Source organism: Musca domestica, unplaced genomic scaffold, assembly GCF_030504385.1.
Source record: "Musca domestica strain aabys unplaced genomic scaffold, Musca_domestica.polishedcontigs.V.1.1 20, whole genome shotgun sequence".
NCBI lineage: Eukaryota > Metazoa > Arthropoda > Insecta > Diptera > Muscidae > Musca > Musca domestica.
In genome coordinates this window covers 9,272,218-9,342,632 of record NW_026712250.1, presented here as the reverse complement: position 1 = coordinate 9,342,632, position 70,415 = coordinate 9,272,218, and the positions used below count along the sequence as shown (strand labels likewise).

General features: G+C 27.2%; 8 protein-coding genes across 12 annotated transcripts in view; 4 read left to right on the top strand and 4 right to left on the bottom strand.

Annotated features, from left to right (window-relative positions):
- Positions 1 to 513: 513 nt before the first annotated feature.
- On the bottom strand, positions 514 to 4,056 carry LOC131802281 (ctenidin-1-like). 3 transcript variants are annotated; one of them, XM_059122248.1, is made up of 3 exons: positions 3,907 to 4,055; positions 3,824 to 3,843; positions 514 to 1,053 (listed from the first exon to the last, which is right to left on the bottom strand). In XM_059122248.1, the coding sequence occupies exons 1-3, from the start codon at positions 3,962 to 3,964 to the stop codon at positions 631 to 633; spliced, it is 501 nt and encodes a 166-aa protein (XP_058978231.1). In that variant the 5' UTR covers positions 3,965 to 4,055; the 3' UTR covers positions 514 to 630. The 3 variants fall into 3 exon arrangements, with proteins under 3 accessions (XP_058978231.1, XP_058978233.1, XP_058978234.1); XM_059122251.1 differs by lacking the exon at positions 514 to 1,053 and adding an exon at positions 3,166 to 3,507 and having other exon boundaries at positions 3,550 to 3,843; positions 3,907 to 4,056; XM_059122250.1 differs by lacking the exon at positions 3,824 to 3,843 and having other exon boundaries at positions 514 to 1,073; positions 3,907 to 3,979.
- LOC131802282 (rRNA 2'-O-methyltransferase fibrillarin-like) lies at positions 1,129 to 1,653 on the top strand. Its single transcript, XM_059122252.1, has 2 exons — positions 1,129 to 1,194; positions 1,370 to 1,653. The coding sequence occupies exons 1-2, from the start codon at positions 1,140 to 1,142 to the stop codon at positions 1,558 to 1,560; spliced, it is 246 nt and encodes an 81-aa protein (XP_058978235.1). The 5' UTR covers positions 1,129 to 1,139; the 3' UTR covers positions 1,561 to 1,653.
- Positions 4,057 to 6,600: 2,544 nt separating the features above from the next.
- LOC131802289 (uncharacterized) lies at positions 6,601 to 7,249 on the bottom strand. Its single transcript, XM_059122271.1, has 2 exons — positions 7,091 to 7,249; positions 6,601 to 7,011 (listed from the first exon to the last, which is right to left on the bottom strand). The coding sequence occupies exons 1-2, from the start codon at positions 7,146 to 7,148 to the stop codon at positions 6,659 to 6,661; spliced, it is 411 nt and encodes a 136-aa protein (XP_058978254.1). The 5' UTR covers positions 7,149 to 7,249; the 3' UTR covers positions 6,601 to 6,658.
- A 3,520-nt stretch (positions 7,250 to 10,769) lies between these two features.
- Positions 10,770 to 11,421, top strand: LOC105262322 (uncharacterized). Its single transcript, XM_059122259.1, has 2 exons — positions 10,770 to 10,923; positions 11,058 to 11,421. The coding sequence occupies exons 1-2, from the start codon at positions 10,878 to 10,880 to the stop codon at positions 11,354 to 11,356; spliced, it is 345 nt and encodes a 114-aa protein (XP_058978242.1). The 5' UTR covers positions 10,770 to 10,877; the 3' UTR covers positions 11,357 to 11,421.
- Positions 11,422 to 13,981: 2,560 nt separating this feature from the next.
- LOC101891674 (single-stranded DNA-binding protein) lies at positions 13,982 to 14,457 on the bottom strand. Its single transcript, XM_005190299.4, has 2 exons — positions 14,395 to 14,457; positions 13,982 to 14,328 (listed from the first exon to the last, which is right to left on the bottom strand). Exons 1-2 carry the CDS (start codon positions 14,450 to 14,452, stop codon positions 14,078 to 14,080), a joined length of 309 nt encoding a protein of 102 aa, XP_005190356.2. The 5' UTR covers positions 14,453 to 14,457; the 3' UTR covers positions 13,982 to 14,077.
- Positions 14,458 to 23,996: 9,539 nt separating this feature from the next.
- Positions 23,997 to 24,743, top strand: LOC101897602 (uncharacterized). The gene is made up of 2 exons (XM_059122244.1): positions 23,997 to 24,157; positions 24,223 to 24,743. The coding sequence occupies exons 1-2, from the start codon at positions 24,031 to 24,033 to the stop codon at positions 24,669 to 24,671; spliced, it is 576 nt and encodes a 191-aa protein (XP_058978227.1). The 5' UTR covers positions 23,997 to 24,030; the 3' UTR covers positions 24,672 to 24,743.
- A 2,884-nt stretch (positions 24,744 to 27,627) lies between these two features.
- On the bottom strand, positions 27,628 to 31,748 carry LOC101897431 (aminoacylase-1B-like). Its single transcript, XM_059122520.1, has 6 exons — positions 31,504 to 31,748; positions 29,309 to 29,653; positions 29,093 to 29,239; positions 28,198 to 28,481; positions 27,997 to 28,130; positions 27,628 to 27,932 (listed from the first exon to the last, which is right to left on the bottom strand). Exons 1-6 carry the CDS (start codon positions 31,589 to 31,591, stop codon positions 27,728 to 27,730), a joined length of 1,203 nt encoding a protein of 400 aa, XP_058978503.1. The 5' UTR covers positions 31,592 to 31,748; the 3' UTR covers positions 27,628 to 27,727.
- Positions 31,749 to 68,395: 36,647 nt separating this feature from the next.
- Positions 68,396 to 70,415, top strand: part of LOC101899765 (plasma membrane calcium-transporting ATPase 1) — a 55,314-nt gene continuing 53,294 nt past the window's right edge. For 2 of the 3 annotated variants that reach the window (XM_059122408.1, XM_059122405.1), the window contains exon 1: positions 68,397 to 69,242. The gene's annotated coding sequence lies outside the window, so the exon portion shown is untranslated. Of the gene's footprint in view, positions 69,243 to 70,415 lie in introns of all 3 variants that reach the window. The other variant, XM_059122407.1, reaches the window with a different exon arrangement.

Sequence of the window (70,415 nt, the reverse complement as noted above, 5' to 3'; positions counted from 1 at the left end):
TCCTTGTCCTTGAAAAAATATTTTTAAAAAATCCTCGTTTGTTCTGGTCCTTGAAAAAATATTTTTAAAAAATTCACGTTTGTTCTGGTCTTTAAAAAAATAATTTTTAAAAAAATCCACGTTTGTTCTGATCCTTAAAAAATATTTTTAAAAAATCCACGTTTTCCAGTTGGTTCTTGACAAAATATTCTATAAAAAATCCACGTTTGTATTGGTCCTTGAAAAAATATTCTATAAAAAATCCACGTTTGTATTGGTCCTTGAAAAAATATTCTATAAAAAATCTACGTTTATATTGGTCCTTGAAAAAATATTCTTTAAAAAATACACGTTTGTATTGGTCCTTAAAAAATATTCTTTAAAAAATCCACGTTTGTATTGGTCCTTGAAAAAATATTTTCAAAAAATTCACATTTGTGTTGGTCCTTGAAAAAATATATTTTTATTAAATCCACGTTTGTTATTCCTTGTAAAAATATATTTAAAAAATCCACGTTTTTTGAACCTTTTATTATTTTTTGAAAATCTGAAATATCCACTCCTTGAGATCCTTGTAAAACTTATACTTCAAATCCTCACTGTGATGGTTTTTAACAAACACCATATTAATTTATTTCTATTTAAAAAACATTATCTGCCATAACCACCATAACCGCCATAGCCGCCACTGGAACCTCCATAACCCCCTCCTGGACCACCACCATAGCCTCCACCTCCTCCGGGAGCTCCACCAAAGCCTCCACCTCCTCCTGGACCACCACCAAAACCACCACCAGAACTGCCGCCTCCTCCGGGACCACCACCAAAACCACCACCTCCTCCAGGACCGCCTCCAAAACCTCCACCTCCTCCGGGACCACCGCCAAAACCACCACCAAATCCTCCAACACCTCCTCCGCCACAACCCATTTGACCTGGCTGGCCACTTGAAGAAGTATATCCATAACCATAACTGTTATCCCCAGAGCTACCATAGCCATAACCGCCACCAGGACTTGAGCCACCACCATAGCCACCTTGGCGTTTTATGCGATTGTGGTCCTGTTTGAATACCTCCAATGAGCCAATAACAGCTGCATTAAAGCAATATTATTAGTTTTTTTTTTAAATTTTAATTTCATTCACGGTATAAAGTCAAGATGAAATATTGGCTAATTTTCAGTTTAATATGTGGCCTATTGGCCCTTAATGGAGGTAAGTAGGGAAAATTGTTTTCATATTCAAAAAAAAAATGTTCTCAAAAAAAAAAAAAAAATCAAAAAAATAGTATATTTTTCTCAAAAAATAAATAAATAAATAAATAAAATAAAAAAATAAATAAATAAAATAAAAAATAATAATAAATAAAAATTAAAATTTGTTTCCTTAGCTTCTCCCCTGCCCGGAGGTGGCGGTGGAGGCGGTGGTGGAGGTGGTGGTCGTGGCTGTAATTGTGAACCTGGTGGTGGTGGAGGAGGCGGCGGCGGTGGTGGTGGCGGTGCTGGTAATGGCCCAGGTGGAGCTGGCGGTGCCGGGGGTCCTGATTGTGTCAGGCCATCATGGTTGCCACCATGTCCATAAATTTTGAATCTATATATAATTAAAATAAGAAAACTAAACAAAAAACCAAAATGAAAAGATACAATAAAAAATATTAAAACAATTAACAAAAAATACCGTCCTTGGAAAAATATTTTTAAAAAATCTACTTTTGTTCTGGTCCTTAAAAAATATTCTTAAGGAAATACACGTTTATTCCGGTCCTTAAAAAGTAATACTTAAAAATCCACCGTTTTCCTGGTCCTTGGAAAAATATTTTTAAACAATCTTAAATAAAATATTTTAAAAAAATTCTTGAAAAAGAGGTCCTTAAAAATATTTTTAAAAAAGCCACGTTTGGGTTGATCTTTGAAAAAATATTTTTGGGAAAAGCCACGTTTGTGTTGTTCCCTAAACAATTTTTTTTTTTAAATCCACGTTTGTCCTGGTCCTTAAAAAATATTCCTTGAAAAATCCATATTTGTCCAGGTCCTAGAAAAAAATATTTTTAAAAATTCACGTTTGTCCAGGTCCTTGAAAAAAATATTTTAAAAAATCCATGTTTGCTCAGGTCCTTGAAAAAAATATTTTTAAAAAATCCACATTTGTCCTGGTCCTTAAAAATTATTTTTAGAAAATCCACGTTTGTCCTGGTCTTTAAAAAATATTTTTAAAAAATCCACGTATGTCTTGGTTTTTAAAAAAAATATTTTTTTAAGAAATCCACATTTGTTCCGGTCCTTAAAAATTATTTTTTTTTAAAAATCCCCGTTTGTTCTATTTAATAAAAAATTATTTTTTAAAAAATCCACTTTTGTTCCGCTCCTTAAAAAATTATTTTTTTAAAAAATATACTATTGTTTTGGCCCTTAAAAAATATTTTTAAAAAAATTCACGTTTATCCTGATCCTTGAAAAATTTTTTTAAAAAAATCCACGTTTATCCTGATCCTTGAAAAAAATATTTTTAAAAAATCCACGTTTATCCTGATCCTTGAAAAAAATATTTTTAAAAAATCCACGTTTATCCTGATTCGTGAAAAAAAAAATATTTTTAAAAAATCAATGTTTGTCCAGTTGGTCCTTCAAAAAATATTTTTAAAAAATCCTCGTTTGTTCTGGTCCTTGAAAAAATATTTTTAAAAAATCCACGTTTTCCAGTTGGTTCTTGACAAAATATTCTATAAAAAATCCACGTTTGTATTGGTCCTTGAAAAAATATTCTATAAAAAATCCACGTTTGTATTGGTCCTTGAAAAAATATTCTATAAAAAATCCACGTTTGTATTGGTCCTTGAAAAAATATTCTATAAAAAATCCACGTTTGTATTGGTCCTTAAAAAATATTCTTTAAAAAATCCACGTTTATATTGGTCCTTGAAAAAATATTCTATAAAAAATCCACGTTTATATTGGTCCTTGAAAAAATATTCTTTAAAAAATACACGTTTGTATTGGTCCTTAAAAAATATTCTTTAAAAAATTCACGTTTGTTCTGATCCTTAAAAAATATTTTTAAAAAATCCACATTTATATTGGTCCTTGAAAAAATATTCTTTAAAAAATACACGTTTGTATTGGTCCTTGAAAAAATATTCTTTAAAAAATCCACGTTTGTATTGGTCCTTGAAAAAATATTTTCAAAAAATTCACATTTGTGTTGGTCCTTGAAAAAATATATTTTTATTAAATCCACGTTTGTTATTCCTTGTAAAAAATATAACAAAAATCCCATTTTGTTGAACCTTTTGTTATTTTTTGAAAATCTGAAATATCCACTCCTTGAGATCCTTGTAAAACTTTTACTTCAAAATCCTCTTTGTGATGGTTTTTAACAAACACCATTTTAATTCATTTATATTTAAAACACATTATCTGCCATAACCACCATAACCGCCATAGCCGCCACTGGAACCTCCATAACCCCCTCCTGGACCACCACCATAGCCTCCACCTCCTCCGGGAGCTCCACCAAAGCCTCCACCTCCTCCTGGACCACCACCAAAACCACCACCAGAACTGCCGCCTCCACCTGGACCACCACCAAAACCACCACCTCCTCCAGGACCGCCTCCAAAACCTCCACCTCCTCCGGGACCACCGCCAAAACCACCACCAAATCCTCCAACACCTCCTCCGCCACCGCCCATTTGACCTGGCTGGCCACTTGAAGAAGTATATCCATAACCATAACTGCTATCCCCAGAGCTACCATAGCCATAACCGCCGCCAGGACTTGAGCCACCACCATAGCCACCACCATAGCCACCTTGGCGTTTTATGCGATTGTGGTCCTGTTTGAATACCTCCAAGGAGCCAATAACAGCTGCATTAAAGCAATATTATTAGTTTTTTTTTTTTTTTAATTTTAATTTCATTCACAGCCTACCCTCACTAAAAATAAGAACAAAAAATAAAAGACACCCCAGATTTTTGCACCGCTCCATTTTGTTTGTCGGATCGAATTTCAAAAAAAAAAATGACACCAAAATAGATGTTCAGCTGACTCCTATATTTATATGTTTCCTTTATTTATATTTTTACTGATTGATCTTTTCCCAGCCAATTTATTTTGTGGACTTTTATTGTTTAGATATAATCATCTAATTATGGGTTATGGTTCTATTAGGGTGTTCCTGAAATGCTACACAAATTTGAAAAATAAAGGAAATAAAACAACACCTTTTGCTACTCTAAAACAAATAATTAAAAAAAAAATTGTGGATTGTTTGAACATTGAAAAAATATTTTTTTAATCTACGTCGACTGCTGCTTTGAAAAAAAAAAAAATATATCTTTTTAATCTACGTCTGCTGCTGCTTTGAAAAAAATATTTTTTTAATCTACGTCTGCTGCTGCTTTGAAAAAAATATTTTTTTAATCTACGTCTGATGCTGCTTTGAAAAAAATATTTTTTTAAAAAATCCAGGTATCTTATTTTTGTGGAAAAATATTTTTTTAAATCCATGTCTTTTAATTTTACGGAATAATATTTTTTTAAAAAATCCACGTATGTTACTGCTTTGGAAAAATATTTTTTATAAAATCCACGTCTCTAAATTTTGTGGAAATATTTTTTTTTATTAAATCCACGTCTCTTAATTTTGTGGAAATATTTTTTTTTATTAAATCCACGTCTCTTAATTTTGTGGAAATATATTTTTTTTTTATTAAATCCACGTCTCTTAATTTTGTGGAAAAATATTTTTATTAAATCCACGCCTCTTAATTTTGTGGAAAAATATTTTTTAAAAAATTTAGGTCTCTTATTTTTATGGAAAATTATTTTTTAAAAAATTCACATTGCTTTTTTTGTGGAGAAATATTTTTTAAAAAATCAATGTCTCTTATTTTTGTGGAAAAAACATTTTTTAAAAAATCTACTTCTGTTGTTAATTAAACAAAATATCTTTTAAAAAATCCGCGTCATTTTCTGCTTTGAAAAAATATATTTTTTAAAAAATCCAAGTCCGTTGCTGCTTTGAAAAAATATTTTTTTAATAAATCCACATCCCTTAATTTTGTGGAAAAATATTTTTTAAAAAATCCACGTCCCTTTATTTTGTGGAAAAATATTTTATAAAAAATCCACGTCCCTTACTTTTGTGGAAAAATATTTTTTAAAAAATCCACGTCTAATGCTACTTTGAAAAAATAATTTTTAAAAAATCCACGTCTAATGCTACTTTGAAAAAATAATTTTTAAAAAATCCACGTCCCTTAATTTTGTGGAAAAATATTTTTTAAAAAATCCACGTCTAATGCTACTTTGAAAAAATAATTTTTAAAAAATCCACGTCCCTTAATTTTGTGGAAAAATATTTTTTAAAAAATCCACGTCTAATGCTACTTTGAAAAAATAATTTTTAAAAAATCCACGTCTAATGCTACTTTGAAAAAATATTTTTTAAAAAAATCCACGTCTAATGCTACTTTGAAAAAATATTTTTTAAAAATCCAAGTCTGCTGTTACTTTGAAAAAATATTTTTTTAAAAATCCACGTCTGCTGTTACTTTGAAAAAATATTTTTTTAAAAATCCACGTCTGTTGTTACTTTGAAAAAAATATTTTTTAAAAAATCAACGTCTGTTGTTACTTTGAAAAAAATATTTTTTAAAAATCCACGTCTGCTGTTACTTTGAAAAAATATTTTTTTAAAAATCCACGTCTGTTGTTACTATGAAAAAAAAAATTTTTGAAAAATCAACGTCTGTTGTTACTTTGAAAAAAATATATTTTTTTAAAACCAAGTCTGTTGTTAATTTTAAAAAAAAGTTTTTTTTTTTAAAAACCCATGTCTGTTGTTACTTTGAAAAATTTTTTTTTAAAAATCCGCGTCTGTTGTTACTTTGAAAAAAATATATGTTTAAAAATCCACGTCTGTTCTTACTTTGAAAAAAAATATTCTTTTAAAAATCAAACTCTGTTCTTACTTTGAAAAAAAAATATTTTTTTTAAAAATCTACGTCTGTTGTTACTTTGAAAAAAAAATTTTTTTAAAAACCCACGTCTGTTGTTACTTTGAAAAAAATATTTTTTAAAAAATCCACGTCTCCTATTTTTGTGGAAAAATATTTTTTAAAAAATCCACGTCTCCTATTTTTGTGGAAAAATATTTTTTTAAAAATCCACGGCTCTTAATTATGTGGAAAAATATTTTTTAAAAAATCCACGTCTCCTATTTTTGTGGAAAAATATTTTTTTAAAAATCCACGGCTCTTAATTATGTGGAAAAATATTTTTTAAAAATCCACGTCTGTTGTTAATTAAAAAAAATATTTTTTTAAAAAATCCACACCTGTTGTTACTTCGGAAAAGATATTTTTTAAAAAATCCACGTCTGTTGTAAATTAAAAAAATATTTTTTAAAAAATCCACGTCTGTTGATACTTTGATTTTTTTTTTAAATCCACAACTGTTGTTACTTTGAAAAAAAAATATTTTTTAAAAATCTACCTTTGTTGTTAATTATAAAAAATATTTTTTTAAAAAATCCCACTTTTTTGCTACTTTGAAAACGTTTTTTTTTTTTCTTTTATCTGTTGGTTCTTCTAAAAAAATAAAAAAATCCTTTGTTTGTCCTTTTGTTTTAAATCAACTCTTTATTTTCTTTTAGAAAAATAAAACAAAGTTTTTTTAATTAACGTCCATAACCTCCTGGCTGACCAGGTTGGCCATCATAACCACCACTGCCGCCGTAACCGCCATTGCCACCATAACCGCCATTTCCTCCACCATTACCGCCTGGTTGTCCAGGTTGTCCTGGGCCACCGCCATTTCCTCCGTTTCCACCATTACCTCCGCCTCCGCCACCACCATTTCCACCACCTCCCCCACCATTACCGCCAGGTTGCCCAGGGCTGCCACCATATCCACCACTGCCTCCATAGCCACCTGCTCCACCTGGAGCCCCTGACCGACCACCACCATATTGGCGTCTCACACGTACACCCTCAACATTTGGTCCCCGGGGATAGTCATGACCCAGCACCACTTAAAATAACAAAAACAAAAAAAGAGAAAATAATTAAATTTTTATCCTGACAATCTCGAACTTCATCTCGTGTCATACCTTCAGCACAAATTAGCCCCAACACGGCCAATAGACAACATGCAATCACCTGCCTCATTCTTTTGATTCTGATTTTCCAAACGGATCGTACCTGAGAACGTAGAGTCGGTTGCGGTGCATTTTTTGTTACATTTCTCGGGGGTTTTTATTTTCAGTGGATTTTAAGTGGATTCAGATAAATGCCACAACAAACAACCTACGGGCTATCAGTTTCAAACTTGGTTGTTGTTTTCTTGTTGTTGTTGTAACTATTTTACTGGAAAAGGGCATTGCTACAACTTGACAACACAGTCGTAATTGATGACCGTTTAAATTACAAATATTATTAAATGACTATTATTTAAATGACGATCTTGTTTTACAGTTTAAGGTAGGCAGATGTTGTTTTAATCTCTTTTCCATAAAAAATAGACATGGAACTAAAAAATGCAAAGAAGCAACAGGCGTGGATTTTTAAAAAATATTTTTTCAAAGTAACAACAAACGTGGATTTTTAAAAAATATTTTTTTCAAAGTAACAACAGACGTGGATTTTTAAAAAAATATTCTTTTCAAAGTAACAACAGGCGTGGATTTTTTAAAAATATTTTTTTTCAAAGTAACAACAGGTGTGGATTTTTAAATAAATATTTTATCAAAGTAACAACAGGCGTAGATTTTTTCAAAAAATATTTTTTCAAAGTAATAACAGACGTGGATTTTTTTTAAAAATATTTTTTCAAAGTAACAACAGACGTGGATTTTTTAAAAAAATATTTTTTCAAAGTAACAACGGACGTGGATTTTTAAAAAATATTTTTTCAAAGTAACAACAGGTGTGGATTTTTTAAAAAATATTTTTTTCAAAGTAAATACTGGCGTGGATTTTTTAAAAATTATTTTTTTAAAGTAACAACAGGTGTGGATTTTTTAAAAATTATTTTTTTAAAGTAACAACAGGTGTGGATTTTTTAAAAAATATTTTTTTCAAAGTAAATACTGGCTTGAATTTTTTAAAAATTATTTTTTTAAAGTAACAACAGGTGTGGATTTTTTAAAAATTATTTTTTTAAAGTAACAACAGACGTGGATTTTTTTTAAAAATTATTTTTCAAAGTAAGAACAGACGTGGATTTTTTAAAAAATATTTTTTCAAAGTAACAACAGAAGTGGATTTTTTAAATAGTTTTTTTTTAGAGCAAAAGTTTTGGATTTAACAAAAAATATTTTATCAAAGAAGCAAAAGACGTGGATTTTTCACAAATATTTTTCAAAGAGGCAACAGGCGTGAATTTTTAAAAAATATTTTTTTCAACGGAACAACAGACTTGGATTTTTTAAAAATATTTTATTAAGTTAGCAACAGACGTGGATTTTTTAAAAAATATTTTTTTAAATAACAACAGACGTGGATTTTTTAAAACATATTTTTTCAAAATAACAACAGATGTGGATTTTTTAAAAAAATATTTTTTCAAAGTAACAACAGACGTGGATTTTTAAAAAATATTTTTCAAAGTAACAACAGGTGTGGATTTTTAAAAAATATTTTTTCAAAGTAACAATAGTCGTGGATTTTTTAAAAGTATTTTTTTCTAAGTATCAAGAGGCTTGGATCTTTTAAAAATTATTTTTTCAAAGTAACAACAGGCGTGGGTTTTTTAAAAAATATTATTTTAAAGCTGCAACAGGCGTGGATTTTTTAAAAAATATTTTTTCAAAGTAACAACAGGCGTGGGTTTTTTAAAAATATTTTTTTTTTTTTTCAAAGTAGCAACAGGGGTGGATTTTTAAATAATATTTTTTCAAAGTAACAACAGGCGTGGATTTTTTAAAATATTTTTTTTAAAGTAACAACAGGTGTGGATTTTTTAAAAAATATATTTTTTAAAATAACAACAGTCGTGGATTTTTTAAAAATTATTATTTTTGAAGCAGCAACAGACTTGGATTTTTTAAAAAATATTTTTTTTCAAAGTAACAACAGAAGTGGATTTTTAAAAAAAATATTTTTTTCAAAGTAACAACAGGTGTGGATTTTTTCCACAAAAATAATTGACGTGGATTTTCTAAAAAATATTTTTCTACAAAAAAAATCGACAAGGATTTTTTATAAAATAATTTTCCGCAAAAATAAGAGAAGTGGATTTTTTAAAAAACATTTTTCCACAAAAATAATTGACGTGGATTTTCTAAAAAATATTTTTCCACAAAAATAATTAACGTGGATTTTTTTAAAAATATTTTTCCACAAAAGTAATTGACGTGGATTTTTTAAAAAATATTTTTCCAAAGCGACGTGGTTTTCTTACAAAAAAAAAATCAAAAAAAAAAAGAGACTTGGATATTTTACAAACAAAATTTAGTGTCATTTAGTAGTTTTCGTACAATTATGGTACAATTTCCAAAACCACCGCCAAATCTCAAACACAGATGCTATCAGTGATCGAAATATCGAAATTCAGAATTCTATTTCTATGCCTTTACCCGAATTTAGTACTTTTCGTAAAAATATGCGACGCATCTCCAAAGTACCACCAAATCTCAAACACAGACACCATCCGTAATATAAGTATCAAATTTCAGAATTTTATATATATACCTTTACCCGATACCAAATTTGGTACCTTTTAGTACTTTTCGAACAATTTTAGTATACATTTCCAAAACATCGCCAAATCTCAAACACTGATACCAACAGAGATCTCCATATTTGAGTATTCCAGCCCTATTCCTTCACCTAATGCCAAATTTAGTACCATCTAGTACTTTTCGAATAATTTTAGTACACATTTCCAAAAACTCAAACTACCTCAATCCCTTATACAAAAATAAACCTCAATACCAAATTTGAGTATTCCAGCCCTATTCCTTCACCCAATACCAAATCTCTCTCTGTATCACAAACCCACCGCCAAGAGCGACCCTAATACCAAATGTCTGATTTCTAGCACCGTTATGTCAACCCAATACCAAATTGCTACGCCTATCAAGCACTCTTGCATTTACTCTCACTTCAAATTTTAGAATTCTAGCTCCGGTCGGTTTGTCCAATACAAAGTATTCATTTTTAGTACATTTTCGTACTTTTCTTAACCTTTTGGTACGAATTTCCAAAACCCCTTTGCTACATCTACCTGCACACCGGTCTTGACACTCATTTTAAATTTATTTAGATTCTCATTCCCTTTGTCCAATACAAAGTATTTAATTTTTTCGTTCATTTAGTAGTACTTTTCGTACACTTTTAGTACGAATTTCCCAAAACCTAGCCATATCACACACCTACACACCTCGACTGACCCTCATGCAAAATTTCAAAATTTTATCTTCAGCCGTTTCTTGTTGACGTTGATTTTTATTTATTTTGAGATATTCCACTGACCATATCTCATAGACGCCTAAAAGTATGCTTTGAATTATAGAAATACTCAATGACATTTGTGGGGTAGCTAAATGCCAGCTCATTCTTTACACAAAAACCAGTCTTCCGTATTATCCAATAGCCATCCATTAGTCTTGCAAGCGCATTGAGGAAAAATATTTTCACAGCTGGCGATTACAAGCAATTCGCCAGCCCTGCTGTTTTCGCAACAATTAATTGGAAAATATTTGCCCAACGAGACAATGCCTTGTGAAAAACAAAAAAAAAAATAACTATTTCAATATTAGATCTAATTCCTATAAAAAACTGTTCAATAAAATAGTATAAAACAAGCAATGATAACTGGATGAGGCAATTCCAGTTCTTCCGATTCTCCGAGGAAAGTTCAATAAATTTTCATTTCCAAAGAAAAAAACAAAAAAAATGAAGTCCTTCCTTTGTTTCATTGCCCTGGTGGTGGCCATTTCAAGTAAAGGCAAAAAAAAAAAGATTTTTTTTTCAAAATTAATTTGAAATTCTAATTTTCTTAAAAAAAAAAAAAAAAAAAAAAAAAAAAAAAGATTTTTTTTTCAAAATTAATTTGAAATTCTAATTTTCTTCCAGTTTCCCCCTGTGAGAGCAATGTTGTCGACTATGAGGCCGACACCTATGACTACTACTACGAACAGGAAGAGGGTGGCGATGTAGTGGATTATAGTGCCGGTGGCAGCGTTGATTACAACGAGGAATGGTGGAACTGGGACATTTTCGATTGGGAATGGTTGGTGAATTTCAATGTCCAACAGGGACCCGAAGAGGAGGGACTCCACCACGTTGGCCCTCACGAACCCCATCACCATCATGAACATGATGGTCATGTGTCCCGTCCCAGACTACATCGTCCCGAAGTAGCCGTTGCCTAAGGCATTTTTACAGCTTTCTTTTACTAGCGATCAATAAATAAAAAGGCATCTTAAGAAAAAATTAACAAGGGTCAGTCTTTTTGGAAACTTGTACCAAAAGGGTACGAAAAGTACTAAAATGTACTAAAAATACGTACATATCGGACACATGGGAAAAGCTAGAATTTGGAATGAAATTTGAAAAGAAAGTTGTTGGCAGATGTACCAAAGGGGTTTTCTTTTTTGGAAATTCGAACTTTAAGATTACGAAAAGTTCTAAAATGGTACTAAACTTTTAAAAATGGTACCATTTTGGTACAATGTGGACGAAGAGAGCTTGAAAAACTTGAAATTTGGTGGCAGAATCAAGGTTGGAAAGGAAATTTGGTACACGAAGTTTTTTTTTTTTTTTTTGGAAATGTGTGCTAAGTGTGCAAACTGTACTAAATGGTACTAAATTTGAAAAAGTTTGGTTTGGGGTGAACGGATAAAGCTGGATTTTTGAAATTTTCTGTTGGGGTCCCTGTTGGTGGTAGGTTTGTGATAAAGAGGTGATTTTGGAAATACGTGGCACAGGTGCACGAAAAGTGCCAAATGGTACTTTTTTGGTACAAAAATATTTTTAATAAAAAAATATTTTTAATAAAAGCCACGCCTTTTAAAATTCTCCAAAAATATTTTTAATGAAAGCCACTCCTTTTAAAATTCTCCAAAAATATTTTTAATAAAATCCACGCCCTTTAAAATTCTCCAAAAATATTTTTAATGAAAGCGACGCCTTTTAAAATTCTCCAAAAATATTTTTAATAAAATCCACGCCTTTTAAAATTCTCCAAAAATATTTTTAATAAAATCCACGCCTTTTAAAATTCTTCAAAAATCTTTTTAGTAAAAGCCACGCCTTTTAAAATTCTCCAAAAATATTTTTAATAAAAGCCAAGCCTTTAAAAATTCTCCAAAAATATTTTTAATAAAATCCACGCCCTTTAAAATTCTCCAAAAATATTTTTAATGAAAGCCACGCCTTTTAAAATTCTCCAAAAATATTTTTAATAAAAACCACGCCTTTTAAAATTCTCCAAAAATATTTCTTAATAAAAACCACGCCTTTTAAAGTTCTTAATAAATATTTTTAATAAAATCCAAGCCTTTTAAAATTCTTAAAAAATATTTTTAATAAAAGCCAAACCTTTTAAAATTCTTAAAAAATATTTTTAATAAAAACCACGCCTTTTAAAATTCTTAATAAATATTTTTAATAAAAATCACGCCTTTTAAAATTTTTAAAAAATACATTTAATAAAAACCACGCTTTCTAAATTCTTAAAAAATATTTTTTAATAAAAACCATGCCTTTTAAAATTCTTGAAAAATATTTTTTAATAAAAACCATGCCTTTTAAAGTTTTAAAAAATATTTTTTTATAAAAACCACGCCTTTTAAAATTCTCCAAAAATATTTTTAATAAAATCCACGCCTTTTAAAATTCTTAAAAAAATATTTTTAATAAAATCCACACCATTTAAAATTCTTCAAAAATATTTTTAATAAAATCCACGCCTTTTAAAATTCTCCAAAAATATTTTTACAGAAAGCGACGCCTTATAAAATTCTCCAAAAATATTTTTAATGAAAGCCACGCCTTTAAAAATTCTCCAAAAATATTTTTAATAAAAGCTACGTCTTTTAAAATTCTCCAAAAATATTTTTAATAAAAGCTACGCCTTTTAAAATTCTCCAAAAATATTTTTAATAAAATCCACGACTTTTAAAATTCTCCAAAAATATTTTTAATGAAAGCCACGCCTTTTAAAATTCTCCAAAAATATTTTTAACAAAAGCCACGCCTTTTAAAATTCTCCAAAAATATTTTTAATGAAAGCCACGCCTTTTAAAATTCTTCAAAAATATTTTTAATGAAAGCCACGCCTTTTAAAATTCTCCAAAAATATTTTTAATGAAAGCCACGCCTTTTAAATTCTCCTAAAATATTTTTAATAAAATCCACGCCTTTTAAAATTCCTCAAAAATATTTTTAATAAAAGCCACGCCTTTTAAAATTCTCCAAAAATATTTTTAATAAAAGCCACGCCTTTTAAAATTCTCCAAAAATATTTTAATAAAAACCACGCCTTTTAAATTTTTTAAAAAATATTTTTAATAAAAACCACGACTCTTAAAGTTGTCACAAAATATTTAAAATAGAAACCACGCCTCTTAAAGTTGTCAGAAGTTGTCCATATTCGTACGAAAAGTACTAAATGGTACTAAACTTGGTATTGGGTACAGGGACAGAGCTGGAATCCTCAAATTTGCTATTGAGGCTTCTGTTGGTATCAGTGTTTGAGATTTGGCGATGGTTTAAAAAATGCGTTCTATATTTTTACGAAAAGTACTAAATGGTACTAAATTTGTTATTGGATGAAGGGTTAGAAATAAAATTCTGAAAACTGATATTTTGGATAACTGAGGGTATCTGGGTGTGATATTTAGTAACTGTGTCCTATTTGAGTACGAAAAGTACCCAATGGGTACTAAATTTGCCGTTGAGTTAAGGTTTCTGTTGTGTTGCAAATGTTTGTTATGGTCTCTGAAAAGAGATTCTCACCCCACCCCTCTAATATATTCCCAAAACGTATGACAAAATTTCGCTTTTTGCTAATATTTATTCTACATGGCAAAAAATTCACATCGTTACAGGACATCAAAATTTTCGAAAGATTGAAAAAAACCTTTGTTCAATTATTCCTGAACAGGTGCAGCAGCAGCTTCATGAGCTGGTTCATTTTGTGGTTTGCCAAATCTATGGAACCATTGTCCAAGCCATCCCCAATCGAAGCCACCGTCATTTTGATCACCCGAACCGGAGGAGCTGCCACCGCCTCCATTGTTGTCACTCCAGCCATAGCCATAGCTATTGTCACCATGATGTTCATAGTGATAGCCACCATCGGGACCGGATTCACCACCCGAGCCATCTTCAGAGAGGACGGCTGGAAAGGGAATAAACATAAATTTTAGATTTGTTGGAGAAATAAAAACTAAAATCCTTTTCTTACCCTCAAACATCAGGGCCACCACCAGGGTAACCAATAGAATTGTAAACTTCTGCTTCATATCGCCAGTTGGATTTTCACTTGATTGATCAATATTGTTTCCATATCTCAGGGGAGATATTTATATCACTAATTTCAAACCACAGATATTTACAGGTGTCATAACATGTTCACAAATATTTTATTTGTTTGAAATTATAAAACCAAGTTCAAATGTACGACAGCCAGAACACCTGTGAAAATATGTTTTTCTATTTTTATTCAAAGAAAATAATGCGAAGCGGAAAATTTTCTAAAAATAATTTCCGTGGCTTGAAATAAAAATCAAGAGGAGCAACATTTTTTTGTTTTCCCTTTACAATTGTGAATTTATTTGTTTTTATTTAAAGCATACCTTGAGGCGTTAATTCATAAACACGGGGAGAGATATTTTCTTTTCATGACTCAAATTATTTTTTTTTTCTGAAAACCACGCATTTTAAAATTATGAAAAAATATTTTTAATAAAAGCCACGCCTTTTAAAATTCTTAAAAAATATTTTTAATAAAATCGACGCATTTTAAAATTCTAAAAAAATATTTTTAATAAAAGCCACGCCTTTTAAAATTCTTAAAAAATATTTTTAATAAAATCGACGCATTTTAAAATTCTAAAAAAATATTTTTAATAAAAACCACGCCTTTTACAATTCTTTAAAAATATTTTTAATAAAAACCACCCTTTTAAAATTCTTTAAAAATATTTTTAATAAAAACCACGCCTTTTAACATTTTTAAAAAATATTTTTAATAAAATCGACGCATTTTAAAACTCTAAAAAAATATTTTTAATAAAAACCACGCCTTTTAAAATTCTCCAAAAATATTTTTAATGAAAGCCACGCCTTTTAAAATTCTTCAAAAATATTTTTAATAAAATCCACGCCTTTTAAAATTTTCCAAAAATATTTTTAATAAAAACCACGCCTTTTAAAATTTTTAAAAAATATTTTTACTAAAATCCATGCCTTTTAAAATTCTTAAAAAATATTTTTAATGAAAGCCACGCCTTTTAAAATTCTTCAAAAATATTTTTAATAAAATCCACGCCTTTTAAAATTTTCCAAAAATATTTTTAATAAAATCCACGCCTTTTAAAATTTTCCAAAAATATTTTTAATACAATCCAAGCCTTTTAAAATTCTTCAAAAATATTTTTAATAACAGCCACGCCTTTTAAAATTCTCCAAAAATATTTTTAATGAAAGCCACGCCTTTTAAAATTCTCCAAAAATATTTTAAATAAAATCCACGCCTTTTAAAATTCTTCAAAAATATTTTTAATAACAGCCACGCCTTTTAAAATTCTCCAAAAATATTTTTAATGAAAGCCACGCCTTTTAAAATTCTCCAAAAATATTTTAAATAAAATCCACGCCTTTTAAAATTCTTCAAAAATATTTTTAATAAAAGCCACGCCTTTTAAAATTCTCCAAAAATATTTTTAATAAAATCCACGCCTTTTAAAATTCTCCAAAAATATTTTTAATGAAAGCCACGCATTTTAAAATTCTCCCAAAATATTTTAAATAAAAGCCACGCCTTTTAAAATTCTCCAAAAATATTTTTAATAAAAGCCACGCCTTTCAAAATTCTCCATAAATATTTTTAATGAAAGCCACGCCTTTTAAAATTCTCCCAAAATATTTTAAATAAAAGCCACGCCTTTTAAAATTCTCCAAAAATATTTTTAATAAAATCAACGCCTTTTAAAATTCTCCAAAAATATTTTTAATGAAAGCCATACCTTTTAAAATTCTTAAAAAATATTTTTACTAAAAACCATGCCTTCTAAAATTCTTAAAAAATATTTTTACTAAAATCCATGCCTTTTAAAATTCTTAAAAAATATTTTTACTAAAATCCAGGCCTTTTAAAATTCTTAAAAAATATTTTTACTAAAAACCATGCCTTTTAAAATTCTTAAAAAATATTTTTAATAAAAACCACGCCTTTTAAAATTCGTAAAAAATATTTAAAAAAAAACACAATTTTTAAAATTTGTAAAAAATATTTTTAATAAAAACCACGCCTTTTAAAACTCTGAAAAAATATTTTTAATAAAAACCACGCCCTTTAAAATTCTTAAAAAATATTTTTAATAAAAACCACGCCTTTTAAAACTCTGAAAAAATATTTTTAATAAAAACTACGCCCTTTAAAATTCTTAAAAAATATTTTTAATAAAAACCACGCCTTTGAAAAATATTTGTAATAAAAACCACGTCTCTAGAAAATATTTTTAACAAGAACCACGCCACTTGAAAATATTTTTAAATAAAAAACCTCCATGTCTGTCCAAAGCACTGTGCAGAGCATTTAATTTCGGCCTAAAAGTATGCAACACATTTTAAATTGAGTGTTACTTTCATTGCTCATAGATTTTTCGCCATATAAAGGTCTTGGCCAATTCCTTGACTTAATACCAAAAACAAATATATTTTTACAAGTGTTTTCATTTATAATTGTTCACTTGGCCATATGATTTCAAACAATAATCGATTCGAAAGAAAAAATATTTACAAAACTCACAAAAGGAATTGAAATGTAATATTATGGCAATAATGAAACGAATTATATATACTTAACGCCTGATATATTTTCAAACATCCAACTGGCAATGTAGATTTAAAATATAAAGGCTGTATTGAATAAATTTTTGCTGTATCAAATTTCGGGATTTTTGTTAAAAAATATTTTTTGGAGAATTTTAAAAGGCCTGGATTTTATTAAAAATATTTTTGGAGAATTTAAAAAGGCGTGGATTTAATTAAAAATAGTTTTGGCGACTTGAAAAAGGCTTGAATTTTATTAAAAATGTTTTGAAGAACTTTAAAAGGCCTGGATTTTATTAAAAATATTTTTGAAGAATTTTAAATGGCGTGGATTTTAATAAAAGTATTTTTGGAGAATTGTAAAAGGCTTGGATTTCAAAAAAAAATATTTTTGGAGATTTTTAAAAGGCGTGGATTTTATTAAAAATATTTTTAAAGAATTTTAAAAGGCGTGGATTTTATTAAAATTTTTTTGGAGAATTTTAAAAGGCGTGGATTTTATTAAAAATATTTTTAAAAGGCCTGGATTTTATTAAAAATATTTTCGGAGAATTTTAAAAGGCGTGGATTTTATTAAAAATATTTTTGGAGAATTTTAAAAGGCTTGGATTTTATTAAAAATATTTTTGGAGAGTTTCAAAAGGACTGGATTTTATTAAAAATATTTTTGGAAAATTTTAAAAGGCCTGAATTTTATTAAAAATATTTTTGGAGAATTTTAAAAGGCTTGGATTTTATTAAAAATATTTTTGAAGAATTTTAAAAGGCGTGGTTTTCATTAAAAATATTTTTGGAGAATTTTAAAAGGCGTGGTTTTTATTAAAAATATTTTTGGAGAATTTTAAAAGGCCTGGATTTTATTAAAAATATTTTTTAAGAATTTTAAAAGGCGTGGTTTTTATTAAAAATATTTTTAAGAATATTAAAAGGCGTAAATTTTATTAAAAATATTTTTGGAAAATTTTAAAAGGCGTGGTTTTTTATTAAAAATATTTTTTTAAGAATTTTAAAAGGCGTGGAAATATTCCCATTTTTTATCTTTTTATGGAAATAAATGATTTTTGAAGGTTTATTTGGATCAAATATTTCCGGTATTTAAATTGGAATTTTTAGATTTTTAATTGTCCAAACAATGTAATTTGTGACACTTAATGCACGGTGGAGTTTAACGCGATGATGAAGTCACGTCATCAAAATAGTTTGTTGAAAAAAAAAAAAAAATTCAGCGTTTTCTCGACACAAAACGCATCAGGGCAAATTGCGTGTAGCGTTTGGAACAACACATTGACACACGTGCGCCATTAGCGTGTAATAGTTTCATTTCTATGAACTTTGATAAAAAGCAAAATGGTGTAAATAATATATTGAAAATGTTTATTTCTAATACATTTTCAACTTGACCTCCCACAATACCTCTTTCCCATAAAAATCCCTGACATCCAAAAAAATATCACTTATCACATTTTGCATTTCACCCTGAGGCTATCATTAAATTATCATAAATTTTGAATATTCTCACAGTTAAAAATACAACGTAAAAACCGCAAAAGAAACATTCAAACTAACAATTTTATGTGACGTAGCGGGGCCGCTCACAACGATTCCCTCCACATTAACAAACCAATTAATTTTATTATTTTTGTATTTTAGATTACTACTTCGAAAATTTATTTGAAATAAGAGAGAGAAAAAAATTAAGGCAATTTAAACGTGATGAGTAACTAAGTGGTGGGGTTCTAGAAGTCTTAGATCAAATTAGGTAGATACGAATTTAAAGCAAAAACAAACATGGCTTACTCCCTTTCAAATTCTCTAATAGCCTAGATTTAATTTCACAAACTTGTGACTCAGATGTTCAAATTTAAAACAAAAAGATGGGAGTACTCACAAAATATTTTTGTAGGAACATTCAGAACATTCAGTAAAAATATAAATATTTTGTAAAGAATTTTAGAGGCGTGTTTTTTTATAAAATAAATCTGAAAATTTTAATAAGCATATTTTTATGAAAGATATTTTTTAAAAAATTTTAAGAAACTTTGTTTTTATTATTTTTTAAAAACCTTAAAAAATTTATTTTTATTAAATATATTTTTAAGAATTTAAAATGATGTGGTTTTTATTCAAAATATCTTTAAGAGATGTGTTTTTTATTCAAAATATCTTTAAGAGGCGTGGTTTTTATTAAAAACATTTTAAAGAGGCTTTGTTTTTATTAAAAATATTTTTAAGGGGCGTGGTTTTTATTAAAATATTTTTAAGAGGCGTGTTTTTTTTTCAAAATATTTTTAAGAGGCGTGGCTTTTATTCAAAATATTTTTAGGGGGCGTGGATTTTATTCAAAATATTTTTAAGGGACGTGTTTTTATTCAAAATATTTTTAAGAGGCGTGGTTTTTATTCAAAATATTTTTAAGGGGCGTGGATTTTATTGAAAATATGTTTAAGAGGCGTGGTTTTCATTCAAAATATTTTTAGGGGGTGTGGATTTTATTCAAAATATTTTTAAGGGCGTGGTTTTTATTCAAAAAAGGCGTGGTTTTTATTAAAAAATATTTTTAAGAGGCGTGGTTTTTATTACAAATATTTTTAAGGAGCATGGTTTTTATTAAAAATACTTTTTAGAGGCGTGGTGTCATTAAAAAATATTTTTAGGAGGCGTAGTTTTTATTAAAAATATTTTTAGGAGGCGTAGTTTTTATTAAAAATATTTTTTAAGAAATTAAAAAGGCGTTGTTTTCATTAAAAATATTTTTAGGAGGCGTGGTTTTTATTAAAAATATTTTTTATGAATTTAAAAAGGCGTAGTTTTTATTAAAAATATTTTTTAGGAATTTAAAAAGGCGTAGTTTTTATTAAAAATATTTTTTAAGAAATTAAAAAGGCGCGGTTTTTATTTAGAATATATCTTTAAAGGCGTGGTTTTTATTAAAAAAAAAATAATTTTTAAAGGCGTGGTATTTATTAAAAACATTTGTTTAAGTCGTGGTTTTTATTAAAAATATTTTTTTAAGAATTTAAAAGGGCGGAGTTTTTAATTAAATATATATTTTAGGAATTTTGAAAAATTACGTTTTTATTAAAACTATTTTTTAAAAAAATTAAAATTGCTTGGTTATATCCAAAATATTTTTAAGAGGCTTGATTTTTTTTTAATATATTTAAAATACTTAAGAGGCTTGGTTTCTATTAAAAATATTTTTAAGAGGCGTGGTTTTTATTCAAAATGTTGTTTTTCATTAAAAAATATTTTGAGAGCTTTTATTTTTTTTTTTTTTTTTTTTTTTTTTTGTTTAAAAATATTTTTTAATTCCATTTTTTATATATTTTAGTTTTCTTAATTTTTTTTAATTCGATTTTTTATATATTTTAAGTTTTATTTTATTAAATATATCTTTTAATTTTTTTTATTTTGTTTGTTATGTATTTTTATTTTTTTTTTTTCATTTTTAATATTTTTTGGAAAATTAAAAAAAACCGTATTAAAGATATTTTTATTTAATTAAAATTTCCTTTTTATTTTATTAAAAATATATATTTTATTTCTTTTATTATTAAAAATATTTGTTCTTCTTTGATTTTATTATATTTCTATTATTGTATTTTTTATTATTTATTTTTTTTATTTATTAAAAATAGTTTCTAGTTATTTTTTATTTTCAATATATTTTTAATTTTTATTTTATTAGAAATATTTACATTTTTTAATTACTATAATTTTTTTGTTTTTTTATTTTATTAAAATGTTTTTTTTTTTTAATTTTTTATTTTATTTTTGACTTATTTTTTCAATTAAAAAAATGATTAATAAATTATTTATTATTAAAAAAAGTATTCTATTAATATTTATTTTTCATTTCATAAAAAATATATTTTCTTATTTTAAGTTATTTAAAATATATTTTCTTTAATTTTATTATATAATTAAGATTGACGGGAATTTATTTAGTATTTTATTTTTTTAATAAAAATATTTTTAAATTATTCTTAAGTTTATTAAAATTATCTTTTCTGTTTTATTTTCAATATTGTTATTTTATTTAAAAATATATTTTTTTATTGTATAAAAAAAATCATTTATATTATTAAAAATATTTTCTCGTCTTTAGTTTTATTACAAATATTTTGTTTATGTATAATTAAGATTGGTGGGGATTTTTGTAAATATTTCTTATTATTTTTTTTATAAAAATATTTTTATTATTTTTGTTTTTTTTTTCATGTGATTATTTATTAAACATATTTACATTTCTATGTTACTAATTACTTACTTGCTATATTACTATTTTTTTATTTTATTAGAATGGTCTTTTGTGTATTAAAAACAGTTCCTTGTTTAAAATAATTATTTGTTAAAAAATATATTTTATTATTATTTTTTAAACACATTTTTATTTTATAAAAAATATTTTACAAAAAGTTTTTTGTCATAGAAGTTAGGTATTCCCTGCCTTACCCCCTGGTAAACATTACCATCGTTCTCCACCAATAAACAAAAGTTGTCTTTATAAAAACAACAATAAAGGGATTAAGCCCGATCATTTTACAACAGCAAAAAATATTTTTTATTTAATTTAAAATATTTATTTTTAAATTTATTTAAAGTATCTTTTATTTTTTTTTTAATTTTAATATGTTTTATTTAAATTATTTTTTTTTTTAGTTTTTATTTTATTAAAAATATTTATAAATTAATATTTGCTAAAAAAATATTTTGTTATTACTATTTAAATACTTTTTTATTTTATAAGAATATTTTTTAATTTTTTTAAATTTATTTAAAATATCTTTAAAATTTTGTACTTTATTTTTATATTTTCTTAGTAAAAATATTTATTAACTCTTTTTATTTTTTTAATCTGCTTAAAATATCTTTTAATTTTTTTTAATTTTAATATTTTTTATTTAAAATATTTTTTTAGTTTTTATTATATTAAAAATATTTATAAATAATTATTTGTTAAAAACTATTTTATTATTTTTATATAAATACTTTTTTTATTTTATAAAAATATTTTTTTTATTTAATTTAAAACATTTTTATTTATCATAAATATTTCTTATTTTTTATTTTCAATATATTTTATTGATTTTTTTTAATTTTTTATTAAAAATGATTATAAATAATTATTTATTAAAAAAGTATTTTGTTATTATATTTTAAATACTTTTTTATTTAATAAAAATATTTTTTTATGTTTTTTTTTTTAATTATTTAAAATATCTTTAAATTTTTTATTTTCAATATTTTTTTAGTTTTTTGGTTTTGTTTAATTAAAAATATTTATAAATAATTGTTTGCTAAAAAAAATATTTTGTTTATTACTATTTAAATACTTTTCTATTTAATAAAAATATTTTTTTCTCTTTCATTTAAAATATTTTTTATAATTTTTTATTTATAAAAATTATATTTTAATATTTTTAATTTTGATATTTTTTATTATTTTTTTTTTAATTTTTATTTTATTAAAAATGTTCCATTTTCCACGAATACCCAGGGTCGTGCTAAAAAAATATTTTGTTACTATTATTTATATACTTTTTTATTTTATAAAAATATTTTTTTTAATTTTTTTATTTCATTTAAAATATTTTAATTTTTTAATTTATTTAAAATATCTTTTAGTTTTTTTTTTCAATATTTTTTTTATTTTAAATATTTTTTTATTTTATTAAAAATATTTAAGAATAATTATTTATTAAAAAAAAATATTTTGTTATTATTATTTAAATACTTTTCTATTTAATAAAAATATTTTTTTTATGTTTTTTTAATTATTTTAAATATTTCTAAATTTTTTTATTTTTATATTTTTTAGTAAAAATATTTTTTTATTATTTTTTATCAAAAATTATTATTTTAATTTTGTTTATTTTTTTAATTTATTTAAATTATCGTTCACTTTTTTATTTTTAATATTTTTTATTTAAAATATTTTTTTTAGTTTTTATTTTATTACAAAATATTTATGAATAATTATTTATTAAAAAAAAAATTGTTATTGTTATTTGAATACTTTTTTATTTAATAAAAATCTGTTTTATTTTTTGTTTAATTATTTAAAATATCTTTAATTTTTTTTATTTTTTTATATTATTTTTAGTAAAATTTTTTTTTATTATTTTTTATCAAAAATTATTTATTTAATTTTCTATTTTTTTTTAATTTATTTAAATTATCTTTTATTTTTTTTATTTCTAATATTTTTTATTTAAAATATTTTTTTTAGTTTTTATTTTATTAAAAAATATTTATAAATAATTATTTGTCAAAAAAATTCTTTGTTATTATTATTTAAATACTTTTTTATTTTATAAAAATATTTTTTATTTTTTTTTTATTTCATTTAAAATATTTTTTATATATTTTTAATAAATTAATTAATTAATTTTTAATAAATTAAATATATTTTAATTTTTTTTTAATTTTGATATTTTTTATTAAAAAATATTTTTTTAATTTTTTTAAAATATCTTTTGATTTTTTTATATTTAATGTTTTTTATTTAAAATATTTTTTTTTAGTTTTTATTTTATTAAAATATTTATAAATAATTGTTTGTCAAAAAAAAATCTTTTATTACTATATTTTTAAATACTTTTTATTTCATAAAAATGTTTTTATTTTTTTTTTTTCTTTTTTCATTAAAAATATTCTTAATATTTTTTTTAAATTTATTTAAAATATCTTTTAATTTTTTAATTTTTAAAATTTTTTATTAAAAATATTTTTAAAAATTTTATTTTATTAAAATTATTTTTATTCCATTTTCCATGAATACCCCTAATATTTACTTTGCCCCAAAAATTTAACACTTCAATTTCCTTCCTAGCACGATGACGGAATACATCAAAATACTCTCTTACAACAACAGCGACACCAACAACAACATGTTTTGTTTACAAGCAATACAGTGCAGTGCATCATCATCTACCTGAAGCTCAGCTGTTTCCCACCTACCCTCCGGCTTGTCACCTCCCCCGAAAATTCGGACAAATGAATTTAATTTGTCAAACCACAAAAATGAGTCAGGCTTAAAATCATGAAATTCGCCACCGGCCCATACCAGTCGCTAAACGACGTCAAACAAGTTAACATGCTAACGTTAACACCAGCGTTCAGTCTGTTGGGAAGCGTTGTGCTGGCGAGTCGAATTATAATGAGTTCAGGTAAGACGCAATAAACCGAAGATTTTGGGAAAAGAAATAATTTTTTTTTTGGTTTTCTTTCATAGGAACAGGTCAAAATGGCTGGGGTAATACGGGGGCCAGTTCATGGTCATCGTCAAGTTCGAGTGGCGCACCCGGACAACCACCCCAAAACGATTTCAGTTACAGCTATGGCGGTGTAGATGCCAATGGTGTGCCCTATGGTGGCTATGGCGGTAATGGAGGATTCCACATCAATGTAAATGATGCCCAGGGTCGTAGCCATACCTATAGTGGTGGTAATCCCACAGGTTTCGCGGGAGGTCCAGGTTTTAATGGAGTTCCACCCCAACCGGGCCAACCTGGTTATCCGGGCCCCTTCAGTTACTCCACCTCCAATACGCAATATAATCGTGGACCTGATGGCCGTCCCTATGGAAACTCTTCCTCATCCTCTGCCTGGTCTTCGGCCTCAGCCTGGAGTACTTTCTATGTGATTGCCCTGTTCTCCCACTATGTTATGATGAAGTTTTGAAAATTTTTTGAATGTTACTGTGATAAATTGTTGATTTTTGTGAAAATATAAAATAAATGTTCGAAATTCCAATGAGATTTGAAATCTGGTGGGCAGTGATTAGCTGAAATTATATTTAAATGGAGAGCCATTAATGCTTCGTGAGCTATGACTTAGCGATTATTTGGTGGAATCATCATCATTTTAAATGGAAATGCGGGGGAGAGGAGAAGAGAGAAAAAATTAGTCATTCTCACGGCGAGAGCGAAAATTTGAATTTTTCAAAGAAATTAATTTTTGGATATTTAAAAAAAAATTCTGGAGGACTATCAGAGCCACAAACGTGGATTTTTAAAGAATTTTTCGAAAGTGGATTTTTTAAAAAAATTTTCTAGTGGACTATCAGAGCCCCAAACTTGGATTTTTTAAAGAATTTTTCAAGAGGTCCAAAAGAGCCAAGAAACGTGGATTTTTTAAAGAATTTTTCAAGAGGTCCAAAAGAGCCACAAACGTGGATTTTTTAAAGAATTTTTCAAGAGGTGCAAAAGAGCCACAAACGTGGATTTTTTATAAAATTTTCAAGAGGTGCAAAAGAGCCACAAACGTGGATTTTTTAAAGAATTTTTCTAGAGGACCATCAGAAGCCACAAACGTGGATTTTTTAAAGAATTTTTCTAGAGGACCATCAGAAGCCACAAACGTGGATTTTTTAAAGAATTTTTCAAGAGGTCCAAAAGAGCCACAAACGTGGATATTTTAAAGAATTTTTCAAGAGGTCCAAAAGAGCCACAAACGTGGATTTTTTAAAGAATTTTTCAAGAGGTCCAAAAGAGCCACAAACGTGGATTTTTTAAAGAATTTTTCAAGAGGTCCATCAGAAGCCACAAACGTGGATTTTTTAAAGAATTTTCCTAGAGGACTATCAGAGCCACAAACGTGGATTTTTTAAAGAATTTTTCTAGAGGACCAAAAGAGACACAAACGTGGATTTTTTAAAGAATTTTTGTAGAGGACTATCAGAGCCACAAACGTGGATTTTTTAAAGAATTTTTGTAGAGGACCAACAGAGCTAAAAACGTGGACTTTTTAAAGAATTCTTCTAGAGGACTTTCAGAGCCATAAACGTGGATTTTTTAAAGAATTTTTCTAGAGGACTATCAGAGCCACAAACTTGGATTTTTTAAAGAATTTTTCTAGAGGACTATCAGAGCCACAAACGTGGATTTTTTTAAGAAATTCTCTAGGGGACTTTCAGAACCACAAACGTGGATTTTTTTAAGAATTTTTCTAGAGCCACAAACGTGGATTTTTTAAAGAATTTTCCTAGAGGACTATCAGAGCCACAAACGTGGATTTTTTAAAGAATTTTTCTAGAGGACCAAAAGAGACACAAACGTGGATTTTTTAAAGAATTTTTGTAGAGGACTATCAGAGCCACAAACGTGGATTTTTTAAAGAATTTTTGTAGAGGACCAACAGAGCTAAAAACGTGGACTTTTTAAAGAATTTTTTCTAGAGGACTATCAGAGCCATAAACGTGGATTTTTTAAAGAATTTTTCTAGAGGACCATCAGAACTGCAAACGTGGATTTTTTAAGGAATTTTTCTAGAGGATCATCAGAAGCCACAAACGTGGATTTTTTAAATAATTTTTCTAGAGGACTAATAGAGCCACAAAAGTGGATTTTTAAAGAATTTTTCTATAGGTCTATCAGAGCCACAAACGTGGATTTTTTAAAGAATTTTTCTAGAGGACTACTAGAGCCACAAACGTGGATATTTTAAAGAATTTTTCTAGAGGTCTATCAGAGCCACAAACGTGGATTTTTTTAAAGATTTTTTGTAGAGGACTATCAGAGCCACAAACGTGGATTTTTTAAAGAATTTTTCTAGAGGACTAGCAGAGCCACAAACGTGGATGTTTTAAAGAATTTTTCTAGAGGACTATCAAAGCCACAAACGTGGATTTTTTAAAGAATTTTTCTAGAGGACTATCAGAGCCACAAACGTGGAATTTTTTAAAGAATTTTTCTAGAGGACTATCGGAGCCACAAATGTGGCTTAAAGAATTTTTCTAGAGGACTATCAGGTCCTCTACAAAAATTCTTTAAAAAATTCTTTCTAGAGCCACAAACGTGGATTTTTTAAAGATTTTTTCTAGAGGGCTATCAAAACCACAAACGTGGATTTTTTAAAGAATTTTTCCAGAGGACTATCAGAGCCACAAACGTGGATTTTTAAAGAATTTTCTAAAAGACTATCAGAGCCCCAAGCGTGGATTTTTTAAAGAATTTTTCTAGGGAGCCACAAACGTGGATTTTTTAGAGAATTTTTCTAGAGGACCATCAGAAGCCACAAACGTGAATTTTTTAAAGAATTTTTCTAGGGAGCCACAAACGTGGATTTTTTAGAGAATTTTTCTAGAGGACCATCAGAAGCCACAAACGTGGATTTTTTAGAGAATTTTTCTAGAGGACCATCAGAAGCCACAAACGTGGATTTTTTAAAGAATTTTTCTAGAGGACTGTCAGAGCCACAAACGTGGATTTTTTAAAGAATTTTTCTGGGGGACTATCAGAGCCACAAACGTGGATTTTTTAAAGAATTTTTCCAGAGGACTATCAGAGCCACAAACGTGGATTTTTTAAAGAATTTTTCCAGAGGACTATCAGAGCCACAAATGGGGATTTTTTTAAAGAATTTTGCTAGAGGACTTTTGGAGCCACAAACGTGGATGTTTTAAAGAATTTTTCTAGAGGGCTATCAGAGCCGCAAACGTGGATTTTTTTAAAGAATTTTTCAGAAGGACTCAAACGTGGATTTTTTAAAGAATTTTTCAGAAGGACTCAAACGTGGATTTTTTAAAGATTTTTTCTAGGGGACTATCAGAGCCACAAACGTGGATTTTTAAAGAATTTTTTCTAGAGGACTATTAGAGCCCCAAGCGTGGATTTTTTAAGGAATTTTTCTAGATCCCCATGTGTGGATTTTAAATTTTTATTATTTTTAATCTCTTATATTTATATTTATTTTTTGGCACATTTTTTTTCGAACTCATATCCTTCCCAAAACCGGCCTTAACAATTCGCCAGATTCTCAATGATTTTGGTATAAATCTCAATGCCACGCAAATAGACATCAGCTTGCAGAAATTCATCATGATCATGTAACAATACGGGGGTATTGTTCATGGGAGAGAAACCCAGTGCGGGAATGCCAACCTGGCGGATGTAACGGCTATCAGTGCCGCCGGTAAAGATTTGGGGTTTCACTTTGAGAGTCCTGGAAAAATAACAAAATTTTATAAAAACAGTTAAATTTGCCAATTTAAAATTTTTGAAATTACAATTCATCTGCTGCCGCCTTGAACGCCACCCAAAAGGGATTGCTATCATCGGTGGATGTGGGTGGAACACGTGGACGTTTTTGGTCATAGGTCAAATTGATATCGCCACCGGCCTCTTCACACCATTTGTGGAGCTAAGAAGAGATAATAAAAAAAAATTATCCGATTTTTAGAATATTTCGAAAAAATCCCCCCCCCCACCTGTTCTTCAAATTCCTTGTGATCCACATCCAATGCCAGGCGCACATCAAAGCCCAAAACCATTGTGGGCGGCACCACATTACTCTGGACCCCACCCCGCACTTGGGTCAAATTAATGGTCGTCACATCGCCAATTGTCAAGTCTGGATTATTTTCCAATCTTCGAACTTGTTGTTCACGCATTGACATCATTTTATGCAGAATATAATTGGCCTTTTCGCCCACTGTGTTCTTTAGCAGCAAAGAGCCATGGCCGGCATGACCATTTATATTGAAATAGATTCCTGGGGGAAAAGAAATACGAATAAGGGTTTAAAAATGGGCTATATATTCAATTTTGTAAAAAATAACACCTAAAAGTATGCCTCACTTTTAAATAGTTTCCAAAGCGAAATCCTAAAAGTATGCTGTATTTTAAGATATTTTGACAAAATGTTATATAGAAGTAAAATAAAGTGTTCTGAAAATGATAACTCCTAAAAGTATGCAATATTTTAAAATGTCCCCTAAAAGTATGCCCCACTTTTAAGTTTCTTCCTTAAAATAGGATATTACATTTCAAGCAACTCCTAAAATTGTGCACCACTTTTAGAATTTTTTTTAGCGAAATTATAGAAAAAAGGAAAAAATGATTTTTAAAGGGTTACACCTAAAAGTATGCAACATTTTAAAAAATATCCCTGAAAGTATACCCCATTTTTAAGTTCCTTCTATATTATCTATGCAATATTTCAAAATTATTATTTAATTATCTCGTTTCAAATAGCTCCCAAAAATATGCAACATTTTTTTTAAACTTCTCCTAAAAGTATGCCCTACTTCTAATTTTCCTCCTTTAAATATGCAATTTTTTAGCATTTCTTTCTTTCATGATTATAAATTAGGCAATACTTACGCCACACACTACGTTCGGCATAGAAGACAGGAAATTCTTCGCTGGGCGATGCCAAGCCCTCATCCAGGGAAAAGCCAATGTTCAGGGACTTAAACTCGCTGGTGTTGACGAATTCGCGCATACCCAGACCGCCGCCCATTTCCTCATCTAAAATTGAAATTAGAAAAAATTAACCACTTCTGAAGAATACTTCCCCCACCACTTCCCTCCACTTACCCGCCACAAATGACACATGAATCGTACGCTTGAATTGCACTCCACGCTCCTTGAGCTTACGCAACGCCCCCAAATACTGCATACCAACACATTTCATATCCTGGGCACCGCGTGCGAATATCCTTCCCTCCTCGTCCATTTCGGCACCGAATGGTGAATGTTTCCAGCTATCGGGGAACACAGGCACCACATCCATATGGGAGTTCAATAATATGGCTGGTAGGCTCGGGTCCGTGCCAGGCAATGATAGTACCACAATGGGATTATCTTTATTGACGGGATAGAAGACACGCAGCGGCATGCCAAGTGTTTCGGATTGCTTTCGCAGGAAGTCCACACATGGTGCTGGGAAGGGGAAAAAATCATTGAAAAATCCACGTTTGTGGCTCTGATAGTCCTCTAGAAAAATTCTTAAAAAATCTACCATTTTTTTTAAAAATCCACGTTTGTGGCTCTGATAGTCCTCTAGAAAAATTCTTAAAAAAAATCTACCATTTCTTTTTTTTAATCCACGTGTTTGGCTCTGATATTCCTCCCGAAAAATTCTTTAAAAAATCCACCATTATGGCTCTGATAGTCCTCTAGAAAAATTCTTTAAAAAATCCACCATTATGGCTCTGATAGTCCTCTAGAAAAATTCTTTAAAAAATCCACCATTATGGCTCTGATAGTCCTCTAGAAAAATTCTTTAAAAAATCCACGTTTGTGGCTCTAGAAAAATTCTTTAAAAAATCCACGTTTGTGGCTCTAGAAAAATTCTTTAAAAAATCCACGTTTGTGGCTCTAGAAAAATTCTTTAAAAAATCCACGTTTGTGGCTCTAGAAAAATTCTTTAAAAAATCCACGTTTGTGGCTCTAGAAAAATTCTTTAAAAAATCCACGTTTGTGGCTCTAGAAAAATTCTTTAAAAAATCCACGTTTGTGGCTCTAGAAAAATTCTTTAAAAAATCCACGTTTGTGGCTCTAGAAAAATTCTTTAAAAAATCCACGTTTGTGGCTCTAGAAAAATTCTTTAAAAAATCCACGTTTGTGGCTCTGAAAGTCCTTTAAAAAATTTCTTTAAAAAATCCACGTTTGTGACTCTTATGTCCTCTAGAAAAATTCTTTAAAAAATCCACGTTTGTGGCTTCTGATGGTCCTCTAAAAAAATTCTTTAAAAAATCCACGTTTGTGGCTTCTGATGGTCCTCTAAAAAAATTCTTTAAAAAATCCACGTTTGTGGCTTCTGATGGTCCTCTAAAAAAATTCTTTAAAAAATCCACGTTTGTGGCTTCTGATGGTCCTCTAGAAAAATTCTTTAAAAAATCCACGTTTGTGACTCTTATGTCCTCCAGAAAAATTCTTTAAAAAATCCACGTTTGTGGCTTCTGATGGTCCTCTAGAAAAATTCTTTAAAAAATCCACGTTTGTGGCTTCTGATGGTCCTCTAGAAAAATTCTTTAAAAAATCCACGTTTGTGGCTTCTGATGGTCCTCTAGAAAAATTCTTTAAAAAATCCACGTTTGTGGCTTCTGATGGTCCTCTAGAAAAATTCTTTAAAAAATCCACGTTTGTGGTTTCTGATGGTCCTCTAGAAAAATTCTTTAAAAAATCCACGTTTGTGGCTTCTGATGGTCCTCTAGAAAAATTCTTTAAAAAATCCACGTTTGTGACTCTTATGTCCTCCAGAAAAATTCTTTAAAAAATCCACGTTTGTGGCTTCTGATGGTCCTCTAGAAAAATTCTTTAAAAAATCCACGTTTGTGGCTTCTGATGGTCCTCTAGAAAAATTCTTTAAAAAATCCACGTTTGTGACTCTTATGTCCTCCAGAAAAATTCTTTAAAAAATCCACGTTTGTGGCTTCTGATGGTCCTCTAGAAAAATTCTTTAAAAAATCCACGTTTGTGGCTTCTGATGGTCCTCTAGAAAAATTCTTTAAAAAATCCACATTTGAGGCTCCGATAGACCTCTAGAAAAATTCTTTAAAAAATCCACGTTTGTGGCTTCTGATGGTCCTCTAGAAAAATTCTTTAAAAAATCCACGTTTGTGGCTCTGATAGTCCTCTAGAAAAATTCTTTAAAAAAATCCACGTTTATTTTTAAATTTTTTGATTAATTATTTAATTGACCCTAATTATCCGTGAGATCTCTCACACTTTCTAAATTACCACACACACACAAACACACTCTCCCTCATTCACTTTCACACACTTACTGTAATTCGGTTTCGGATGAACACTTGGAATGCGTAGATATTCCCGGAAATATTCAATTTCTTGATTGTTTTCCCATTTGTTAGGCATGGTGGCGGGGGATTTTTGAAATATTCGATTTCAAATTTAATTTTTTCAGATTTTCAAAATTTAATAATTTTTTTTTTGTTTTGAAAAAACCAGTTTCTAACGGGACTTATTGCTTCCACCTCAAACAAGTGTTGAAAATGCACTGATCTCCATGGGGTATTTGTTTGCTAGGGGCACACAAACATTTCAAAAAACAAAAATTTCCAAAGTAGATAAAATCCAAATACAACAACAATGACAATAACAACAACAGATTGATAATAAAACCAGATAAACTAATTTTCCACAAAAAGATAATTCGTAGTTTTTTTTCAATTTAGCTTTGTTTGAACTCAACAACAACATTCCCATCAAACCAGACTGAGAGGCTAGGCAGACCCATATTTCTTTGTTGCTTTTAATTTTTTTTTTTTTTTTGTTATTGTTTTTTTTTTTTTTTTTTTTTTTTTTTTTTTTTTTTTTGTAAAAAGTTATCTACCATTTATGTTGTTTGTTTAAGTGATCCTCACGTTTTGTTGTTCTCACTTAATTTATGTTTTTAGTATCTGTCAGCCCCGGTTGCGGTTTTGCGTTGATTACCTCCAGGCCATCCATCCACCCGCAAAGTGTGATTACTGTGTCATGCGCCCGCTTCTTATCACACTAATTGGATGTCACCAGTATTGTTGGCGGAGGAGAGGGGAGGGGCAAATTCTTATCTGAAAAAAAATAGTGACAGATGGTCATTTTAAATACGAGTAGAGTATTCTGCCTCTAGAAGAGTTTTCAGAGGTTTACTATAGATAAAATACCTTGCAGAGGCATTTTAGGGATGGAAGACTCTCCAGAGGTCTCTTAGGGCTTAAAGATCTTCAAAAGCCATTAAAATTTGTCGTTACAAAATAGTATTTACAATTTTTTTTAAGAATTTTTCTAGAGGACTATCAGAGCCACAAACGTGGATTTTTTAAAGAATTTTTCTAGAGGACTATAAGAGCCACAAAAGTGGATTTTTTAAAGAATTTTTCTAGAGGACTATCAGAGCCACAAACGTGGATTTTTTAAAGAATTTTTCTAGAGGACTATCAGAGCCACAAACGTGGATTTTTTAAAGAATTTTTCTAGAGGACTAGCAGAGCCACAAACGTGGATGTTTTAAAGAATTTTTCTAGAGGACTATCAAAGCCACAAACGTGGATTTTTTAAAGAATTTTTCTAGAGGACTATCAGAGCCACAAACGTGGAATTTTTTAAAGAATTTTTCTAGAGGACTATCGGAGCCACAAATGTGGCTTAAAGAATTTTTCTAGAGGACTATCAGGTCCTCTACAAAAATTCTTTAAAAAATTCTTTCTAGAGCCACAAACGTGGATTTTTTAAAGATTTTTTCTAGAGGGCTATCAAAACCACAAACGTGGATTTTTTAAAGAATTTTTCCAGAGGACTATCAGAGCCACAAACGTGGATTTTTAAAGATTTTTTTTATAGGACCATCAGAGCCACAAACGTGGATTTTTTAAAGAATTTTTCTAGAGGACCAACAGAGCCACAAACGTGGATTTTTTTAAGAATTTTTCTAGAGGACCATCAGAGCCACAAACGTGGATTTTTTAAAGAATTTTTCTAGAGGCACAAATGTGGATTTTTTAAAGAATTTTTCTAGAGCCACAAACGTGGATTTTTTAAAGAATTTTTCTAGAGCCACAAACGTGGATTTTTTAAAGAATTTTTCTAGAGCCACAAACGTGGATTTTTTAAAGAATTTTTCTAGAGCCACAAACGTGGATTTTTTAAAGATTTTTTCAAGAGGACTATTAGAGCCACAAACGTGGATTTTTAAAGAATTTTTCTAGAGGACTATCAGAGCCACAAACGTGGATTTTTTAAAGAATTTTTCTAGAGGACTATCAGAGCCACAAACGTGGATTTTTTAAAGAATTTTTCTAGAGGACTATCAGAGCCACAAACGTGGATTTTTTAAAGAATTTTTCTAGAGGACCATCAGAGCCACAAACGTGGATTTTTTAAAGAATTTTTCTAGAGGACTATCAGAGCCACAAACGTGGATTTTTTAAAGAATTTTTCTAGAGGACTATCAGAGCCACAAACGTGAATTTTTTAAAGAATTTTTCTAGAGGACTATCAGAGCCACAAACGTGGATTTTTTAAAGAATTTTTCTAGAGGACCATCAGAGCCACAAACGTGGATTTTTTAAAGAATTTTTCTAGAGGACTATCAGAGCCACAAACGTGGATTTTTTAAAGAATTTTTCTAGAGGACTATCAGAGCCACAAACGTGAATTTTTTAAAGAATTTTTCTAGAGGACTATCAGAGCCACAAACGTGGATTTTTTAAAGAATTTTTCTAGAGGACTATCAGAGCCACAAACGTGAATTTTTTAAAGAATTTTTCTAGAGGACAAAAGGAGACATAAACGTGGATTTTTTAAAGAATTTTTCTAGAGGACCATCAGAAGCCACAAACGTGGATTTTTTTAGAATTTTTCAAGAGGGCTATTAGAGCCAGAATTTCGCTAGAGTCGATCAAAGCCACAAACGTGAATTTTTCAAAGAATTTTTTTCAGAGAAATATCAGAGCCACAAACGTGGATTTTCTAAAGAATTTTTCTAGAGGACCAAACGAATTATGGCCTTCCAACGGCCAATGAAACCGTCATACGCTGCCCGAATGTTGTCCTTAATGTCTCAATTTTAAGCCTCGGTTTGCTGTCCTTGGTCCTAGTCCTTAAAACTATTTTTTTAATCCCTTCGAACTTGGAAAAACGTTTTTTGGTCCTTTATATTTCTATCATTTTGGTCCTTTTTAGATCTTCGTCCTCTCTGTCCTTTAAAAATATAGTTAAAAATCCTCTTTTTTTAGTCCTTAAAAAAATATTATTTCAAAACTCACATATTGGTGGTCCTTGAAAACACATTCTTAATAAATCCTTCATAACATAATTTAAAACCTCGGTTATTGGTCCTTAAAAAATATAAAATCGCTTCGAGCTTAAAAAATATATTTTTTTTGTCCCATATAAATCTTCGTTTTTTTGGTCCTTTAAAAATTTCCCTAAAAATTACTCATTTGTTTGGTCCTTGAAAAAAATATTACTTCAAAATGCACATATTCTTTTTAAAACCACATTTTCTTAATTCTCAAAAAAATATTCTTTAAAACCCCCACCTTGGCCAATTTCCCTCCTCCCATGGCAAGATTTCTATTAAAAATACATCATTTGAATATATTGATCTCTCAATTATTTCAATTCTCTGACTTTTGTAGTAAACCTCGTTAAATTTTCCTTGAAACCACAAACAGCCTCAAAGTATGCTTCATTATTTGCTTAGTTTAGGTAAAAAATATTTAATTGAAAAGCATTGAAATATAGATTTCTTTTCTTTGGCAACTTATAAAGCAATTAAATAAGAAAAAAATTATCTTTGCCATCCTTCTAAAAAGATGCTTTGTAGGATAATTCGGCACAAATTCAAAAGGAAACATATTTAAAATCGAAAACATAAACACATAATTTTCACTTGCAATATCTACATTTCGAATGTGATTTCCTTGAAAACTATTTAACCTATTTATATGGTTTGGTCTGAAGTTTACAGTGAAATTTTGTGTAGAATATTTCTTCTTTTGGTATCTATCGCCTAAAATGAGATTTGATATTACATTGAGGCGTTAACTCGAAAAAAGTAAAAAAAAAAATGATCAAAAAATGAGAAAATAATTTTTTTTTTTTTGGAGCAATGAAGGACAAATTTTAATGATATACGGTGGAACTACGGATTTCTTTTCTTTGGTGACTTATGGTGAAATTTAATGACGAATATTTTTGTCTTTAATATCATCCCTCGAATATAATGCCTTGTTGGAGATTTTTGCACAAATTCAAAAGTAAATTTGTTTGAGAAAAGAAAACATAAACACATAATTTGCACTTGCAATATCTACATTTCGAATGTAATTTCCTTGGAAACTATTGTACCTATTTATATGGTTTGGTCTGAGATTTATAGCGAAATTTTGTGTAGAATATTTCTTCTTTTGGTATCTACCGCCTAAAATGAAATTTTATATCACTTTCAGGCGTAAACCCAAAAAAAAGTCCAAGAAAAAATTTATCAAAAAAAATTAGGAAATGTTTTCGGGACTTTTTTGGGAGCAATGAAGGACAAATTTTAATGATATGCAGTTGAACTACGGATTTCTTTTCTTCGGTGACTTATAATAGAATTTAATGACGAATATTATTGTCTTTAATATTATCCTCCTAAAATAATGCATTGTTTGAAATTTTTGCACAAATTCAAATGGAAGCGTGTTAAAAAAAAAAACATAAACACATAATTTTCATTTGCAATATCTACATTTCGAACGCGATTTCCTTGAAAACTATTGTACGTAGATATATGGTTTATTCTGAGATTTATGGTGAAATTTGGTGTAGAATATTTTTTTCTTTGATACTTTTAAACTAAAATCAAATTTTATATCACATTCCGGCGTAAACTCAAAAAAAGTCCAAGAAAAAATCTATAAAAAATGAGGAAATATTTTCGAATTTTTTTTGGGAGCATTGATGGACAAATTTTTATGACATACAGTGGAACTAGGGATTTCTTTTCTTTGGTGACTTATAGTAAAATTTAATGACGAATATTTTTGCCATCCCTCTAATATAATGCCGTGTTGGAGATTTTTGCACAAATTCAAAAGTAAATGTGTGTAAGAAAAGAAAACATTAACACATAATTTGCACTTGCAATATCTGCATTTCGAATGCAATTTCCTTGAAAACTATTTTACTTAGATATATAGTTTATTCGGAGATTTATAGTGGAATTTTGTGTAGAATATTTCTTCTTTTGGTATCTGCTGCCTAAAATGAGATTTGATATTACTTTGAGGCGTTAACTCGAAAAAAGTAAAAAAAAAAAATGATCAAAAAATGAGAAAATAATTTTTTTTTTTTTTGTAGCAATGAAGGACAAATTTTAATGATATACGGTGGAACTACGGATTTCTTTTCTTTGGTGACTTATGGTGAAATTTAATGACGAATATTTTTGTCTTTAATATCATCCCTCGAATATAATGCCTTGTTGGAGATTTTTGCACAAATTCAAAAGTAAATTTGTTTGAGAAAAGAAAACATAAACACATAATTTTCCCTTTCAATATCTACATTTCCAATGTGATTTCCTTGAAAACTATTGCACCTATATATATGGTTCATTCTGAGATTTATAGTGCAATTTTGTGTAGAATATTTCTTCTTTTGGTATCTATCGCCTAAAATGAGATTTGATATTACTTTGAGGCGTTAACTCGAAAAAAGTCCGAGGAAAAATTTTATCAAAAAAATGAGGAAATATTTTCGGTTTTTTGGGGGGCCACTGATGGACAAATTTTAATGACATACATTAAAGCTAGGGATTTCTTTTCTTTGGTGACTTATAGTAGAATTTAATGACGAATATTTTTGTCTTTAATATTATTCTCCTAAAATAATGCCTTGTTGGAGATTTTTGCACAAAGTCCCAAAAAGTACATTTTTAACCCTAAAATGTGTTTTTAATATATATGAAATTCTGGCATTTAGGTAAGATTTAGACTTTGGACATCTTCTAGGACCCATAGTAGAATTTTATGACAAATAATTTTTTGGAATATTTTGACTTGCTACGATTCGGTTTAAGGGTTGGTTTTAAGCATATTTTGGAAAAAGGACCAAAAAGACCCCTTTGTTGACTCGCTTGAGGGTTAACATGTTCTATTAAAATATTCCTCATACTTTTATCTGCAATATTGCCGAAGGCAGTATATACCTAAAATTTAAGGATTCCGAGGAATCTTGATTCGAAAATTGTAAATAGTTCGGAAAAAAGGGGGAAATGGTCCCCTCTCGTTGTTGGTTATTTTTCGATGTAAACTTTCAAAACGCCCATGCATGTGTTTTCGCTTTTTAGCTCTACTTCCATAAGCTGCTGGATTTTCCCCATAATTATGGATTTTTTTTAAGAAACTGTAGAATTGTATGCATTTATTTTTTAAAATTAGCAAAAAATCCTAAAATATTTTTTAATGTTTTTTTCTTTGGATTTTCTTCTAATAGTTTAGCTATTACCACCTTTTCATTCAAATTAAAAAATATATATTTATTTATTCATTTTTTTTATCATTAAAATCCTCATCCATCGCTTATCTCCTCGATTCGGCGCCTATTGATACCTTTCAATACCTGTTTTGGTTTTTTTTTTGTGGGTGGAGTGAGGGTGTCGGTGATATCAGCGAATGCGAGGTGTAATTGAATTAATGTATGTTGAACATCAATCACTTAACAGTTAATTAAACCCTTCTCCTCCCTTGCCCCCAAAACGGCAACATTTATCTCTATAAAACAATCACTTTTCTCCAATAACATCGGGGCGGTTATTTCCCATAAACAGCAACATATATTTCATACATAGATCCATAGAAAAGTACTTATGTAGATTATTCGAATTTCATTCATTGTATCATTGCCACTGTCATTATTATTGTTTTTGTTTTTTTTTTTTTTTTTTTGGATAGATAATTTATTTCAATACAGGCGAAAATAAGACGGACACAAAAACAATAAAATTACCGTTAATTGAATATTTGAAAATGTTGCCATCATGATTAACTTCCACAGTTATGGTGAGTAATTAATTAATTTAATTTGAATTTTTTATGCAAAGACGTTTTTTTTATAAACACACAGTGGCAGATATTAAGAAAGTCTGTTCTTATTTTTAAAAAAATATTTTTTAAAAAATCCACGTCTGATGCTACTTTGAAAAAAATATTTTTTAAAAAATCCACGTCCGATACTACTTTGAAAAAAAAATATTTTTTAAAAAATCCACGTCCGATGCTACTTTGAAAAAAAAATATTTTTTAAAAATGCACGTTGGATGATACTTTGACAAAATATTTTTTAAAAAATCCACGTCCTGTGATACGTTGAAAAAATATATATTTTTTTAAATCCACGTTTGTTGGTACTTAAAAAATATTTCTTAAAAAATCCACGGCCGATGCTACTTCGAAAAAAAAAATATTTTTTTACAAATCCTCATCCGATGTAACTTTGAAAGGATATTTTTTAAAAAATCCTCGTCCGTTGCTACTTTGAAAAAATATTTTTTAAAAAATCCAAGTCTATTGCTTCTTCGAAAAAAAAATATTTTTTAAAAAATCTATGTCTGTTGTTACTTTAAAAAAAATTAAAAAATGCAATTCTGTTGTTACTTTGAAAAAAAATTAAAAAATGCAATTCTGTTGTTACTTTGAAAAAATATTTTTTAAAAAATCCAATTCGGTTGTTACTTTGAAATTTTTTTTTAAAAAATCCAATTCGGTTGTTATTTTTAAAAAAATCCACGTTTGATGATACTTTAAAAAAATATTTAAAAAAAACACGTTGGATAATACTTTAAAAAAATATTTTTTAAAAAAATCCACATAAGTTGTTACTTTGAAAAAGTATTTTTTTAAAAAATCAACGTTTGTTGGTACTTAAAAAATATTTAAAAAAAAATTTTTAACAAATCCACAAGTGTTGTTACTTGTGAAAAAATATTTTTAAAAAAATCCACTTCAGTTGTAATTTTTCAAAAAAATATTTTTTAAAAAAATCCACGTCTGTTGTTATTATTAAAAAATATTTTTAAAAAATCTACGTCAGTAGTTACTTTTCAAAAAAAAAATATTTTTAAAAAATCTACGTCAGTAGTTATTTTTCAAAAAAAAATATTTTTAAAAAATCTACATCAGTAGTTATTTTTAAAAAAAAAAAATATTTTTATAAAATCCACGTCAGTAGTTATTTTTCAAAAAAATATTTTTTAAAAAATCCACGTACGATGTTACTGCGAAAAAAATATTTTTTAAAAATCCACGTCCGTAGCATAGATTTATTTTTTTTTTTTTAATCCACGTCTTCGATTTCTTCCAAAAATATTTTTTAAAAAATCCACGTTTTTTATTTATTCTAAAAATATTTTTTTAAAAAATTAACGTCTTTGATTTATTCTAAAAAATATTTTTTTTTTAAAATTAACGTCTTTTATTTCTTCCAAAAAATATTTTTAAAAAAATCCACGTCTAGTGCTACTTTGAAAAAATATTTTTTAAAAAATCCACGTCTATTGCTACTTTTTTTTAAAAAATATTTTTTTTTTAAATCCACGCCTTTTATTTATTTTAGAAAATATTTTTTTTTTAAATCCACGCCTTTTATTTATTTTAGAAAATATTTTTTTCTTAATCCACGCCTTTTATTTCTTTTAAAAAATATTTAAAAAAAAATGCACGCCTTTTATATCTTCCAAAATATATTTTTTAAAAAAATCCACGTTTTTTATTTATTTCCAAAAAATATTTTATAAAAAATCCACGTCCGCTGCTACTTTAAAAAAATATATTTTAAAAAGCCTATCGAAAGTCTATTGTTATTTGTAATAAATATTTTTTTAAAAATCCACGTCCGCTGCTACTTTAAAAAAATATATTTTAAAAAGCCTATCCAAATTCTATTGTTATTTTGAATAAATATTTTTTAAAAAATCCACTTCTATTGCTACTTTGAAAAAAATATTTTTTAAAAAGCCTATCCAAAGTCTATTGTTATTTGTAATAAATATTTTTTAAAAAATCCTCTTCCGATGCTACTTTGAAAAAATATTTTTTGAAAAACAATCCACGTCTATTGCTACTTTGAAAAAAATATTTTTTAAAAAATCCACGTCTATTGCTATTTTGGAAAAATATTTTTTTAAAAATCCACGTCTATTTCTATTTTGGAAAAATATTTTTTTAAAAAATCCACGTCTATTGCTATTTTGGAAAAATATTTTTTTAAAAAATCCACGTCTATTGCTACTTCGAAAAAAATAATTTTTAAAAAATCCACGTCTATTGCTACTTTGAAAGAATATCTTTTAAAAAATCCTCGTCTACTGCTACTTTGAAAATAATATTTCTTTAAAAAATCCACGACTTCTATTTCTTCCATAAAATATTTTTTTAAAAAATTCCGGCCTTTTAGTTCTTAGATTTTTTGTTAAAACCCCCCACGCCTTATTTTTCTTTCCAAAAATATGTTTTTAAAAAATTCCGGCCTTTTAGTTCTTAGATTTTTTGTTAAAACCCCCCACGCCTTATTTTTCTTTCCAAAAATATGTTTTAAAAAAATCCACGCCTTTTATTTCTTCCAAAAAATATTTTTTAAAAAAATCCGTGTCTGTTGTTCCTTTGAAAAAACATTTTTTAAAAAAATTCGTGTCTGTTGTACCTTTGAAAAAATATTTTTTAAAAAATCCACGTTGGATGATACATTAAAATTTTTTTTTTTTAAAAATCCATGTCTGTTCTTACTTTTTAAAAAATCCATGTCTGTTGTTGATTTGAAAAAATATTTTTTAAAAAATCCGCGTTCGATGCTATTTCGAAAAAAATATTTTTTTTAAAGATCCATGTTCGATGCTACTTCGAAAACAATATTTGTTAAAAAATCACGTATGTTTAAAACTACCACGACTTGTATTTCTTCCAAAAAAACATATATTTTTAAACCAAAGCTTTTAATTTCTTCCGAAAAATATTTTTTAAAAAATTCACGTCTTTTGTTTCTTCTAAAAAATATTTTTTAAGAAAACTACATCCGTTGTAACTTTGAAAAACTATTTTTGAAAAAGTCCAAAGTCTTTTAGTTCTTCCCAAAAATATTTTTTTTTATTTTTTTTCTTCTAAAAAATATTAAAAAATATCCACGCCTTCTTCTAAAAAATATTCTTCTAAAAAATATTAAAAAAATCCACGCCTTTTATTTCTTCTAAAAACAAAAAAAAAATTTTCATCCAAAAAAAATTGTTTAAAAAATCCACAGCTTTTACTTCTTGCAAAAAAATATTTTTTAAAAAATCCACGCCTTTTATTTCTTCCCAAAAATATTTTTTAAAAAATCCACGCCTTTTATTTCTTCCCAACAATATTTTTTAAAAAATCCACGCCTTTTATTTCTTCCAAAAAATTTCGTAAAAAAATCCACACCTTTTATTTCTTTCAAAAAAATATTTTTTAAAAAATCCACGCTTGTTAAATCTTTCAAAAAATATTTTTTAAAAAATCCTCGCCTTTTGTTTCTTCCAAAAAATATTTTTTAAAAAATCCTCGCCTTTTTTTTCCTCCAAAAAATATTTTTTAAAAAATCCACGCCTTTTATTTCTTCTGAAAAATATTTTTTAAAAAATCAACGCCATTTATTTCTTCTAAAAAATATTTTTTTAAAAAATCCACTTCTATTGTTACTTTGAAAAAAAATATTTTTTTTTTTTAAAGTCTACGAAAAGTCTATGCTGAAAAAATCAACGTGTGAATATAATATAAATATATGGAAATATAATATAAATATATGGAAATATAATATAAATATATGGCTCTAAATTTAAAACAAAATTTATGGTACTCCAAAACTCGTAGTCCCTATCTCAGACTGACCTCCCAAAATTTTAGAGATTAAAATAATCTCTATGACGTCATTGCCTATTATTACGATATTTTTTAATTTTGGTACATTTATGGTATCAGTCTAACTTCTACCTTGCGTCATTGAATTATCCGCCAGGGGATTATTGCATTTTTATGGATTGTATGGGCTCTTTCAAAAACCTATTTTTAAAAAATTTTTTTTTTAGACAACAGCTATTGATGTCATTTATAACCGTTTTTTTCACAGTTTATTTAATAGCTGTTTAATTTAATAATCTTATCTAAGATTTGATTTTTGCAATGCCCAACTTGAGATATGATTTACAAGATCCCGAACGACGTCAGCAAGTCTAACGTCAATTGAACGTAAAATATTGAATATCAATTGGCGTTGGGTGATAAAATAAAATCTGCTTTTCACCCCCACCCTAATATTCCCCCAACCACCACCTACGCATCTCGGTCCACTGACTAAGGTGTTCAATTGCAAAAAAAAAAAATCAATTTCAATTTGGCAGTGTTATATCACTTTGAGACCCCTCATATGACGGAGATCGATTCTAGTTTCCATCGGCTATCTGCCCTTAAAAAACAATCGCCCCAAATGATTTATTGTCACAACAGGTAAAAAACAAAGACTCGAAAGCTTTCTTTCACAATAGCGATTTTTCATGCGGCAGCATAGAAATATGACGTGAATTGAAAATATTTGTTGCTCTGCCAAATTTAGATTTTGATAAATGGAACTAATCGATCAGTGTAAACAAAAAACTAATATTGGAAATCTTTTTGAACAAAAATCGAATGAAAATAATATTTTTTAGGGCAGCAACAGAGTGGTGGATTTAAAAAACAAAATCAAAGTAACAACAGATGCGGATTTTTTTAAAAAATATTTTTTCAAAGTAGCAACAAATGTGGATTTTTAAAAAAAAATATTTTTTCAAAGTAGCAACAAACGTGGATTTTTAAAAAAATATTTTTTCAAAGTAGCAACAAACGTGGATTTTTAAAAAATTATTTTTTCAAAGTAGCAACAAACGTGGATTTTTAAAAAAATATTTTTTTTCAAAGTAGCAACAACCGTGGATTTTAAAATAAATATTACTTGGAAGAATAAATGAAGTGGATTTTTTTAATAAATATTTTTAAAAGAAATAGATGACGTGGATTTTTTTTAAAAAAAATATTTTTTAGAAGAAATAAAAGACGTGGAATTAAAAAATATAGTTTGGAAGAATAAATGACGTGGATTTTTTAAAAAAATATTTTTTAGAATAAATATAAGACCTGGATTTTTTAAAAAATATTTTTAGAAGAAATATAAAACGTGGATTTTTTAAAAAATATTTTTTGGAAGAATAAATGACGTGGATTTTTTTAAAAAATATTTTTGGAAAGAATGAATGACGTGGGTTTTTTAAAAAAATATTTTTTAGAATAAATGTAAGACCTGGATTTTTTAAAAAATATTTTTAGAAGAAATATAAGACGTGGATTTTTTAAAAAATATTTTTTGGAAGAATAAATGACGTGGATTTTTTTAAAAAATATTTTTGGAAAGAATGAATGACGTGGGTTTTTTAAAAAAATGATTTTGGAAAGAATAAATGACGTGGATTTTTTAAAAAATATTTTTGGAAAAAATAAATGACGTGGATTTTTTTAAAAAATATTTTTTAGAAGAAATATAAGACGTGTATTTTTTAAAAAAATATTTTTTAGAAGAAATATAAGACGTGTATTTTTTATAAAATATTTTTTAGAAAAAATATAAAGCCTGGATTTTTTAAAAAATATTTTTTAGAAAAAATGTAAGACCATGTAAGACCAAATATTTTTTGGAAGAATAAATGACGTGGATTTTTTAAAAAATATTTTTTGGAAAAATAAATGACGTGGATTATTTTAACATATATTTTTTGATAAAAATAAATGACGTGGATTATTTTAACATATATTTTTTGATAAAAATAGAAGACGTTGATTTTTTTAAAAACACATTTGGAGAAAAATAGAGCGCTTGGATTATTTAAATATTATTTGACAAAAATAGAAGTCGTGAATATTTTAAAATATATTTTTGGGGAGAAGAAAAGGCGTTGATTTTTTTTAATATTTTTTGGCAAAAATAAATGGCGTGGAAATTTAAAAATATATTTTTTTGGGAGAAAAAAAGGCGTTTGTTTTTTTTAAATATTTTTTGACAAAAATAAAAGGCGTCGAAATTTTAAAATATTTTTTTTTGGGCGAAAAAGAAGGCGTGGAATTTTTTTAATATTTTTTGACAAAAATAAGAGGCGTGTATTTTTTAAAGTATTTTTTTTGGCAAATAAAAGGCGTGGATATTTTTAAAATATTTTTTGACAAATAAAAGGCGTGGCTATTTTTAAAGTACTTTTTGACAAATAAAAGGCGTGGATATTTTAAAATTTTTTTTTAGGGAGTAAAAATATTTTTTCATTTTTTTTTTCAAATATTTTTTGACGGATAAAAAGCGTGGACATTTTTTGGAGGAAAAAAAGGTTTGGATTTTTTTTTTAAATATTTTTTGACAAAAATAGAAGGCCTAAATTTTTTTAAAAAAAATAGAAGGCTTGGATTTTTTATAACAACAGGCGTGGATTTTTAAAAAAATACTATTTTAAAGTAACAGCAGTCGTGTATTTTTTAAACAATATTCTTTTTAAAGTAACAACAGACATGGATTTTTTAAAAAATATTATTTTAAAGTAACAACAGACGTGGATTTTTTAAAAAATATTTTTTTCAGAATAGCAACTGATGTGGATTTCTTAAAAATATTTTTTCAAAGCAGTAAAGTATAAGGATTTTTCCAAAAAATATTTTTTCAAAGTAGCATCAAATGTGGTTTTTTTAAAAAATATTTTTTTAGAGTGGCGAAAAATGCGCATTTTTAAAAAAATATTTTTTTAAAGTAGTAATTTTTTAATGTAGGTACTGCTTTTAAAAAATATATATTTAAAAAAAAATTAGTAAAAGAATATGAACTTTTAAAAATTGTTTTTTTTAGAATCCACAAACTTAATTTTTTTAAGTATATAAATATTAAATAATACTTCTCTTATCAAAATTTTGTCGTACATATTTCAATATATTTTTCTCTTCAAGCTCTTAGACATTATCACTTAACCTCCAGTAATTTGTATTAGTTAAAGTTTCAAGTACATATTTTGCAATACTCCCGGTTATCAGATGTTTTAAATTGTGTCCCTAGATAAAATCACCACTCCACAACAGCTGTTAATATTTATTAATAACAATTATTATTAATAGAGAATTATTTGAGATAAGAGAAATAAAAATATGAAAGAATATTTTCAATTAGAAAATATGTTTTAAAGTTGTGAATTTTGGGGCATACGGAAATAATTTCGAATATATATATTTTTTTGCTCTTTGAAAATAAAACACTGCTATTGTACAACCATATCACTTGGCTTTTTATCCATTTATTGACACGTCCAGTCAGTCGTTAATTCTTTTAATTTCTTTGTTTGAAAACACAATGTCGGACGTCATAATTTATGTGTAAAATACCTCAAGGCACTGCATGCCCCTCGGTACGTCCATCTGCCTTCCATAGCCTTCTCCATCACTTGGACACATCAAATGCTAGCTGGCTGGCTGGATAAATAGCTGTCTGCCTAAGTGGCGGGTCTTTGATTTCCTAAGACCCTTAGAAAAGTCCAAGCGTTTTTTGGATTCATTACAGAGCCATATCAGCTCTTATCTACGGAGAGGGGGAGCAAGAGAGAGAGAGAGCGAGAGCGGGGGATCCCAATTCATTACGTCGGACACATGGAATTTGTCATTCAATTGACGTCTGCGATGGAAAACCACAAAATTGTTTTAAATGATAAAAATGCAAGTTTTTTTTTTGGAATTTTAAACCCGGAAAATTATTATAAAATCCCTTGGTAATCTATCATGTTTTTTATTTGACAATTTTGAATATTTATGACGTAGGAATGGGTTTTTAGTGGGAGATAAGAAAAAAAGTGCAGCAATAGTTCAGCGTCTTTGAACGGCATAAAAATAGGAAAAAAAAAACTTTCCGGATATTTGGATTGATTTTTAGTTTCAGTGGATCAAAAACTGAAACAATTTTTGAAAAAAAAAATATTTTTATTAAAATTTTTATTTTATTCAAAATTAATTTATTTTTTATTTTTAATTTATTTTTTTAAGCCTAAAAACATTTTCAGATGAAAAGAATAAAAAAATTATAACATTTTCCCATGGAAATTATTATCCGGATTACATTTTTCTGTAGAAATTATTATCCGGATAAAATTTTTCAATAGGAAATGCTGTCCGGATAACATTTTTCTATGGAAAATGTTGTCCGGATAAAATTTTTCCAAGGAAAGGAAAATGTTTTTTTCCATAGAAAGATGCTATCCGGATAAAATTTTTCCATAGACAATATTATCCGGATAACATTTTTCTATGGGTAATATTATCCGGATAAAATTTTTCTATAGAAAATATTATCCGGATAACAATTTTCTATAGAAAATTGTTATCCGGATAAAATTTTTTCTATAGAAAATTGTTATCCGGATAACATTTTTTCTATAGAAAATTGTTATCCGGATAACATTTTTTCTATAGAAAATTGTTATCCGGATAACATTTTTCTATAGAAAATCTTATCCGGATAACATTTTTTCTATAGAAAATCTTATCCGGATAACATTTTTTCTATAGAAAATCTTATCCGGATAACATTTTTTCTATAGAAATCTTATCCGGATAACATTTTTTCTATAGAAAATCTTATCCGGATAACATTTTTTCTATAGAAAATCTTATCCGGATAACATTTTTTCTATAGAAAATCTTATCCGGATAACATTTTTTCTATAGAAAATCTTATCCGGATAACATTTTTTCTATAGAAAATCTTATCCGGATAACATTTTTTCTATAGAAAATCTTATCCGGATAACATTTTTTCTATAGAAAATCTTATCCGGATAAAATTTTTTCCAAGGAAAAACATTTTCCATAGAAAAATATTATCCGCATAAAATTTTTTCATATAAAATATTATCCGCATAAAATTTTTCTATAGGAAATATTATTCGGATAACATTTTTCTATGGAAAATATTATCCGGATAACATTTTTCTATGGAAAATATTATCCGGATAACATTTTTCTATAGAAAATATTATCCGGATAACATTTTTCTATAGAAAATATTATTCGAATAATTTTTTTTCATAGAAAATATTATTTGGATAAAATTTTTCTATAGAAAATATTATTCGGATAAAAATTTTTCTATAGAAAATTGTTATCCGGATAAAATTTTTCTATGGAAAATATTATCCGGATAAAATCTTTCCATAGACAATATTATCCGGATAAAATTTTTTCCATAGAAAATATTATCCGGATAAATTTTTTTTCTATAGAAAATATTATCCGGATAATTTTCTTTTAGAAAATATTATCCGGATAAAATTTTTCCATAGAAAATATTATCCGGATAAAATTTTTCCATAGAAAATATTATTCGGATAAAATTTTTTCATAGATAATATTATCCGGATAAATTTTTTATATGGAAAATATTATCCGGATAACATTTTTCCATAGAAAATATTATCCGGATAACATTTTCCTATGATGATGAAGTGATGAATGACTCACTTCCGTGAGATAAAAAAATTAGCTGAAATTCAAAAATTAATTTTCAACAAGTCCACGCCTAGAAAAAAATTCTAAAAATTAATTTTTAATAAATCCAGGGCTAGATAATTTTTTCCAAAAATGAATTTTTATAAGAAAATAATGTGCAACAATAGTTAGTTCCTCAGCGTTTTGGAGTGGCATAAAAACAGGGAAAAATTACATTTTCGGATATTTGGATTGATTTTTAGTTTCAGAGAATAAAAAACTGAATCAATTTTTGAAAAAATAAATTTTCGAATATTTGGATTCATTTTTAGTTTCAGAGAATAAAAAAACTGAATCAATTTTTGAAAGTTAAAAATTTTATTTTTATAAAATTATTTTTAATTAAATTTTTTTTTTTATTTTATTTTAATTTAATTTTTTTTTAATTTAGTTTTTAAATTTAATCCCTTAATTTTCCTCCAATTTTGTATTTTATTATTATTTATTTTTTATTTTTTTTTTAATTTTTCTAATTTTTATTTTTTTTTAATTTAATTTTTTTAATTGAATCCCCTAATTTTTCTCCGATTTCGTATTAATTTTATTTTTTAAAATTTGTTCTTCTAAATTCTTCCTAATTCAAATACCATTCATGGCTGTGTATATCCATCCATTAACTAATCGATTTCTAGTTCAATTGCCTAATGGCAGCGAATAGAAATTTAAAAGCAAAAAAAATTGAAAATTATCTTTAAAATCAAAAATCACTTGAATGATAAGATAAACCAATTTCGAACCAATATTGCGGCACAGCAATGCTTTCCCAATGACGCAGAGCAGAGATTTTGCTTTGGTAGTTTTCAATGTTCCATAACTAAGTGGTTTTGTGGTGATGAAAAATCAAGCAGTAAGTAAATTTCTTTAAAAAAAAAAAAAAATATTGAAAAAAAAAATATTAAAAAAAAATATTAAAAAAAATATTGAAAAAAATTGAAAAAAAAATATTGAAAAAAATATTGATAAAAATATTGAAAAAAATATTGAAAATTAAAATTTTTATGCCTATAAATAATAAATTACAAAAAAATACATTTTTCTGAAAAGGTTTATTTTTAAATTTACAACCCTTTTGAAATCGCAAAATTCCCTGTAAAGTCTTGGCAAGCAACTCACTTACACTCGATAATCCCACGACCCTGAGTTGAATGTTTTGAGATCTTAGCAAGAGGTTTATAACCATAAATTAATATTACTTTATTTTGTTTAAAGTCATGTATGGGCTGTTATCTCTGAGATAAGGAAAACCAAAAAGAAAAAAAAAAGACAATTTAACCAAAATTTTTGGATGAAGAATATTCAATTTTCTGCAGAAAAATGTTATTTTCCATAGAAAAATGTTATCCGGATAATAATTTCCACAAAATTTTATTCGGATAAAATTTTTCTATAGAAAATCTTATCCGGATAAAATTTTTCTATAGAAAATCTTATCCGGATAAAATTTTTCTAAAGAAAATATTATCCGGATAAAATTTTTCTAAAGAAAATATTATCCGGATAACAATTTTTCTAAGAAAATATTATCCGGATAAAATTTTTCTAAAGAAAATATTATACGGATACCATTTTTCTATAGAAAGTCTTATCCGGATAAAATTTTTCTAAAGAAAATATTATCCGGATATCATTTTTCTAAAGAAAATATTATCCGGATAAAATTTTTCTAAGAAAATATTATCCGGATAAAATTTTTCTAAAGAAAATATTATCCGGATAATATTTTCCCTAGAAAAAAATTATCCGGATAATATTTTCCATAGAAAAATTTTATTCGGATACAATTTTAAATAGAAAAATGTTATTCGGATAAAATTGTCGATAGAAAAATGTTATTCGGATACAATTTTCGACAGAAAACTGTTATTATTTTCTGTAGTAAAATGTTATCCGGATAATATTTTCTTTAGGGAATATATTATCCAGATAATATTTTTTTAGGGAATATATTATCGGGATAACTTTTTTCTATTGAAAATCCTATCCGAATAACATTTTTCTATTGAAAATCCTATCCGGATAACATTTTTCTATGGAAAATATTACCCGAATAAAATTTTTCTATAGAAAATCTTATCCGGATAAAATTTTTCTATAAAAAATCTTATTCGGATTACATTTTTCTAATGAAAATCTTATACGGATAACATTTTTCTATAGAAAATCTTATCCGGATAATATTTTTTCTATAGAAAATTGTTATCCGGATAAAATTTTTTCTATAGAAAATTGTTATCCGGATAAAATTTTTTCTATAGAAAATTGTTATCCGGATAAAATTTTTTCTATAGAAAATTGTTATCCGGATAAAATTTTTTCTATAGAAAATTGTTATCCGGATAAAATTTTTTCTATAGAAAATTGTTATCCGGATAAAATTTTTTCTATAGAAAATTGTTATCCGGATAAAATTTTTTCTATAGAAAATTGTTATCCGGATAAAATTTTTTCTATAGAAAATTGTTATCCGGATAAAATTTTTTCTATAGAAAATTGTTATCCGGATAACATTTTTTCTATAGAAAATTGTTATCCGGATAACATTTTTTCTATAGAAAATTGTTATTCGGATAACATTTTTTCTATAGAAAATTGTTATTCGGATAACATTTTTTCTATAGAAAATTGTTATTCGGATAACATTTTTTCTATAGAAAATTGTTATCCGGATAACATTTTTTCTATAGAAAATTGTTATCCGTATAACATTTTTCTAAAGAAAATCTTATCCGGATAACAATTTTCTATAGAAAAAATTTTATCCGGATAACAATTTTCTATAGAAAAAATTTTATCCGGATAACAATTTTCTATAGAAAAAATTTTATCCGGATAACAATTTTCTATAGAAAAAATTTTATCCGGATAACAATTTTCTATAGAAAAAATTTTATCCGGATAACAATTTTCTATAGAAAAAATTTTATCCGGATAACAATTTTCTATAGAAAAAATTTTATCCGGATAACAATTTTCTATAGAAAAAATTTTATCCGGATAACAATTTTCTATAGAAAAAATTTTATCCGGATAACAATTTTCTATAGAAAAAATTTTATCCGGATAACAATTTTCTATAGAAAATTGTTATCCGGATAACATTTTTTCTACAGAAAATTGTTATCCGGATAACATTTTTTCTACAGAAAATTGTTATCCGGATAACATTTTTTCTATAGAAAATTGTTATCCGGATAACATTTTTTCTATAGAAAATTGTTATCCGGATAACATTTTTTCTATAGAAAATTGTTATCCGGATAACATTTTTTCTATAGAAAATTGTTATCCGGATAACATTTTTTCTATAGAAAATTGTTATCCGGATAACATTTTTTCTATAGAAAATTGTTATCCGGATAACATTTTTTCTATAGAAAATTGTTATCCGGATAACATTTTTTCTATGGAAAATTGTTATCCGGATAACATTTTTTCTATAGAAAATTGTTATCCGGATAACATTTTTTCTATAGAAAATTGTTATCCGGATAACATTTTTTCTATAGAAAATTGTTATCCGGATAAAATTTTTTCTATAGAAAATTGTTATCCGGATAAAATTTTTTCTATAGAAAATTGTTATCCGGATAACATTTTTTCTATGGAAAATTGTTATCCGGATAACATTTTTTCTATGGAAAATTGTTATCCGGATAACATTTTTTCTATGGAAAATTGTTATCCGGATAACATTTTTTCTATGGAAAATTGTTATCCGGATAACATTTTTTCTATGGAAAATTGTTATCCGGATAACATTTTTTCTATGGAAAATTGTTATCCGGATAACATTTTTTCTATGGAAAATTGTTATCCGGATAACATTTTTTCTATGGAAAATTGTTATCCGGATAACATTTTTTCTATGAAAATTGTTATCCGGATAACATTTTTTCTATAGAAAATTGTTATCCGGATAACATTTTTTCTATAGAAAATTGTTATCCGGATAACATTTTTTCTATAGAAAATTGTTATCCGGATAAAATTTTTTCTATAGAAATTGTTATCGGATAAAATTTTTTCTATAGAAATTGTTATCCGGATAACATTTTTTCTATGGAAAATTGTTATCCGGATAACATTTTTTCTATGGAAAATTGTTATCCGGATAACATTTTTTCTATGGAAAATTGTTATCCGGATAACATTTTTTCTATGGAAAATTGTTATCCGGATAACATTTTTTCTATGGAAAATTGTTATCCGGATAACATTTTTTCTATGGAAAATTGTTATCCGGATAACATTTTTCTATGGAAAATTGTTATCCGGATAACATTTTTTCTATGGAAAATTGTTATCCGGATAACATTTTTTCTATAGAAAATTGTTATCCGGATAACATTTTTTCTATAGAAAATTGTTATCCGGATAACATTTTTTCTATAGAAAATTGTTATCCGGATAACATTTTTTCTATAGAAAATTGTTATCCGGATAAGATTTTTTCTATAGAAAATTGTTATCCGGATAAGATTTTTTCTATAGAAAATTGTTATCCGGATAACATTTTTTCTATAGAAAATTGTTATCCGGATAACATTTTTCTATAGAAAATTGTTATCCGGATAACATTTTTTCTATAGAAAATTGTTATCCGGATAACATTTTTTCTATAGAAATTGTTATCCGGATAACATTTTTTCTATAGAAATTGTTATCCGGATAACATTTTTTCTATAGAAAATTGTTATCCGGATAACATTTTTTCTATAGAAAATTGTTATCCGGATAACATTTTTTCTATAGAAAAATTGTTATCCGGATAACATTTTTTCTATAGAAATTGTTATCCGGATAACATTTTTTCTATAGAAAATTGTTATCCGGATAACATTTTTTCTATAGAAAATTGTTATCCGGATAACATTTTTTCTATAGAAAATTGTTATCCGGATAACATTTTTTCTATAGAAAATTGTTATCCGGATAACATTTTTTCTATAGAAAATTGTTATCCGGATAACATTTTTTCTATAGAAAATTGTTATCCGGATAACATTTTTTCTATAGAAAATTGTTATCCGGATAACATTTTTTCTATAGAAAATTGTTATCCGGATAACATTTTTTCTATAGAAAATTGTTATCCGGATAACATTTTTTCTATAGAAAATTGTTATCCGGATAACATTTTTTCTATAGAAAATTGTTATCCGGATAACATTTTTTCTATAGAAAATTGTTATCCGGATAACATTTTTTCTATAGAAAATTGTTATCCGGATAACATTTTTTCTATAGAAAATTGTTATCCGGATAACATTTTTTCTATAGAAAATTGTTATCCGGATAACATTTTTTCTATAGAAATTGTTATCCGGATAACATTTTTTCTATAGAAAATTGTTATCCGGATAACATTTTTTCTATAGAAAATTGTTATCCGGATAACATTTTTTCTATAGAAAATTGTTATCCGGATAACATTTTTTCTATAGAAAATTGTTATCCGGATAACATTTTTTCTATAGGAAAATTGTTATCCGGATAACATTTTTTCTATGGAAAATTGTTATCCGGATAACATTTTTTCTATAGAAAATTGTTATCCGGATAACATTTTTTCTATGGAAAATTGTTATCCGGATAACATTTTTTCTATTAGAAAATTGTTATCCGGATAACATTTTTTCTATAGAAAATTGTTATCCGGATAACATTTTTTCTATAGAAAATTGTTATCCGGATAACATTTTTTCTATAGAAAATTGTTATCCGGATAACATTTTTTCTATAGAAAATTGTTATCCGGATAACATTTTTCTATAGAAAATTGTTATCCGGATAACATTTTTCTATAGAAAATTGTTATCCGGATAACATTTTTTCTATAGAAAATTGTTATCCGGATAACATTTTTCTATAGAAAATTGTTATCCGGATAACATTTTTTCTATAGAAAATTGTTATCCGGATAACATTTTTTCTATAGAAAATTGTTATCCGGATAACATTTTTTCTATAGAAAATTGTTATCCGGATAACATTTTTTCTATAGAAAATTGTTATCCGGATAACATTTTTCTATAGAAAATTGTTATCCGGATAACATTTTTTCTATAGAAAATTGTTATCCGGATAACATTTTTTCTATAGAAAATTGTTATCCGGATAACATTTTTTCTATAGAAAATTGTTATCCGGATAACATTTTTTCTATAGAAAATTGTTATCCGGATAACATTTTTTCTATAGAAAATTGTTATCCGGATAACATTTTTTCTATAGAAAATTGTTATCCGGATAACATTTTTTCTATAGAAAATTGTTATCCGGATAACATTTTTTCTATAGAAAATTGTTATCCGGATAACATTTTTTCTATAGAAAATTGTTATCCGGATAACATTTTTTCTATAGAAAATTGTTATCCGGATAACATTTTTTCTATAGAAAATTGTTATCCGGATAACATTTTTTCTATAGAAAATTGTTATCCGGATAACATTTTTTCTATAGAAAATTGTTATCCGGATAACATTTTTTCTATAGAAAATTGTTATCCGGATAACATTTTTTCTATAGAAAATTGTTATCCGGATAACATTTTTTCTATAGAAAATTGTTATCCGGATAACATTTTTTCTATAGAAAATTGTTATCCGGATAACATTTTTTCTATAGAAAATTGTTATCCGGATAACATTTTTTTCTATAGAAAATTGTTATCCGGATAACATTTTTCTATAGAAAATTGTTATCCGGATAACATTTTTTCTATAGAAAATTGTTATCCGGATAACATTTTTTCTATAGAAAATTGTTATCCGGATAACATTTTTTCTATAGAAAATTGTTATCCGGATAACATTTTTTCTATAGAAAATTGTTATCCGGATAACATTTTTTCTATAGAAAATTGTTATCCGGATAACATTTTTTCTATAGAAAATTGTTATCCGGATAACATTTTTTCTATAGAAAATTGTTATCCGGATAACATTTTTTCTATAGAAAATTGTTATCCGGATAACATTTTTCTATAGAAAATTGTTATCCGGATAACATTTTTTCTATGGAAAATTGTTATCCGGATAACATTTTTCTATAGAAAATTGTTATCCGGATAACATTTTTTCTATAGAAAATTGTTATCCGGATAACATTTTTTCTATAGAAAATTGTTATCCGGATAACATTTTTCTATAGAAAATTGTTATCCGGATAACATTTTTTCTATAGAAAATTGTTATCCGGATAACATTTTTTCTATAGAAAATTGTTATCCGGATAACATTTTTTCTATAGAAAATTGTTATCCGGATAACATTTTTTCTATAGAAAATTGTTATCCGGATAACATTTTTTCTATAGAAAATTGTTATCCGGATAAAATTTTTTCTATAGAAAATTGTTATCCGGATAAAATTTTTCTATAGAAAATTGTTATCCGGATAAAATTTTTTCTATAGAAAATTGTTATCCGGATAAAATTTTTTCTATAGAAAATTGTTATCCGGATAAAATTTTTTCTATAGAAAATTGTTATCCGGATAAAATTTTTTCTATAGAAAATTGTTATCCGGATAAAATTTTTTCTATAGAAAATTGTTATCCGGATAAAATTTTTTCTATAGAAAATTGTTATCCGGATAAAATTTTTTCTATAGAAAATTGTTATCCGGATAAAATTTTTTCTATAGAAAATTGTTATCCGGATAAAATTTTTTCTATAGAAAATTGTTATCCGGATAAATTTTTTCTATAGAAAATTGTTATCCGGATAAAATTTTTTCTATAGAAAATTGTTATCCGGATAAAATTTTTTCTATAGAAAATTGTTATCCGGATAAAATTTTTTCTATAGAAAATTGTTATCCGGATAAAATTTTTTCTATAGAAAATTGTTATCCGGATAAAATTTTTTCTATAGAAAATTGTTATCCGGATAAAATTTTTTCTATAGAAAATTGTTATCCGGATAAAATTTTTTCTATAGAAAATTGTTATCCGGATAAAATTTTTTCTATAGAAAATTGTTATCCGGATAAAATTTTTTCTATAGAAAATTGTTATCCGGATAAAATTTTTTCTATAGAAAATTGTTATCCGGATAAAATTTTTTCTATAGAAAATTGTTATCCGGATAAAATTTTTTCTATAGAAAATTGTTATCCGGATAACATTTTTTCTATAGAAAATTGTTATCCGGATAACATTTTTTCTATAGAAAATTGTTATCCGGATAACATTTTTTCTATAGAAATTGTTATCCGGATAACATTTTTTCTATAGAAAATTGTTATCCGGATAACATTTTTTCTATAGAAAATTGTTATCCGGATAACATTTTTTCTATAGAAAATTGTTATCCGGATAACATTTTTTCTATAGAAAATTGTTATCCGGATAACATTTTTTCTATAGAAAATTGTTATCCGGATAACATTTTTTCTATAGAAAATTGTTATCCGGATAACATTTTTTCTATAGAAAATTGTTATCCGGATAACATTTTTTCTATAGAAAATTGTTATCCGGATAACATTTTTTCTATAGAAAATTGTTATCCGGATAACATTTTTTCTATAGAAAATTGTTATCCGGATAACATTTTTTCTATAGAAAATTGTTATCCGGATAAAATTTTTTCTATAGAAAATTGTTATCCGGATAAAATTTTTTCTATAGAAAATTGTTATCCGGATAAAATTTTTTCTATAGAAAATTGTTATCCGGATAAAATTTTTTCTATAGAAAATTGTTATCCGGATAAAATTTTTTCTATAGAAAATTGTTATCCGGATAAAATTTTTTCTATAGAAAATTGTTATCCGGATAAAATTTTTTCTATAGAAAATTGTTATCCGGATAAAATTTTTTCTATAGAAAATTGTTATCCGGATAAAATTTTTTCTATAGAAAATTGTTATCCGGATAAAATTTTTTCTATAGAAAATTGTTATCCGGATAAAATTTTTTCTATAGAAAATTGTTATCCGGATAAAATTTTTTTCAATAGAAAATTGTTATCCGGATAAAATTTTTTCAATAGAAAATTGTTATCCGGATAAAATTTTTTCAATAGAAAATTGTTATCCGGATAAAATTTTTTCAATAGAAAATTGTTATCCGGATAAAATTTTTTCAATAGAAAATTGTTATCCGGATAAAATTTTTTCAATAGAAAATTGTTATCCGGATAAAATTTTTTCAATAGAAAATTGTTATCCGGATAAAATTTTTTCAATAGAAAATTGTTATCCGGATAAAATTTTTTCAATAGAAAATTGTTATCCGGATAAAATTTTTTCAATAGAAAATTGTTATCCGGATAAAATTTTTTCTATAGAAAATTGTTATCCGGATAAAAATTTTCCCATGGAAAAATCTTATCCGGATAAAAATTTTCCTATGGAAAAATCTTATCCGGATAAAAATTTTCCTATGGAAAAATCTTATCCGGATAAAAATTTTCCTATGGAAAAATCTTATCCGGATAACATTTTTCTATAGAAAATCTTATCCGGATAAAATTTTTCTACCGAAAATCTTATTCGGATAAAATTTTTCTACCGAAAATCTTATTCGGATAAAATTTTTCTACCGAAAATCTTATTCGGATAAAATTTTTCTATAGAAAATCTTATCCGGATAACATTTTTCTATAGAAAATCTTATCCGGATAAAATTTTTCTATCGGAAATCTTATCCGGATAAAATTTTTCTATCGGAAATCTTATCCGGATAACATTTTTCTATCGGAAATCTTATCCGGATAACATTTTTCTATCGGAAATCTTATCCGGATAACATTTTTCTATCGGAAATCTTATCCGGATAATATTTTTCTTTGGAAAATTGTATCCGGATAACATTTTTCCATTTAAAAATTTCCCGCGGATAAAATATTTCTATAGAAAATTTTATCCGAATAATTTTTTTCTATGGAAAAGTTTTATCCGGTTCAGTTTCTCTCTCTCTTTTTTTCTCTCAGTGTACATATTGACATTCCGTGCCATTCTCGTGCTGTTGCACACCCGAAACGAGACAGACTGAATGACGTAACACCACTCAGCATTCATTGGCCGAAACGAATCTTGATGTAGTTACGTCACCTTTTATTGTGACCAAAAGCAGAAACAACAACAACAACGCCAACAAATGTGCTCAAAAGCCAAAAGACGGCTAAGACAACGGCTAAAACCGAAAACAAAGAATGAGAGACGAACAACGAAAAGCATTAAAACTTGAGCACAAAAATCTATCAGACATTAAATTTTCGAACTGTCGACGCTGACGACAAAAGTCGTCATCGTCTGCCTCGCCAAGGCTAAATGAGAACAGCAACAATAACGCCAATGACATGAAGCGAGAAACAAACAAAAAAAAAAAAGAAACGGACGAATGTCCGACCCAATGGACGTTGGAGCGTTCTCTGGTGTTCTAAACGTGTGTGTTTTTTGTTGTTCGGCTGGCTGACTGGCTGACTGTCTGTCTGTCCGTACGCCCGCCCGCCCATTTGGCCATTTGTCTGTTTATAAACTCTTCTCCTTTCGCTACTTACTCACGGAGGAAAAATTTTCAGTTATTAATGATTTTTCACCGTTGGCCGAACATTGAATTCTTTCTTCGTGTGTGTGTGTGTTTTTCTTTTTTTCACGTTTTTTTTTTTTTTTGTTTGTTTTTTGGTTGGGGTTCATTGTTGTTGTTGTGGCTGTTGTTGCTGGGAATTCAGTTTGGCTGGTTAAAAATAAATTAGCATAGCCAGCCAGGCAGCCAGTCATCCGAAAATCGGCAGCGGCAAACAGAAAATTGTTCAAAATATTTACACACAAGGAAAAGCTGTGAAAAGTGTTACCAGCCACTTGAGGCGGTTGGCGGGGCGTTTGGCTGGCTGATTGACTTTTTGCCGGGCATTATCTGCCAGTCTAAGAACTTTTTCAGATGAAAAGAATAAAAAATTTGTAACATTTTCCCATGGAAAATATTATCCGGATAATATTTTTCCTATAGAAAATATTATCCGGATAACATTTTTCCTATAGAAAATATTATCCGGATAACATTTTTCCTATAGAAAATATTATCCGGATAACATTTTTCTATAGAAAATATTATCCGGATAATATTTTTCTATGGAAAATCTTATCCGGATAACATTTTTCTATGGAAAATCTTATCCGGATAACATTTTTCTATGGAAAATCTTATCCGGATAACATTTTTCCTATAGAAAATCTTATCCGGATAACATTTTTCTATGGGAAATATTATCCGTTTAACATTTTTCTATGGAAAATATTATCCGTTTAACATTTTTCTATGGAAAATATTATCCGGATAACATTTTTCTAAAGAAAATATTGTCCGGATTACATTTTTCTAAAGAAAATATTATCCGGATAACATTTTTCTAAAGAAAATATTATCCGGATAACATTTTTCTAAAGAAAATATTATCCGGATAAAATTTTTCCACAGAATATATTATCCGGATAACATTTTTCTATGGAAAATATTATCCGTATAACATTTTTCTAAAGAAAATATTATCCGGATAACATTTTTCTAAAAAAAATATTATCCGGATACAAATTTTCTATGGAAAATATTATCCGGATAACATTTTTCTAAAGAAAATATTATCCGGATACAAATTTTCTATGGAAAATATTATCCGGATACAAATTTTCTATGGAAAATATTATCCGGATAACATTTTTCTATGGGAAATATTATCCGGATAACATTTTTCTATGGGAAATATTATCCGGATAACATTTTCCTATGGAAAATATTATCCGGATAACATTTTTCCAAAGAAAATATTATCAGGATAACATGTTTCCAAAGAAAATATTATCCGGATAACATTTTTCTATGGAGAACATTATCCGGATAAAATTTTTCTATCGCAAATATTATCCGGATATAATTTTTCTATGGAAAATATTATCCGGATAACATTTTTCTATGGAAAATATTATCCGGATAACATTTTTCTATGGAAAATATTATCCGGATAACATTTTTTCATAGAAAATATTATCCGGATAAAATTTTTCCATAGAAAATATTATCCGAATAAAATTTTTCCATAGAAAATATTATTCGGATAAAATTTTTTCATAGAAAATATTATCCGGATAACATTTTTCTATAGAAAATATTATCCGGATAACATTTTTCCATAGAAAATATTGTCCGGATAAAAATTTTCCATAGAAAATATTATCCGGATAAAATTTTTCCATAGAAAATATTATCCGGATAAAATTTTTCCATAGAAAATATTATCCGGATAACATTTTTCTATGGAAAATAATATCCGGATAACATTTTTCTATGGAAAATATTATCCGGATAAAATTTTTCTATGGAAAATATTATCCGGATAACATTTTTCTAAAGAAAATATTATCCGGATAACATTTTTCTAAAGAAAATATTATCCGGATAACATTTTTCTAAAGAAAATATTATCCGGATAACATTTTTCTACAGAAAATATTATCCGGATAACATTTTTCCTATGGAAAATATTATCCGGATAAAATTTTTCCAAAGAAAATATTATCCGGATAAAAATTTTCCAACGAAAATATTATCCGGATAAAATTTTTCCATAAAGAATATTATCCGGATAAAATTTTTCCATAGAAAATATTATCCGGATAAAATTTTTTCATAGAAAATATTATCCGCATAAAATTTTTCATAGAAAATATTATCCGGATAAAATTTTACCGTAGAAAATATTATCCGGATAACATTTTTCTATGGAAAATATTATCCGGATAACATTTTTCTATGGAAAATATTATCCGGATAATATTTTTCTATGGAAAATATTATCCGGATAATATTTTTCTATGGAAAATATTATCCGGATAATATTTTTCTATAGAAAATATTATCCGGATAATATTTTTCTATAGAAAATCTTATCCGGATAATATTTTTCTATAGAAAATCTTATCCGGATAACATTTTTCCTGTAGAAAATCTTATCCGGATAACATTTTTCCATGGAAAATATATCCGGATAAAATTTTTCTATGGAAAATATTATCCGGATAGAATTTTCTTATTGAAAAAAATATCCGGATAACATTTTTCCATGGAAAAATTTTATCCGCATATTTTTTTTACAAAAAAAATTATTTTTTGGAATTTCTTATCCAAGTGGGATAATGAAAATAGGCACCCTAATATATTTTTTCCAAACCACGAAGAACCAAAACTTCCTCCACACACACACATGCACGATCATTAAAAATAGTAATAAAAATATTTACGATTATTCTTAAAATATATGTTCTACTACAACAAAGTACAATAGAATTTTCGAATGTAAAACAAAATTATTCTGAGAAGATGAGTAATGAAAATATATATTTGGATGGTCATAATTTGCAGGAATGCAATTGGGCCAAGGAAGAAGAAGAAGATCAAAAAAATTGGTTCAGTTGAATTTCCTATTGAGAAAAATTTTGGAGAAATTCAAAAATCTTGAAAAAAGTAAAAATTTCCCTTTGAGGGAAAAATTTTGGGAAATTTGGATTTTCCCTGCCAAATCATATTTTTCGCTTAGATAAACACAGTTTTGAAAAAAAATTTAAATTTCCCTTAAAAATAAAAATTTCCCTTTGAGGGAAATTTTTGTTATGGGCCATTTTGGAGAATTTCTTGCATTTTTATACATTATGGTTCAAAGTTAATCGAATTAGAGCAAAAACTAAAAATTTCCCAAAAGGGAAATTTTTTGGGAAATTTTTTTTTTAATGGAAAATCATATTTTTCGCTTCGGCAAACACAGATATGAAAGAATTTTCAAAATTCCCTCAAAAATAAAAATTTCCCTTTGGGGGAAATTTTTTAGCAAGGGGAATTTTGAGGGAAATTTTATGGATTTTTGAAAGGTCCAGGGGAAATATTATGATGAAATAATGGAAAAACAGAAATTTCCCAATTAAATTTCCTTTATAAATAAAAATTTCCTTTGTTGGGGAAATATTTTTTTAAATAATATTTCCTTTGGGGAAATTTTCCTTTCAAGGACATATTTTCCACCTGCCATAGTCCTCAAGTCATTTTTGTCATTTTACCTTCGAAGTTAATCACAATTGCCCCATCAATGAAGAGCCTATTGTAGTCACTATACAGACTAACATGAAGGCAATAACTTCCTTATCTCTTTTCCTGGCCCACTTCCCTACTCTCCCTCCCTCTCTCGCTCAAGTGTTATTTTATGTTATCAAATTGTCTCAAGAGCTGTGTTTTATTTGAACAACTCAACCCGGCCATTATCTTCTTAAGTGATTAATAATTTCTAGCTATTATTAATTAAAAGTCCCCCCCCCCCCTCTCTCTCACCACTACACCGGGCTATTAATATCCGCAAAACAAAAACATGAACGGGGAATTCGAATTGAATTATTTGCAAATTGCTGGCTAAGTGTATTTGGTTTCAAAATCATTCACGTGTTTGAAAAAAAAATAAATATTGCATCTCAAATCATTTTGGTTGCCTTGAATTCATTACAACTTTGGTCCAACGGCACGCCAGTCGTACAGTTGTATAAATTAATTAAAAAAATCAGAAAAAAATACAACAACGCTTCTCGTTCTACCTACAACACCAACATCAATGAATAACAATTAAATAAAATAAAAAAAAACTTGTAATAAATTAAATAACAAATGTTGTTGTGATTTATGCAGAAACAAGGTGACTAAATGCTAGAATTATGAAGTAATTATTTTTATTTGATTTTCAGATTAGATGGGACCCTGATATGGCCAATGATGAGGTAACGAATGACTCACTTCCGGGGGATGAAGAAAAAATTTCAAAAATAATGTTTTAATAAATCCAGGCCTGGAAAAAAATTCAAAAGTTAATTTTTAATAAATCCACACCTGGAAAAATTTCAAAAATTATTGTTTACTAAATCCACGCCTAGAAAAAATTTCAAAAACTATTTCTTAATAAATCCACATCTGGAAACAATTTCAAAAATTAATTTTTGATAAATCTATGCCTGGAAAAAAATTTCAAAAATTATTTTTTTAATAAATCCACGCCTGGAAAAAATTCAAAAATTAATTTTTATTAAATCCACACCTGGAAAATAAATTCAGAAATTATTTTTTAACAAATCCACGCCTGGAAAATTTTTCAAAAAATGATTTTTATAAATCCACGCCTAGAAAAGAATTAAAAAAATAGTTTTTAATAAATTCACACCTGAAAAAAAAAATCAAAAATATTTATTTATTAAATCCACGCCTGGAAAAATTTTCAAAAAATATTTTTTAATAAATCCACGCCTGGAAAAATTTTCAAAAATTATTTTTTAATAAATCCACGCCTGGAAAAATTTTCAAAAATTATTTTTTAATAAATCCACGCCTGGAAAAATTTTCAAAAATTATTTTTTAATAAATCCACGCCTGGAAAAATTTTCAAAAATTATTTTTTAATAAATCCACGCCTGAAAAATATTTCAAAAATTAATTTTTAATAAATCCAAGCCTGGAAAATTTTTCAAAAACTATTTTTTAATATATCCACGCCTGGAAAAAATTGCAAAAATTAATTTTTAATAAATCCACTCTAGGAAAAAATTTCAAAAATTAATTTTTGATAAATCCATGCCTGGAAAAAAATCAAAAAATTATGTTTTAATAAATCCACTCCTGGAAAAAATTTGAAAAATTATTTTTTAATAAATCCACGCCTGGAAAAAATTTCTAAAATAAATTTTTAATGAATTCACGCCTAGAAAAAATGTAAAAAATATTTGTTAATTCATTCCACCTCTAGAAAAAATTGAGAAAATAATTTTTAATAAATTCACGCCTGGAAAAAATTATTTTTTAACAATCCCACGCCAGGAAAAATTTTTAAAAATTATTTTTTAATAAATCCACGCCTGGAAAAAATTTCAAAAAATATTTTTTAATAAATCCACGCCTGGAAAAAACGTCAAAAGTTATTTTTTAATAAATCCACGCCTGGAAAAAATTTCAAAAATTAATTTTTAACAAATCTACGCCTGGAAAAAATTTCAAAAACTATTTTTTTTAACAAAAACACACCTTGAACAAATTAAAAAAATTTTTTTTTTAAACCATGCCTTGAAAAAAATTCAAAAATTATTTTTTAATAAATCTACCCATGGAAAAAATTTCAATGTCCAGACCCGCCCTGCTCCCCAACAAATAGCCATGTAATAACAATAACAACAACAATAAAAAAATGTCCACAACGATCGTAAAAATAATTATTTTCCACATTGCATATTAATTTAGAAAAATTAGAACGCTGACTAAGAGTTACAAAAACAACAACAAACATCGAACTCAAAGCGCAGCAGAGCTGCGTTTGCCTTGCAGCGCCAAAAACAAGATGCCAACGGAACAATTAGTAGCTCTGTAAAGGCAACAACAAAAAACCAACAACGACAAATATTTGCTTAAATTAAAACAAGAAACAACAACGACTTGGAGGTGCTGCGTTTTCGTTGTTATTGTTGTTGCTACTGTCGTCAGCATTTGTTGTTGGGGTGCCAATGATTAATTTTTGTATTTTTTTTTTTATTTTCTGATACCAGCTCACCGCTCTGAGTCATAAATACGTAAGTAATGCCGTCACACAGCTTTCAACTTTCGAAGCCATAGCGAACGCGATCTGAGACAAGTTATTCGTTGTTGTTGTATTCGCAATCACATGAAGTGAAAAAACCCTACAAAATTCTCTCAATTCCTCAAAAGAAGAAAAAAAAACAAACAGATCGTCAAGTGAATCGAAAACCAAACGAGAAGAATTGAACGAATCTGTAATCGATTTGATTTGGAGAGGAAATGTGTGTTTTGAAACACAGTGGAGGGTAAATGTGAAATTGCGATTTTTTTAAAATTATTTTTTAATAAATCCACGCCTGGAAAAAATTGCAAAAATTATTTGTTAATAAATCCCCGCATGGAAAAAATTTCAAATATTATTTTTTAATAAATCCACGCCTGGAAAAAATTGCAAAAATTATTTTTTAATAATTACACCCCTGAAAAAAATTTGAAAAATTATTTTTCAAACAATCCACGCATGGAAAAAATTGCAAAAATTATTTTTTAATAAATCCACGCCTGGAAAATTTTTCAAAAATAATTTTTTTATAAATCCACGGCTGGAAAAAATTTCAAAAAATAATTTTTAAATCAATCCACGCCTGGAAAATTTTTCAAAAATAAGTTTTTAATAAATCCACGTCCGGAAAATTTTTCAAAAATAATTTTTAAATAATTCACGTCTGGAAAATTTTTCAAAAATAATTTTTTAATAAATCCACGGCTGGAAAAAATTGCAAAAATATTTTTTGTTTTTAATAAATCCACGGGTGGAAAAAATTTCAAAAATAAATTTTTAATAAATCCGCAACTGGAAAAAATTTTAAAAATTATTTTTTTCATAAATCCACACCTGGAAAAAATTTCAAAAATTATTTTTTAATAAATCCACGTCTGAAAAAATTTTCAACAATTATTTTTTTAATAAATCCACGCCTGGAAACAATTGCAAAAATTATTTTTTAATAAATGCGCGCATGGAAAATATTTCAAAAATTATTTTTTTTAATAAACGCCTGGAATTTCAAATTCAAAAATTATTTTATAATAAATCCACGTCTGGAAAAAAATTGAAAAATTATTTCTTTAATAAATCCACACCTAGAAAAAAATTCCAAAAATAATTTTTAAAAAATCTACGTCTGGAAAAAATTGCAAAAATTAATTTTTCATAAATCCACGCCACGAAAAAATTGCAAAAATTATTTTTTAATAAATCCACGCCTGGGAAAAATTTCAAAAATTATTTTTTACTTAATCCACGCCAGGAAAAAATTGCAAAAATTATTTTTTAATAAATCCAGGCCTGGAAAAAATTTCAAAAATTATTTTTTCATAAATCCTCGCCTGGAAAATATTTCAAAAAATATTTTTAATAAATCCACACTTGGAAAAAAAATTCAAAAATTATTTTTTAATAAATGCACGCCTGGAAAAATTGCAAAAATTATTTTTTAATAAATCCACGGCTGGAAAAAATTTCAAAAAATATTTTTTAATAAATCCACACTTAGAAAAAATTTCAAAAATTATTTTTTTAATAAATCCACGCCTGGAAAAAATGTCAAAAATAATTTTTTAATAAATCCACGCCTGGAAAAAATGTCAAAAATAATTTTTTTAATAAATCCACGCCTGAAAAAAAATCGAAAATTATTTTTTAATAAATCTACGCCTGGAAAAAATTTCAAAAAATACTTTTTATTAAATCCACACCTGGAAAAAATTTCAAAAATTATTTCTTTAATAAATCCACGGCTGGAAAAAAATTCAAAAATTATTTCTTTAATAAATCCACGGCTGGAAAAAAATTCAAAAATTATTTTTTAATAAATCCACGCCTGGAAAAAATTGCAAAAATTATTTTTTAATAAATCCACGCCTGGAAAAAATTGCAAAAAATATTTTTTAATAAATCCACTCCTGGAAAAAATTGCAAAAATTATTTTTTTTATTACATCCACGCCTGGAAAAAATTTCAAAAATTATTTTTTAATAAATCCACGCCTGGAAAAAATTTCAAAAATTATTTTTTAATAAATCCACGCCTGGAAAATTTTTCAAAAATTATTTTTTAACAAATCCACGCCTGGAAAATTTTTCAAAAATTATTTTTTAATAAATCCACGCCTGGAAAATTTTTCAAAAATTATTTTTTAATAAATCCACGCCTGGAAAATTTTTCAAAAATTATTTTTTAATAAATCCACGCCTGGAAAATTTTTCAAAAATTATTTTTTAATAAATCCACGACTGGAAAAAATGTCAAAAATTATTTTTTTTTAATAAATCCACAAATGGAAAAAATTTCAAAAATTATTTTTTAATAAATCCTCGCCTTGAAAAAAGTTGCAAAAATATTTTTTTTAATAAATCCTCGCCTGGAAAAAATTTCAAAAATAATTTTTTATTAAATCCTCGTCTGGAAAAAATTGCAAAAATTATTTTTTAATAAATCCTCGTCTGGAAAAAGTTGCAAAAATTATTTTTTAATAAATTCTCGCCAGGAAAAAATTGCAAAAATTATATATTAATAAATCCACGCCTAGAAAATTTTGAAAAATTATTTTTTAATAAATAATATGCCTGGAAAAAAATTCAAAAATTATTTTTTTTTAATAAACGCCTGGAATTTCAAATTCAAAAATTATTTTTTCAATAAATCTACGCCAGGAAAAAAATTCAAAAATTATTTTTTAATAAATCCACGCCTGGAAAAAATTCAAAAAATTTATTTTTAATAAATCCACTCCTGGAAAAAATTTCAAAAATTATTTTTTATTAAATCCTCGCCTGGAAAAAATTGCAAAAATTATTTCTTAATAAAACCGCTTTTGAAAAATTTCCAAAAATTATTTTTCAATAAATCCACGCCTGGAAAAAATTGCAAAAATTATTTCTTAATAAAACCGCGTTTGGAAAAATTTTCAAAAATTATTTTGTAATAAATCCACGCCTGGAAAAAATTGCAAAAATTATTTCTTAATAAAACCGCGTTTGAAAAATTTCCAAAAATTATTTTTCAATAAATCCACGCCTGGAAAAAATTGCAAAAATTATTTCTTAATAAAACCGCGTTTGGAAAAATTTTCAAAAATTATTTTTGAATAAATCCACGTCTGGAAAAATTTGCAAAATTAATTTTTAATAAATCCACGCCTGGAAAAAATTGCAAAAATTAGTTTTTAATAAATCCATGCCTGGAAAAAAATTCAAAAAATATTTTTTATAAATCCACGCCTGGAAAAATTTGCCAAAATTCCCATAAATATCCCCTTTTGCCTTCAAAAAAAAAATCCCCTCTCTTTTCTTTGCAACCAACTCACATTCGTCCCCCACTGTATTTTATCATCAAGCCTGCACTTGATGTGTTTTCTGTGTTTGTTTTTATTATCAGCAACATTTGTTTCAAGCTTTCAAGTGACAGTTGTCGGTATGTACATACTACACTTGCTTGATTGCTTTTAACAACAACAACAACAGCAACAATAACCATTACAACAGCAACAACAAAAACACATGTGTGGCCCCATAAATATTGTACATGTCTTGACTTGAATGTGTTTTACACCTTTTCATTGGCATAGGGTTTTCTATGAGTGTGTGTGTGTGTGTCTGTGTGTTGCTTTGTTTGGGGAAAGTCCTTTCCGAGGCGTGGGGTTGGGGGTTTGTTTGTTTTATGTCTATGCCACATACATGTGATTGTATGTGTGTGTGTGTGTGTCTGTTTCTATGTTTAGTTTGAGACGTTTTCTAAAATTAAATAAAATAATTTTTTTTTCTTTTCTTGGGGCAGTCTATTTGGCGTTTTTCTTGTTAGTTGGGGCATTGGCAACACTTAACCCCTTATACTATTTGTGTGTGAGCGTCTGTTTCAAACAATACGTTTGTGTTTTTGGTTTTTTTTCAGACAACTGCTCGCTCCTCTGTGTGTACGAATGCCCCATTGAACGCTGGGTATTTGCTGAGCTCCACTGAGCTCCGTTCGCTGGCTGGCTGGCTGGTGTCTATATCTAGTATCGTGAACTTAGTACAAGCGAGACGTCGTTTCGTGCGGAGAGCGAGCGCTGTGAATTTGAATTGAAAAAAAATATATATTTAAAGAAGAAAATTTAGCAAAAAATTAGAAGAAAAAAATTCATAGAGCAAAAAAAAAAAAGAAGGTTGTGAAACAGAAAAGAAAAAATCTACCTATTTTGCAGTGTAAAGTTTTACAAAATTCCGAGAGCTGCGAAGTTGAAATAAATCCATTTTTTTTTTTTGTTCTGGGAAAAGTGGTGCCATTTGTGGAGAAAAAAAAGCAAACGAAATGTCAAATATGCAATAACTTCAGATTTCCCCAAAACGAATAAATTTCTTTCTCGTAGAGAAAACACTCAAGGTGTTTTTTTCCTTTGGCCGATTTTTTTCCTTTCTTTCTTTCAACCTACCTATATGAACCAGTGACGACAGAAAAATCGGCGACCGCGGCGGCAACGACACACAAACGGGGCAGCACATACCAAATATTCCCCAATATTACATTTGTACAAAAAAAAACGCGCACACACACCCCAACCTACATACATAGATCCATATAAAAATTAAAAAAAAAATAAAACAAAAGAGAGAGAGAGAGAGAGAATCGTGAACAGTGAAAATAAATATTCCCCCCCAAACGAAGTGAGCGAGTGTGTGTCACAAAGCACACCGCCAGCACACACACAGCACTTAGTCAGCTGTGTGTGTTTGCTCCAACAACATAACAGCTGATTGGAGTATCCCCATTAAAGAGGAATAAATTAGTACGCGAGTGAGTGAGAGCAACGAGAGAGTGGTGGTGGTGAGCGCCAAGAAAAAAAAATACAAAGGTAATTAAAAAATAAAATTTATTTATCAGAGCCATCTGGTGGTAGATAGTGTTTAAGACACACACACACACGAGTGCCATAAAACGGGAAATACAAGTGTGGTGTTAAGCCAAATAAAAGAAACAAACCAACAAACAAACGTATGGAGCACATGCAATAAATAACTAATTACATTAACACAAAAAAAAAATGAGAAGATTACAATAACAAAAACAAAGCATACATAAAATAAACACAACAATTCTCCAAAAACCAGCTAAGTAATTAAAACAATAACAACAAATCCCTAACGTGCTCAGTTTATTCAATGAGGGCCATTATGCATAAAGAGAAAATAGCCAGTATTTACTCACCCATCTAAAGGGAGAGAGTAAATTCCAAACTCAGTAAAAATAGAGTTCACCCAAATGCAAAGAGTTCACAACAGCAAGTGTTTGTGTGCAAGTCTGTGTGTGGCTGTGTGTGGGGGGATAGCCGTTTTAGAACACCCACAACCACAGCAGCAGCAGCAGCAACAGAAAGTCTAAATAACAATAATACCAACAACAAAAGACATACATTAGAGAGTAGGCAGAGAAACAATGAACACCAGCATGATGACATCCACCCACACTAAATAAAAGCCAATGGGGGGAGACTGGGAGCAAAACCAGACATGGAAACACAGACACACACACAGAGAAACACAATGAGAGACAGAGCACCAAATGCAAAGTTATTTTGCTTCGTCTCTGTCTGAGAAATTGTATGAAAAATTGATGATATTTACAATGTGTGCAACTCTTTCTTTCTTTCTTATTTTTATTTTTGCGGGATTTTGGAGGGAACTTTTTTGGACATGGGAAATTAAAGAAAAATTATAAAATAAATAGAAAAATTAAAATATTAAATAAAAATTAAATTTAAGAGAAGATAAAGGTATAAATGACAAGTCTTGTGTGTTACAACTTTCCTTGATTTAATTAAAAAGAGATGGCAGAGTAGAGACCTAGGTTGCATTGTTTCAACTTTTGAGGTAGGAGGTTCAAGCCTGTTTGAATTTTAAAACCTCTTTAGTTTTTTAAAGACTCAATGCGATTTTCTTAAATATTTTTTGTTACGAATGGGATTTTTTAAGAAATATTTCTTTCACATATATTTTTTTTTTCAAATAACTAGGTACAAGCGGGATAT

What these genes read in the sequence shown, in the direction of transcription:
- LOC101891674 (XM_005190299.4), bottom strand. Translation starts at nt 14,452, where the DNA reads ATGAAGCAGAAGTTTACAATTCTATTGGTTACCCTGGTGGTGGCCCTG. An exon ending in GGTGGCCCTGATGTTTGAGG is followed by an intron (nt 14,329 to 14,394) that starts GTAAGAAAAGGA and finishes TTCCCTTTCCAG; the next exon opens with CCGTCCTCTCTGAAGATGGC.
- LOC101897602 (XM_059122244.1), top strand. Translation starts at nt 24,031, where the DNA reads ATGAAATTCGCCACCGGCCCATACCAGTCGCTAAACGACGTCAAACAA. An exon ending in TCGAATTATAATGAGTTCAG is followed by an intron (nt 24,158 to 24,222) that starts GTAAGACGCAAT and finishes TTTCTTTCATAG; the next exon opens with GAACAGGTCAAAATGGCTGG.
- LOC131802289 (XM_059122271.1), bottom strand. Translation starts at nt 7,148, where the DNA reads ATGAGGCAGGTGATTGCATGTTGTCTATTGGCCGTGTTGGGGCTAATT. An exon ending in GGGGCTAATTTGTGCTGAAG is followed by an intron (nt 7,012 to 7,090) that starts GTATGACACGAG and finishes TGTTATTTTAAG; the next exon opens with TGGTGCTGGGTCATGACTAT.
- LOC101897431 (XM_059122520.1), bottom strand. Translation starts at nt 31,591, where the DNA reads ATGCCTAACAAATGGGAAAACAATCAAGAAATTGAATATTTCCGGGAA. An exon ending in TCATGTGTCATTTGTGGCGG is followed by an intron (nt 29,240 to 29,308) that starts GTAAGTGGAGGG and finishes TTTCAATTTTAG; the next exon opens with ATGAGGAAATGGGCGGCGGT. An exon ending in TGCCGAACGTAGTGTGTGGC is followed by an intron (nt 28,482 to 29,092) that starts GTAAGTATTGCC and finishes CTTTTCCCCCAG; the next exon opens with GAATCTATTTCAATATAAAT.
- LOC131802281 (XM_059122248.1), bottom strand. Translation starts at nt 3,964, where the DNA reads ATGGAGCGGTGCAAAAATCTGGGGTGTCTTTTATTTTTTGTTCTTATT. An exon ending in TGTTCTTATTTTTAGTGAGG is followed by an intron (nt 3,844 to 3,906) that starts GTAGGCTGTGAA and finishes GCTTTAATGCAG; the next exon opens with CTGTTATTGGCTCCTTGGAG. An exon ending in CTGTTATTGGCTCCTTGGAG is followed by an intron (nt 1,054 to 3,823) that starts GTATTCAAACAG and finishes GGCTCATTGGAG; the next exon opens with GTATTCAAACAGGACCACAA.
- LOC131802282 (XM_059122252.1), top strand. Translation starts at nt 1,140, where the DNA reads ATGAAATATTGGCTAATTTTCAGTTTAATATGTGGCCTATTGGCCCTT. An exon ending in CCTATTGGCCCTTAATGGAG is followed by an intron (nt 1,195 to 1,369) that starts GTAAGTAGGGAA and finishes TTGTTTCCTTAG; the next exon opens with CTTCTCCCCTGCCCGGAGGT.
- LOC105262322 (XM_059122259.1), top strand. Translation starts at nt 10,878, where the DNA reads ATGAAGTCCTTCCTTTGTTTCATTGCCCTGGTGGTGGCCATTTCAA. An exon ending in CCTGGTGGTGGCCATTTCAA is followed by an intron (nt 10,924 to 11,057) that starts GTAAAGGCAAAA and finishes ATTTTCTTCCAG; the next exon opens with TTTCCCCCTGTGAGAGCAAT.